Source organism: Quercus robur, chromosome 4 (genome assembly GCF_932294415.1).
Source record: "Quercus robur chromosome 4, dhQueRobu3.1, whole genome shotgun sequence".
In the NCBI taxonomy this organism is placed as follows: Eukaryota; Viridiplantae; Streptophyta; class Magnoliopsida; order Fagales; family Fagaceae; genus Quercus; species Quercus robur.
In genome coordinates this window covers 13,313,691-13,385,779 of record NC_065537.1, presented here as the reverse complement: position 1 = coordinate 13,385,779, position 72,089 = coordinate 13,313,691, and the positions used below count along the sequence as shown (strand labels likewise).

At 32.2% G+C, this 72,089-nt stretch overlaps 2 protein-coding genes, 3 long non-coding RNA genes and 1 pseudogene across 47 annotated transcripts in view; 2 read left to right on the top strand and 4 right to left on the bottom strand.

Moving 5' to 3' along the window:
- Positions 1–4,825: 4,825 nt before the first annotated feature.
- On the bottom strand, positions 4,826–9,368 carry LOC126720618 (uncharacterized). The gene is made up of 4 exons (XR_007653539.1): positions 8,528–9,368; positions 8,254–8,353; positions 5,584–5,750; positions 4,826–5,476 (listed from the first exon to the last, which is right to left on the bottom strand). It is a non-coding gene; the product is annotated as an uncharacterized LOC126720618 (long non-coding RNA).
- Positions 9,369–9,643: 275 nt separating this feature from the next.
- Positions 9,644–12,224, bottom strand: LOC126720619 (uncharacterized). Its single transcript, XR_007653540.1, has 3 exons — positions 11,933–12,224; positions 11,281–11,373; positions 9,644–10,038 (listed from the first exon to the last, which is right to left on the bottom strand). It is a non-coding gene; the product is annotated as an uncharacterized LOC126720619 (long non-coding RNA).
- A 21,446-nt stretch (positions 12,225–33,670) lies between these two features.
- LOC126721412 (hypersensitive-induced response protein-like protein 2) lies at positions 33,671–39,223 on the bottom strand (annotated as a pseudogene).
- A 10,296-nt stretch (positions 39,224–49,519) lies between these two features.
- On the top strand, positions 49,520–53,632 carry LOC126720622 (uncharacterized). The gene is made up of 2 exons (XR_007653547.1): positions 49,520–49,890; positions 53,472–53,632. It is a non-coding gene; the product is annotated as an uncharacterized LOC126720622 (long non-coding RNA).
- A 2,806-nt stretch (positions 53,633–56,438) lies between these two features.
- On the top strand, positions 56,439–63,096 carry LOC126721411 (wall-associated receptor kinase-like 22). The gene is made up of 6 exons (XM_050424444.1): positions 56,439–56,592; positions 58,887–58,961; positions 59,027–59,612; positions 59,699–59,879; positions 60,510–60,626; positions 62,914–63,096. Exons 1-6 carry the CDS (start codon positions 56,439–56,441, stop codon positions 63,094–63,096), a joined length of 1,296 nt encoding a protein of 431 aa, XP_050280401.1.
- Positions 63,097–67,396: 4,300 nt separating this feature from the next.
- The window catches only part of LOC126720613 (receptor-like protein 35), a 15,000-nt gene continuing 10,307 nt past the window's right edge, over positions 67,397–72,089 (bottom strand). For 14 of the 43 annotated variants that reach the window (XR_007653536.1, XR_007653537.1, XR_007653538.1 and 11 more), the window contains 7 exons: positions 71,348–72,089; positions 70,839–71,194; positions 70,477–70,537; positions 69,726–69,865; positions 68,787–68,863; positions 68,520–68,635; positions 67,397–67,797 (listed from right to left, as the gene is read on the bottom strand). The exon at positions 71,348–72,089 is cut by the window's right edge. The gene's annotated coding sequence lies outside the window, so the exon portion shown is untranslated. Of the gene's footprint in view, positions 67,798–68,519; positions 68,636–68,786; positions 68,864–69,725; positions 69,866–70,450; positions 70,538–70,838; positions 71,195–71,248 lie in introns of all 43 variants that reach the window. The other 29 variants (XM_050423290.1, XM_050423282.1, XM_050423291.1 and 26 more) reach the window with 21 other exon arrangements.

Here is a 72,089-nt window from a genome sequence, read left to right as displayed (position 1 = left end):
CTCTGTACCTCTTTTGCAAGCTAACATTCCCACAATGCATAGTTTACTGCTTCATTGGACTTCTTGCATACGTCGCATCTTTTCTCTTGTAAGATTTCTCCTTTCCAAATTTCCTTTGGTGGGTTGGCACACCATGCAAAGGATCTGATTTTATTTGGCAGCTTCGTTTGCCAAAATTTCTTCCATAGCATCTTTGAGCCATTGCTGTTGGAACTCTCTCCCTCATTCTCCTAATTTTTACACTCTAGGACCAGGTTATATGCATTCCTTAAAGTTAATCTACCTGTGGAATTTCCAATCCAAATTATTTTGTCCTCAAGCAGCTTGGAACACTACGGTGTTCTTCTTATTTCTGCTTCCATGGATTATATCTGTATTTTGTCTTTTTCTTTCATTATTAATTAGTTCTTCAACCCACACTTACTCATTGGGAGCTCTTTCCAGCACTTCGGTTTGTCCCCAAATGTATAACTTCTTTTACTTCAAGATTGCTTATCCATCCAAAGTATGTGTTATGTCTTGGTTTTGCTTCCAAGAATGAGCATGAGGGAAAGCATTTTGCCTTGAACACTTTGTAGAGAAGGATCAAGTGTCATGCATAAGATACCACCCTTGTTTTGCTCAAAAAGCAAGGTTAAAAGCTAAGAGGTTTCGGAAATCCATGCCCCCATGCAACTTTGATTTGCCTCCAGTCTACAATTTTGGTGAAAAATCAGTGCTGCATCTATTAGAGTGTTGACAGGGATGCTTTTAGCAACACATAATATCCAAGGTGTGGTCAGCCACGCCTCTTTCTGTCATGTGGATTCTGTATTATGAACAAAATATGAGGGACATTGATGGGGTGGAACATCCTACCTTTGTAATCACAGAGAAAATTTTGAGATTCTTGTACGGCCAAATGCAGGCTTAGAGTTGCATCCGTTAGATGTCTAAGTTGATTTTTTAGTTTTCCTCTCTTTGTGATTTTTATTCTTTGATTTGGGAATGTTCACATCCTTTGTGCCACTCTCTCTCCTCTTTTTAATAAACTTTGGACTCATCCTCCACTTGCTTAAGGATTGTGGATTTGCCTCAAATTGCTGGCAGAATCTTGGAATGGGGAATCTCAGCTCCGAATTCTTCTCTCTGGATATCCATAGCTGGTTGGAAGAAAATTGCAAGTTGGATAAAAGAACTGGATATCTTCAAATTCCTTGGAGTACTCTGTTTTCCTTTGGAGTGTGGATCTTATGGCAACACAGGAATAGAGTGGTTTTCAAAAACTTCACACCTAACCAGAATATCCACATGGAAATTGTGCAAAGAGCCACAAAGTTTTCCTACTGTGCTCAGAACATGGTAGCTAGTAAGCTTCGAGTTGAGAAATATTTACGGTGGGAGAGACCACATAGGGGTTGGTTTAAACTTAATACTGATGGATCTTGGGTAACCCGGGTGTGGCAGGTGGAGGTGGTATCCTCCGCCATGACTCAGGTTCATGAATCCAAGCTTTCTCTAGACACATAGGAAACACAACTAGTTTTCTGACTGAACTCTAGGCTTTGAGGGATGGTCTTATCATGTGTATTAATTTGCAGATTAATGCTTTAGAAATTGAGTTGGATGCTTTAGCTGTTGCAGATTTGATGAACAATTCTGGAAATTCTAAAGCTATATATTCTACTATTGTGGCTGACTGCAAGCTCCTAATTTCCCAAGTTCCCCAAGTGAAAGTGTCCCACTGCTACTAGTAAACCAACTGCTGTGCAGATGGCCTCGCCTGATTAGGATCCCAGCAAGCTTCTGATATTTTGTATTATAACTCCCCTGCCCCTTGTTTGCATGACCTTTTTCTCTCTGATTTGTATGGTGTTTATCATGTCAGGCTCTGCCCTAACACTAATGTATCTGCTTCCTATTCCTAGTTGAATGAATTTTTGTTTTAACCCAAAAAAAAAAAAAAAAAAAATAATTGGGACCCATTAGGTAATGTCTAAGTGACAGTAGATTTATCGTTTGGGTGGAGAGGAACTGGTTTGGAATCATAGAGAATCTTTTACTCAGAATATAATCCCCTTATGCTTATTGTGCGTTATATGGAGGGAGGGAAATAAACACATTATTCAATGGAGTGGAGATCTTGACTGGTGTTGAATATGTGTTTTTGAGATTATTAGTTGGATTTTCTCATATTCTTGGCACTAGAGATATGCACTTTGTTGTGGATTTTGTAGAATCCATTTATTTTAGAATGTAATTCTTATATAACCTAATTTTAGGGGAACTTTGTGTCCCACAAGTGATGTGCAGTATTGTACCCTCCATTTCTTTTAGAATGTGATTCTTATATGATATATTCTTTTGGAGATTAATAAATACTAGGACCTAAAATGCAAATACTATTGATGGCCAAAACTAAAAACAATTTCTTTTTTTATAAGTGGTTTACAAACCAAGGCATAAAGAAAAGAAAAAGAAATCAAAGTGTGTACTAAAATGAAAAGTTTTGAAGCCAAGTCTTTTACTGTTTTGCATTTTCATAAAATATGCTGGTAGTGAAGCATTGTTTGTTGCGCAGAAAACAAAAAACAAGTATCAGTCTTGTTGAACAGAGATATGAGAAAAGTTGAGGCCCCTCTTGCCTTGACAACTTAATGTTGGGTGGAACTGGCAAGACTTCATTGATGGCTTGACGCCTTCTTGATAGTGATGTCCTCCTCCCTTACAAAGCTCAAGTATTGTTTTGTTTTGTTTGTGTTTTTTGTTTAACATTTTGGACTGACTATATAATACTGAATTTCTGAAACCAATCAATACAGTCCTGTAATTTGACTGTGACAGAATAGTTGGGTTGTTTCAACTGTTCTTGTGACCGGTGCTAAAAGGTCAAGCCATACTGACATGTATGGTATTTTTTTGAAAACATTTCTTCGAATAGCTAGAATCAAATTGCGAAAAGAAATACATGTGGCTAAATTTAGCTAATCTGTTGAGGATCCATAGCCGACCGCAAATCTTGAGACTAACGATTGGTTGTTATTGTAATATTTGTGTGATGGGAAGATGAATTATATTTTGGCTCTCATTTTCTTTATTTGCCAAGAGTCTTGTAGCTTGGTGACATAGCTGGCTCTCCTTTATTTGGAAAACTAGGGTTCTTAATTTGTGTACTTTCCATCCTTTAGATTCTTAGTTGAAATAGAACTAAACTAGTACTTCCTTTTCACGTAATACTAGGATGGAAGATGAGGTTGTGGTAATGCTCCATTAAGCGTATGAGTAACTTACCAGAACAAGAAGACAAATTTAGAGTGTGTGCATCTTAAATTATCAATGCCTTTACACCAGCTTGCCTCCCCAATTGTAAAATTTTTGTTCCTTCTTAGTTTTGGAAGGATTATCTCTATGTACTTAAAAATGATTGGCTTATGAGATGTTGGTATTCTGCTGAAAAAGGAAGGCTGACTAATATTTTGTTGATATTGGGAATATATAGCAACGGGAAAGCATTTTGTTCAAGTTTAATGATTCCAAATGATATAGCAGAAAAGTTGGATCCATTTTTGGTTCCTGCATAATAGTTGTTACCCCATACCCAATCCAATAAAGCCAACAGCAGGCTTGGTTGTGCTATATAAATATATATATATATATATATATTTAAAAAAAAAAATTTTTTTTTTTTTTTTGGGAGATATGGTTGAGGTAATTTACTGCTTCAATAGATTTTATCGACTATTGCCCATTTGATGCAATATGGTTTTGTTTTGTTGTAGAAGTAACAACATGTAAAATATTATTATATTTGTATAATTGTTATTTTTACATTCTAGGAACTCTTGTAAATATTTTCACTATCATGACAGTTATTATTTATTTTCTAAGTACAAACATTGAATTATATTATTGACTCATCTTTATATGCTAAAATTATAAATTGATGCATATTAATCATCTGCTTTTCAGAATTTCCTTGATACTGTCTTTTGGACCTATTAGATGGGGACAGTCCGAAATTCATACTTGTTAGCATCTTGTGGTTTTGTTATATTTTTTATCAAATAACCTATAAAAAGCAAAGTTAGATGTAGCAAATGCATACCTTGCCCTTTTCAGGAACCTTGCCTAATTTTCAGTAGTGATCTGACGTTGGAGGGGTGTTATGCGTGAAGAACAAAGGAACATATAATAATGCTAGCCAGATTAACTAATATATCAAACCTAAATTGAGATAGCACATATAGATCAGGAAAGAATAGTTGTCAATGGATTCTCTGGATCAGACCACCATTGGCATCAAAATTTTGTCCAAATTATGAAACTAACTGATGGGCAAGGAAGCTGTAAATATGACATTGAGCTTGAGTCATGCCTCGAGAAGATAAAGAAGAACTTCACTACTTGCATATTGGGCTTGTGGGAAATTTGTCGCGCAAGTGCGTATCTACACATGGATTGAGCCACTCATGACTTCGGATGTGCATAACTAAAAGCATACCTAAACCTTCTGCAGGCATGATAAGTGTAATTGATTACTAACTGATGACAATAAAACATAATGGAATCTGATTAAAAGCTATGCCTATGAGCCACTTTTAAATTATACTTGATGATTAAAGCAATAAATAAAATTATAGACAAATCTATTTCTTTGTTTCACGACGTAGAATTGTAGACTTTCGCAGTTCTGAAATTCAAACTCAAAAAAGAATTAACTGACATCTCCTTCCGATGACGAATAATCAGCCAAAACTTGTTAGAAATACTAACACCCAATTAATTTTAATTTGGATGTTGCAGCATAGATTATGATATCCCCAAATATTAGTTCGCTTTTGGTAACTTTCCAAACATTGTAATTCTATATTTCTAAAGAACTCAACAACCACAACATATTTCATCATTGTGTCTAATGTCTATTCTATGCCATTGCTTCTATATATACACTCAAATTAGCACAGGCAAGAAGTTTAGAAGTCACTGCATCTACAATCAAACATTGAACTTAAAGAGAAGTTCATATAAAAAAAATAACGATGTCAAGAGTCAATTTCGGTCAAGACTATCACTTAGGAACTGACCAAAGGCAAGGAGCAGTTCTGTCGGATCTGACCTTGAGATCCAGCCAAAACATTAAGCCCTGACATCTTCATCATTGCCCAAGCAAAGTCCAGTCTTGCGGTTGATCCGTCATCTGATGCATAAGCCCTTACCAGTCTTGTGGTCTTCTCATTAGCTAGCTACTACCGATCAGCAAAAAGGAGTCCTCTCCCCTTTTTAATGATTGGCTGTGAAGTGATGCAGATTCACTCATTTCCAATGATTCCATGGTTTAAGAAGAAGGCTGAGTGGTGGTCCTATTACTGTCTTGGCACCTCATTCTCATGTCAGTGAGGAAATCAGAAGCTCTGGTTGGGTCACCTGTCCTATCCCCTTGAAGTCATAGAGGTGTTTCTGTATGAACTCATAGCCAATCTTCCCAATTTTGAATGCACTTCAGATGATCAAGAAACCGATGCAAACCAAAGCAACATTTTAAACCTTTTTCAATTCCATAAAACAAGGGCATAAAATGAGAAAAGGCAGAGAACTAGTAAGTACCTAAAAGATAGACTATTTCTCTTTCATCAAAACCTCTTAAGGCCAAAAGGGGGAAGTGTCTGTATAATATTATCATCCAGTCATGCAATCTCGGCCAGTGCTTTGTTGAAGTATGAATAAATGTTGTCCCTTCGGCCTGTTAAAACTGGATAGAAAGGGCCACGAGCCTGCGATGTCAAGTAAAACAGTTTACATCAGAGAACTCCAATAAAAAGAACAGCTAAATATTGCAAAATAAATAAATAAAGAGAAAACAGAGAGAAGCATAAAATAGCTATCCTCAGCTTGGCTGCTGAGAAGTGAAGGTGAAGGGTTTGGTCCCCCAATAAAGGAGAAAAGATTCAACTTAACCAAGTGTAATGTAATTACTTGGCTGCAAGAAGTTAAAGAATCAACCAAGAACATCAAATTTGTTTTTTTATCTTTTCACCTTCAAAGAAACTGGTATAATGTGGACAGAGAAGAATCAACTGGGGACAAAAGATATATAGGGAAGCACAATATACACACACACACACACACACACACAAGTCATGAGAGAGAGAGAGAGAGGGGAATGGATTGGAAATCATAAAAAGAAAATTATTAACAATAGAATCATGAATCAATATCAAAATGTTATGTGAAAGAGTTATCAAAATAGAAGTGTCCATCATTATTAGTTTTGCCAACAAAATAATACGTACAAGATATTTGAGGAGGGGATAAAAAAATTTTGAAGGAGGAAGAAATGAAATTTTGGTTACTTCGAGGAAACCAATACCTCCAAATTTGATAAAATGGACTTTTTCAAGGGAGTCCACCTCTTACACAACATGTGTTTTAATTGAAATAATATCTGATCATGTTTTCAAAAACCCCCTGCTGAATTTATCAAATTGGAGACTTGGGTTGCCACAAAGCAATTATAATTCTATTTCATCCTTCTCTATATCGTTTACTTTTTCTCTCAAAATATTTGCATGTATCAACTTACCTGATCTAGATGTCAGCTAATAAACTGAATCCGCTCCTCCCAAATTCATCTCATACAATTTGATTTGAATGGTTAGTAAGCTTTTAGACCTGGCAGGCAACCAATTCCAGCTGCCTTCCCATTTAACCAATATTAAACTAATTTGGAAGCAAAGTTAACAATGCAATAGTTTTCTCTTCAACAAAATCGAATTCATTAATATACTAGAAGACCAAATAACTACATGCAACAGAACATCTTAATAAGATGGAACAAAAAAAAGTAGACTCTAAATTTAACCAGCATGTTTATCGGTGTTCATGCGTATCCTTTCATTCATTCCTCCATGTGCAAATTCATGTATAGCTAAGTTAGCTAAAAACTTTTGTGCTAACCTATTGCTATTTGTGCCAAGTGCTCAACAACTTGGGGAATTCATAATTTCCTAATATAACATGTTTTGTTCAAAATAAAGGATGATTTGAAAACAACCTCAGTGATTAAAAGTTTCGATGAGGGGATTTCTAAAAGAGCACATATGAGACTGTATTTGTTCCTATAGTAGATTTATCAGCCTTTGGAATTAAATTATTTATTTGTCAAATTTCATTTCAATCAAGAAATGAAAAACCAAAAGAAAATTGACCTCCATGAACAATAAGGGTAATGAAAAATCCTGAAAGTAATCCAGTTAGGTCATGTTTTGTACGCCTTTTGAAGTTGGTCAATTATTAACATAGGTGGTATGAGTTGTCCTTGAAGAGCCCCTTAGAGTAATTTGATTTAGTCCAAGAAATAAGTAACGTGCCCACTTTTGGTAAGGTTTTCCAATTATATATGCCACATTTGTAGTATAGATGCTCCCTCCACCCATGTAATGATGGAGGTAAACAGTATGTGTTTTGACCATATGAGCCCCTTTCCTCTTGACATGAGAGATTATTGTCACACCATCTGTAAAGCAATAGGTGCATATTCTGAACTGTTTCAAAAGTGTATCTAGTCATACCAAATTTGGTTAACGGTCCAATGGCTTGTTGGAGATTTGGAAATACCTAGATTATATTGCTCTACTATTAATTGTGTTTGGATTAACTTTTCGCTTATTTGCTGATTGTTGAAAATGTTCAAAACGTACAGTTGTAGCTATAAATGTAAATTTTTAAAAACTATGCAAGAGGAGAACCAGGTGATACACTAGAGCAGATAACTACTTCCATAAGGCTTTGGATATTAATTTCTAACTTTTATCTGAAATTAATATTTCTGGAAAACTTACTGCTGAAAATACCATGTTTACTTTAATAATTTTTTTGCGGATGAATAATAGAATTTCATTTTAAACCAGTATGAAAGTACAAAAGTATAATTCTAGGGCTATTAACTAGCCAAAAACAAAATGATATTGTTAGACAACAATGGGGCTATTAACTAGACTACTATTAGAAGCATCTAAAATAACTTTAGGAATGTTAACTCCAGATATTCGATGAATCCAACAAACACTATATATATTCTTTATTGCACATTGTTTAACTAATAATCATAAGGATCTCAGCAGCAACAACAACAACAATACAAATACAAATACAAATGACAATATTGTAAACTTACAATACACCCAAAGTATTTACTACTTCATGCAAACAATAGAGCCACCCCATTTAAAATGTTCAACCATGACAAAGTATTGGGGTAGAGAAATGTGTTCTTACGCTATAGCATAAACTAGGGCTAGACCAAAACGTGCAGTTCTGCAATAGTGAGCGAGTTTACTTTGTTGTGTAGCTATTGCTAGCATAAAAGCTTATCCACCTGTAAGCAAAGGTTTTTCATCATTAGCACAAGTACAAACATTTTTGGCCAATGGAAAGTAAATTAAAAATGAACAATCTGTTTGACAATATAAAAAGAAATTTTTTTAAGGAAACAATATTATGAAATAGTGCATTTTCTAATATATTAGTGTTGAAGTCCTAAAGAATATACCTTAAATCACTATTTGTTTCCACCAAACTCTTCTTGGACTAATTCCTTTGTGAGCATTCTTCTTGGATCTTCGTACCTTGTGTTGTTCTTTGCCAACCACATTTACTAGCCATTTTGGATGTTTACTTGAGAATTGAAGGTAACCTATAGTCAATCCGAACATGAACCCTCATCCGTACCCCAACAATACAACTTTCCAATGAAACCAATTCCCAAACTTGAAATCATCATCTTGAATGGTTAATGATGGCATGGTTGTTGTCCCTCAACATTGTCACAAAGTCTTGTTAATGGAAATCCACGTAACCCCAACCCCAAGTTTCCAAAGTAAGAAACATTTGCAAATGTATTGAACTGATTACCAACAGGTATTGGCCCCACAAGACGATTTTATGATAGATTTAAAACTTCAAGATATGTAATATCTACTAACTGTCTTGGAATTTCTCCTATGACCATGTTTGAGGAGAGATCTAACCATTCAAGATTGCTCAAACTTCCCAATGTTGGAGGCATATGACCTATAGGGTTATTGTGTGAAAAGTTAAGCCCCTTGAGTGACTTAAGCATTCCAATTGACTTTGGAATCTCCCCCTTGATAATATTGTTTGAGAAATCAATGGTTGTAAAGAGATTTTGGATTTTCACCATTTCAGTATAAAATCCTTTCATGGTGTCCATCACAGAATCGTGATAATAGCTTTCACCCATATATTTCAATTTACCATTATTTGCATTCATGCCCATCATGGCTTTGAAATGATTGAAATATTTTGTTGGCAAAAGACCATGGAATTCATTGTGTGAGAGGTCTATGATTTGCAAATTAGGGAAAGAGAATTTGGTTTTGGGACTGGCTATGGCACCATGAAACTTGTTTGATCGCAAAACAAGAACTCGTAACTCTGGAAGACTCTCCAACCAATGAGGGAAGGTGCCACTTATCTTGTTGTTACCAAGATCTAGTACTTCCAACCCTTCCAATTGATTGCCATTGAGGTTAAGACTTCTCAAGTAGTTTCCCTTTGCAAAAGTTGTTGGAATGGTGCCATTAAGTTTGTTACTTCTCATAGTCTTAAACTTAATGGCACCATTCCAACAACTTTTGCAAAGGGAAACTACTTGAGAAGTCTTAACCTCAATGACAATCAATTGGAAGGGTTGGAAGTACTAGATCTTGGTAACAACAAGATAAGTGGCACCTTCCCTCATTGGTTGGAGAGTCTTCCAGAGTTACGAGTTCTTGTTTTGCGATCAAACAAGTTTCATGGTGCCATAGCCAGTCCCAAAACCAAATTCTCTTTCCCTAATTTGCGAATCATAGACCTCTCACACAATGAATTCCATGGTCTTTTGCCAACAAAATATTTCAATCATTTCAAAGCCATGATGGGCATGAATACAAATAAAAAGCCTACCTATTATTATTGATCACTTAGCTAGCCTGGAAGAAGAATAGCATCAAATCTGTCTGCTCCAAACATCCCCAAAATTGGATAGAGTGGAAGACCCTACAAATAATTCAAACATAACTTAGTGCTATTTGATCTAAAAAACATTTAAGCATAATTCAACTTCAAATTCTAATGGATGTGGCTGAAGCTTATGACCCACAGCCTCATTCTCCCTTTCTCTTTTTTTCTTTATTTTCTTGGTAAATACTACTCTTTGAAGAAGTCAATAATAAGCAAAATTAGACACAACAAGTAAGGAAAAAAAAAATTTTAAACATGAGTAGGAAGTGCAAAGAAAGCAAGAAAGAAATTAAACCTATAAACAATACATGCACACAAAATTTGTTGTATATCAAAGAAAATGACATATTAGTCAGTTCATGGAGTCAAGTTAAGTTTTCTACAATCACAGAATAAATTAATTATGCCATATGTAAAGGAAGAATCATGCTCTATAGACTATAATTATGAAATTATATACTAATTTAAGTCATCAAGAATATGTCAATCAGTTCATTCATATTGAAGACTAATTTTGCAAGTATCACCAGAATTTGATAATTTCAATTATTGGGGGCATTGCTCTCTCTTTCATATTTCAATAATTCAATCAAAACTACATCTCCTAACCGTATTTTTTTGCAAGAATATAACCAGAATAACTCGTAAATTAGCGTTGTTTCTCTCTCTCTCTCTCTCTCTCTCTCTCTCTCTCTCTCTCTCTCTTTTATTTTATTTTATCAAGTTAAGGTAGTTTTTCATTTGTGGTCGAGATTTTCCTTCTTAAGTTTGGATGGAGGGGGAATAGAGGAGTGTAGAGTAGTTTTGGCTTGGTCTTCTTCTTCTATTTTGTTTAGAATTGGTTTTCTTTGGAGTATTTGGGTTAATCTCCATATTTATAACCAAATTATTCATTTCCATAAAAATTTGATTTTAAATAGCCATAGTATAACTACTCAGGTTTATGATCATATATCAAATTTAAAAGGAATTTCATCGAACATATATCATGCAACACCAAAAGAACAGGTAATTTTAGATTTAAATAAATATTATCAGAAAATTTTCCGCTATAACCAAATTAATAATTTCCATTAAAAAATTAATTTTTTACAACCATAGTATAGCTACTCAGATTTTGCGCAACATAAGGAGGGAAAAAAGGTTGAGTGAAAAGATCTCACATCAAATTTAATAGTAATTTCATCAAGCATATGTCATGCAACACCAAACGAACAACTATAGAATAAGTTAATTCAAAGCAACCCAAAAAGATGATGATTCAGAAAAAGCACTTACCATTTCATCCCATCTAGCAATCAAGTTCCCAACAGATAAGCCCATGAGTACAGAATATTGGCCAACAGCTTTGATGACCCTGAAACTGAAATTCTGCATTTTGATTGAACAATGAGAAAAATAGTATGAGACCCAAGATAAAAATAAATAAATAAAAACCAAATTTCAACCACAAATTTAAAACTATCTTAGGAGACACAGTTTTGATTGAAATTGACAAAACCCACCACAGGCTCCAAACCCATCAGACTATGCCGATCGTTCAAAAAAAAACATTCCCAAACATAACCCTAAATCATATTTAACGGGAAAATTTATAAAACAAAATTAAAAATTCACCGGTCATGTTTTCAGAGGAAAACTGGTCTGACGGTGGTATAGGCCCTCAGATTTTTCCAAATTTTTTTTTTTTGGAGTTGCTACAGTAGCTCTCTTGACTTGGAGAGCACTGTAGCAACTCCAAATGAATTTTTCTCCTTTAAAAAAATCAAACAACTCAATAAAAAACAATTCTTTCTCACTCATAGACTCAAACGTCTCACGTAATCAAAACACAAAACACAAAACAAAATCTATTTCTTATTATAACAGCAAGGTTGAATCAGAACAGGAAAATAAGGAAAAAAAAAAAAAAAGGTTAAGCCGATCTGACCCATTCTGGCGGTGGGGAGGCGGACGAGGCGCTGCTACACAAATCAAAGATTGCAACAGCAACCCCAGAGAACCAGAGCAAATCACAAATTCACAAAACAATGGTGCAGCCCCAGGTTCCTCTCCTCTATGAAAATTGATAAACTGAGGAGGTGAATGAAACAAACGATTAAGAAGATCCGAAGATGACAAGGGAGAAACAAGAACTTGAGAGCTCTAGTAGCACGGCAAGGGAAAAGATTAAAAAAAAAAAAAAAGATGAAGATGAAGAGAAAAGACAACGATGAGAGGAAAGGAAGCTGCAAGACGTGGGGTATTTAAAGAGTAAGAAAAGAAGCTTCAAGCGGCCCATTTGGATTGAGTTCCTGAAACTTAAAACTGAAAATACTGTAGCAAAATAATTTTTAAATATGTGAATAGTATTGTGGAACCCATTTTTAATATTTTTTAATGTATGAACAGTACTGCTACAATGATGAACAGTGCATAAACAGTGACAAAACAGTGCATGAACGGTAAAATTTATCTCATGAACAGTAAATTTTACTCCCTTAAACGTGTGAAAGCAAAAAAACAAAAGAAAAGAAAACGTGACGCGGGATTCAGCGGAAACGCTGAATCAAAACGCTCACAAGATGTGGTCGGATATATGTGGTGGGGGGGTTAAAGTCCTTGCAAAATAATATTATTAAAATAATATCAATAATATATTTTATTTTTATTATTATTATTATTATTGTTATTATTATTAAGTTTTTTTTTAAGTAAGTATTATGAAATAGTTGATTTAAGTATGAAATAAACTCCTTTATATATATTGTTCTTTTTGGTAATTTATTACTCAAACCATCACTTTAATAAGTGTTAATCAAATACTCAACGTTTTCAAAAAACATTTTTTAACATCTTTTACCAAACACTTAGTTTTTTCAAAAACTCCAATTTCATAACGCACTTTTTCAAAAAGCACAATATCAAAAAGCTCAACCAAACTCTAACTGTGAATTAAATAGAATAACATGTCTCAATTTTTTCTTTTTTCTTTTTTTGATAAAAAGAAAGGTTGAAGTTGAGTAATCAATTGGGTGTGAAAATGTGTGGTCTTTAAAATTTTGGATTTTTTTTTTTTTTTGGTATGTAATCGTGTGATATGGTATTTAATATTAGATAGGTTTCTTTTTTTTGAGAAAAAATAGAAAGAGATAATTAATTAATTAATTAATTGCAAGTTATTTAATAATTAAATAACAATAATAATAATAATAATAATAATCTAAAAAAATAAGTTGTAAAAAATTTAATGCATAAATTCATTCCAAATTACACAGATTTGATAAATTTCAAGACTTAAGAAGATTTGATAAATGAAAAATAATGCAAGCATGAAAAATATGATCACTAAAAAAAAACCATTGGAAAGTATGATTGTTGAAAAATTTTAAAATGTTACCATTGGGGGATTTAAAAATATAGTTATTGGCAATTAGAAAAATATAATTGTGGGGGCCGGTTAATCAATAAATTATTAAAGTCTAGTTAATTGGGCTTGTGGCCCATCCAAGGACGTAAAGCTGTCCGAGGAGGCCCATATTAGGTTGTAAGGGTAACCAAACAGAAGGAAGAGTAGATATCACGTCAAGTGAGTTCAGTATTCGTCCGAGGACAAAATCCTTCTCGGCAATATGAGTCCGAGGATGACCAGAACGCCACCTTGTTACAAACGTACTTCGGAGTTACGTTACCACTAAAAGTAGGATATGGGACCAAGGGTAAGAAAGAAAAGGCAAACAAATATCTATAACGACACCTGCCACCGCACTAATTGCCTCTCAACCAACTCTTTGACCGCATTAATGTGGAGGTGATGCTTGAACAGTGATGAAGCAGCCTTACAGCTGCTAGTTGGAGATTCCAGAAGGTGTTAGATGGGACAGAAAGAAATCCCCTGAACCCAACTTATACGTGTGTGGTGAAAATGATATTAAGAGAGCAGTATATAACATGAAAGAAAGCTTTGAGGAAGGGGGATCGGAACATCAAAAAGAAACAAAAAGTACTCAGAAGAAAACCTTAGAAACCAAAGTACTGAACTCATTTAAAAGAAAAACTAATTGTTATATCAGGGCTAATCCATCTATAAACATGAGGTTGAATCGCTTTTCTTTTAGAGTGAACCTAGTTCTTGGACGCCCACGCTCTACAAATTTTATTGTTTGGGCCTTTAACGTACGAACCCAATACCAGTTTGGGATCGTTACAAATTGAGTCCTTACAATAATTGTTGGGAATGCATAAAGAAATATTAAAAAAAGAATAAATGAAAATTAAAGAAAGAATGAAAAAAAAATTTTAAATGGGATAGAGAGTTTGTTGGAATATATATATTTAAAAAAGTAAGTAGGTAAAAAGTAAATGTAATTGTTCACTCTCCAAACAGTATAAAAATTTAGAGAAGTTGTTAGAGATACTCTTAGACTACTTGGTTCAATGGAAGGGAAGGGAAAGGAAGAGAAGAGAAAAGAAAAGTAAGGAAAAGAAAAAAGAGTGGGGGAAAGAAAGTATTTCCTTTAGTGTGTTTGGATACGAAGAGAAACAGAAAGGAAAGATGTGAGGTATAAATGTCATTTCACAAAAATAGACAAGACCTTTTAAGGGTATAAGGGTAATTTTAAGGGAAAAAAATGGAATCTACAAAATCCTTTTTCCCTCCCATTCTTCCTTCTTTTTGTTTTCTTTTCTATCCAAACAAAGGAAAGTCATTCCTTTCTTCTTCTTGTTTCCTTCCTCTTTCATCAAACCAAACAAAGCCTTAATCCACAAAACGAAAAGGCACGTGTTTTCGGTGTTTTTAAAAGTAATCACAAGATAAATTTGTATAGTTACGTGAATTAGTAAACGAAAAGCTTGACATTTCACTTTTATATTATTATATATGAGAAATGTTAACTCCACAACATTTTCATAATATTTTCACAACAAATTCAATGTGGTAAGCTGTTATTAGTGGGGTAAAAAAGTAATTTCAGTGATAGGTTCAAATTAGAACAAATAACAACTAACCACCTACGATTTGTTGTAAAAATATTGTGGACGTAGCACCTTTTTTATTATATAGATTTAGATTTAGATTTATATATAGAAATAGATTACTGTAATTTGGGGTTAGTGGAAGCGCATTCACTTGAACAAGAAAAATAAAACATTCCCAAGAGACAACAATATTTAATGTGGTTGGTCCATTTCACGCATACATCCATGAGGAACACCAACCAAAATATCCGCTATGAATGATATGAAATGTATCATAATTAAAGAGAGTTTTTTTTTTTTTTTTTTTTTTTAAAACAACCTTATATTTTAAGAGTATATAACATTAGTTACAATTCTTCTTTCTTATAATAACTAAATCTTATATTAATTACTTTCTCAAAAAAAAAAATCTTATATTAATTACATTTTTTTTTTTATAATTAAATAATTTTCAAATAGCACACATATTGTTTAACAACAAAATCTCTAATATCAATTATTGTGATACCTACATTCACAGGCAACACTAATTAAAAAATTCACTATCAATGATATGAATTAGAACGACATTAATTAATACTCACAACTCACACGAAAATACTCACAAAGCCTCACCAACATAAACAAAACCTCTCACAAACACAAACTCATAATCCTAAAGCCCTAGTACACGCAATAACTCACACCCACAAAATAACAAATTCTTAATACATAACAACGGGTAATCTTTCAATCCCAAATAATTGACCAACTATTATTCGAAGAAACCTAATTCATATTCTTCTAGGAACTTTCTCCTCTTCCCATTTGGGAGGAACCATTGGCAAAAACCACCAAACCCTTTTCAACATGGAAAATGCTAGAGATACATACTTTTTTACCCAAAAAAAAAAAAAATTACAAACTACTAATGTGACATGTGGTTATTGGTAAATGAAAAAAATGATGTTAATGGTGGGCCCAACAGGGGAGAAGCCATAAATTTTTGTTTGGGGGGGCTAAGTTGCGATACTAATATATTTATCAAGACAACCTCTCACACATACACACATATATATACACACACACGCACTTTTTTTATTATACACTCACATATATACACACCTTTTTTTTTTTTTTTTTTGGATGTGAAAACCAACAACTTTAAAAGTTATATTAAGTGTGGGAGGCAAGGATTAGGGTTTAAGTCTCCAAGACTTTTTATCTTGTATAAAAAAAAAAAGTTATATTAGGTGTAACTTGAAGTCTTGAACCCATCTTAATATATATATATATATATATATATTGTAAAGTTGTGATTTACAACTATTTTTGTGTTGGCTTTAATTCCGTGCCAAATTTGATTGTAATTATGTTCAATCTTATGTACCCTGTATTTTATGCAGAATTTCTTTGTAAGGGTTGTGTGTGTGAGAGAGAGCGTGAAGACTCAAGGAAAATTGAAGACCAAAGATGTTTTCGAGGGTAGCTCGTGAGCAGCCTTCCCGTGAAGTGAAGCATGTGCTCAACACATGACTAGAATGTGAAGAGTCATGACAGATGGTGACAGCTGGTTTTCGCGAGTGCGTCGCGGGTAAGGCCTTCCTGCGAGATACCCGCGAAACATTCTGTTTTGCTATTTTGTCATATTTGCTCCACTACATCCTCACTCACACTATATATACCATCATTACCCACATATGTTAAGGAATGCTTTCAGAGAGAAAACTCTAGCCACAAAACCTTTGAGAGTTAGAAATTTTCATACCCATAATCCTCCACACAATTCATTGTGGTTTTCCTCAACTCCTACCTCTCCATTTCCAAATCCTTGAGAGGTTGATAGCCCAAATACTTATTACACCTAATCTGAGTGTAAAGTGAGGTTTTGGTGCTGCTGGGAAGTATTGAAAGAAGCCATTTGTTTGGTGGATACAACCAGGTGGAATTGCGTGATCCGGAGAGCTAGAGAAGACAAGGCTTGGGGAAGTCAGTTGGTAGCAGGAGCTTGGAGGGCTCGAGTACATGAGGTAGACTAAGCTTGGAAGGTCTTTTGTTATTCGTGTACTCCAACTTATTCTCTAGTGGATCAATTTACCGCTTGGAAGGCGGCGGAGAGGTTTTTCACCAAGTACTTCGGTTTCCTCTTCGATAACACATTGGAGTGTTATTTTATGTTTGCATTCTTCTTCCCCACTCTTTTAGCTTTCATTTTACTGCTGTGACTTGATGAATAAGGCTTAGAGTAGTTTTATTGTTTGTTCACTCGCATTTACTCTATTCCGCACTTAGTTTAAGTTAGAGTAAAATCAACCGAGTCGTAAGTTTTAATTTGGGGGTCTAAACAACTCTTGTGTATTCACATAATTTCAAGCTTTCATATATATATATATATATATATATAATTGATTATCTCTTTCTTCTCCCCTCTACTCTCCTTTTTTTTTTATACTTTTTTGTTCTCCTTTTTTCCGTCGTTTTCCTTTTCCTTAATATATTTTAGCCTCATTCCTATTTTGTTACATGTTATTTTATCTATCTATCTATACTATTAATAAGAGGATTCTCTATTTGATTCTCAACATTTTGTGTACTAAAATATTCTCACACAAATTCTTAAATTCTTTAAAATACCCCTATCTTTTTGTTTTGTTTTGTTTTTTGTTTTTTTTTTTTCGTTGTTTTCCTTTTCCTTAATATATTTTAGCCTCATTCCTATTTTGTTACATGTTATTTTATCTATCTATCTATACTATTAATAAGAGAATTCTCTATTTGATTTTCAACATTTTGTGTACTAAAATATCCTCACACAAATTCTTAAATTCTTTAAAATACCCCTATCTTTTAGTTTTATTTTTTTTCTTTTTTTGAGAGAAAACGATAGTAGACTTTATTAATTAAGAAACTAGATATACAATGGGAAAGAGAAATAGGGACATATGACCCCATTTTTCTCTTTTGCATCACTAGCATACGCTAGAGAAGCACGATTACATTGTAAAGAACAAAGAAAGAAAAGAAAAAGAAAAACTTCAAAATCCAAATAACAGTAAGAAAAACACACAAAACCTTGCTCATTCTCCATAGTTCTATGTTTCTTTTCTCCCTTAACACTCGTAGCCTCCTTATTCATATTTTCTACTTGATTCCTTTTATGCCCAGGTTCCACGTCAACAATTGGAGAATTGATAAGAGTCTGAGGTCTTGTGACAAGCCCCTTCCAATTCATCATTGCTTTTGGGCTTCCAATTGTAGACTTCTCCACGGACTCAACTCTTTTTGGGCTATGCAAGGATTGACTCACATTTATCTATATTACCACTTCTTTTGGGCTGACCCTTACCAGTGGTCTTGTTTCCTTTCACTTTACCGCAACCAACCTTGAAACCTATATCTGATCCCTTAAAAATCGATGTGCCTTGTTTCCCCATTAAGTCACAATTGAGGATGACAGTATCCTCATCCATGACTACCACCTCAATCAATTTAGAGGAAATCACGCTATTATCTGGCACGCAGTTAGTTGGAGTCGTTTTTAAATTTGAAAACTTTGAATCGATTTGGATGGCACGATCAATTTCCGTAATCAACTCCTCAGAAACCGGAACGTGATTCTTCATAGGCAAAATTGCATCCTTCTCGACTGAAATACCAACATCTGTCGGAGCACCATCGAAACTATCATCTTCAGGTAAACTGCCCACTTGCGTTGAAGATATCCTTCCATTTCCACTTCCAATTGTTGGATAAACCTGCTCATTTATCTTCCTTTGTGAAGAACCCCGATACCCCTGATCAGTTTAGACATCATCATCCTGCTGTCCCGGGCTACGTCTTGCTTTGTTTGTATTACCATAATTTCTATGATACCCCGCCTTCAACCACTCCCCATGAGGAAGACACCCCTATTTTCGATCCCTTTGAACAGAGAAATCCTTAATTTCATGACCAATCTGACCACACTAATAACAAAGCCCAACTAAACGTTCGTACTTGAAACCAATACAAACCTTATCTCCTTCAGGACTGGCGACAACTCCTCCTTCACGTAATGGTTTATCCAGTACTTCTCCCAAACCACTGCCAATTTCCCTGCCCATCTCTTCCAATAACAAATCAAAAGGTAAACCCTATACCTGAACCCACATCGGCATTGAAGTGAATCTAACCGAAATGGCTGTCATACCTCTCTCCCATCTTCGTAATGCCAGAGGGTGGTCCTCAAAACTCCACGGACCATTTGCTAGCACCCACTTCAACTGACTCTCCATTGAAAATTTGAATTGAAAAAGATCATCCCCCACGTCAACAATGCGTAAGTCTGAGCCCAACCTCCACACAAACCTTAGCAAATCCTTGTCTGCACGCTGGTTGAAAGCTCGTGTAGTGAGACATCTCCCTAACAAACTAAGGGAACATTCTTCCAACATCCTTTCCCTCTGTGAGACCCCAACCTTAATGACTTCTCCCTCCTCCTCCGTCAAAGTTATACTTTGTAACTTGTTTATAAAATCCGAATCTATCATATAAATAGGAAAACACTGAATAGACCCCATTGAACTCGAGCAAATTGTTGTAGACAAACACTGAGAGTTAACTAGTCTTTACCCAAAGTGTGAGAAGAAAAGTCTCTCCCTAGAGAGAAAAATACTCACCTGGCATAAGAAGAGAACCATTTAGTACATCTTTTAGTTAACTAATTTTAAATTAAAAAACAAAATTTGGTTAAAAAATAAATTTACTATTCCTAAGTTTTAGGTTATTTTCTTTATCTTCTCCATTTAACCTAAAACTTAGGACACTATCTCTATCTCATTTTTAAACATTATTTCACGTAACCTTATCTCTTTCTTAAAAAATATATATACATGGTTATTTATATATCACTTTTTAATATTATAACACTAAACATTAGGCTTTTTTCCTTTATCTTCTCATTTCAGTCTAAAACTTAGAACACTATCGTTATCTTTACCTCTCTCTTTAATATAAAAACACGGCTATTTATATTTTATATATCACTTTTAAACATTATAACACTAAACCAAAAAATAAATAAATAAAAAAGAGCATTATTGCACATGCAAAACGTGTGTGATTAGTCTAATACTAAGAAAAACAAGATTTCCTGATTGGGTTTCATCATTTTGCGTACTACAATATTCTCACCCAAATTCTTAAATTCCCTAAAATACCCACATCTTTTAATTAAATACTAATTTTAAATTTAAAAACACAAACTAGTTAAAAGAGTAATTTACTATTTTTAAAAGAGTTCCTAACTTTTAGGCTTTCAAACTTTTATCAAAATCTTAAAAATTAAGACACTATCTCTATTTCATTTTTAAATATTATTTCACTAAACCTAAAAAAAAATTAAAATAAAAAAGAGCCTAATTACACGTACATAGCACATGTGATGAGTCTAGTTACTTAATAATAGGGTATACTACACAAACCTCACTTGAGATTTGACAAAGTGACACTTTACCTTGGGGTGTGTCTAAATGCAATAGACTATTACATTTTAAAAAAAATATTCTTATACGAGCCTTAAGAGCGAAATGTCATTCATTCATATACTTTTTTTTTTTTTTTTTTTGAGATATTCATTCATTCATATACCTCAAGGAGTATTGTAGAAATATTTTTTTAGAAAATTTAATATTTTGTCAGAAGAGTCATCCATAAAATCCAAAGACTCTTTATTGCATTCGTAGTTCCATTGAAGGTCGATACACATTAGTTTTTCCATCTTTATGTGGGTGAAATTTTTCTATTTTAACTTTTTAGTTAGACTTTTTCCTATCGTTTTCTTTTCTAATAAGGTTTAATAGTAAATTTATTAAAATCATATTTTTGATCTTTTTACTTTTACATCTTCCTAAACACATACGTAGAAAAAAAAAACATTTTCTATCCTCCAATTTTTCTATCATTCTTAGATTTTCTATCGCTTCACCATCCATCCTCCCAAAGAAACGACCTTGGGTTTGTCTCTACTCACAATCTCATAATTTGCCCTACTTTTTACAAGGCTGCTTCATCATTATCTCTTCTATCTCTTTATGGTCTTTTCGTAACAAAGAAAGTGATGAGGTGGTTGCTTCATAATATAATTTTCCCTACTTTTTACAAGGCTTTTCCATTCTTCCTCTTTTATCTTTTTTATGGAATTTCCGTAACAAAGAAAGTGATGAGGTGGTTACTTCTTAGCCTTTATTCACGGGAGGGCAAAAAAAGAAAGAAGAAGTTGAAAAGCTCTCCAAGAACCAATCAATAAAATTAAGTATGGCCCAGCAAACAAATATAATGGCATCTATAATTTTTTAGGGTAAATTCAATTCACACCCTTGAAATTTAGGTTTATGCTAATTAGATCCAAGATTTTTTTAAAATAACTAATTTGGTCCCTAAAGCCAAGTTAGTAATTAAACAGTTGAAAAAAAATAACCAACTGTTTAGAGACTAAGTTGGCTTAAGGGACTAAATTGACTAGTTTTGAGAAGTCATGGACTTGATTGGCATGAATCAAAACCTTAGGGTATATTAGTGAAATTTACCCTATTTTCTATGTGCTTTAAGTATCAATCTTTAATATTATTAATAGTGTATCTGGATGACATGATTTGGGCATTTGGATTTAGAGTTGGGTGATTAAAATCCAAATAACTTGTTTTCGAAGTTTAAAAAATGTCAAAGATTTGGATTTGACAAATACATCAAAAAATTTAAACTTTTAATATGCTTATATTTGAAATAACTTCTAAAATCAATAAATTTGAAATCATGATATTTCAAATTCATTAATTTAAAATCCAAATCTAAATTTCCAAATGCAGCCTACAAGCATATTCGTGTATTCTTCAATTTAAAAATAAAGTATGCTCGTGTAATGCAAATATCTCGAACATATATGCTACTTAGTAGTTTACCAATCTAAAAACCCATGGTCTAAAAATAATTTTTGAGAAGAGTTGCATTGTTTTACAAAGAACTTGATTTTTATTTTAGGGTCTCAAAACTATTTTGAGTCTCTCAATCTTGGCACACCGTCCCTCGTGGGTTTGGGTCATGGCGCAGTACTGAGCAGTCCCTATCAGGGACGAAACCAGGATTTGAACCTGGGGGGGGGCCAAAGCTTAAAACAATTTTTTTTTTTTTTTATGAAAATAAAAAACTAACACCTATTTCATATTCAACAAAATACTACATATAAAATAATTGTTTCTTAAACATTTGATATTATAAAAATGTCGACAAAGTATAACATACAAAGTTCATATTATCGTATATATACATATAATATTACTATATTAGCCACATCATACAAAGTCACAAAGACAATTTTTGATAAAACCAAAACAATTAACCAAAGACTTGGTCAATTGGTGATGGTCTCATAAAAAAGTCACTTATGACTTACCAAAGACTAATCTTCACAAACTCACAAGTGACAAAAAAAAAAAAAATACTACCAAATACTACTCTCACAAATAAGATATTCACTATCACATACATTCTACTGTATCTTGGTCCCACTTTATTTCTTTATAGTTAAAACCAAAAAAAAAAAAAGTTACAAACAAAGTTTGAAATTGGTCTTACGTCCACACAATCCAAAAAGCAAAAAGCAACAAACAATAAACAATTACACTTTACACATTGGTCAATACTCAAGTCTCAATCCAAAGCAACAAACACCAAGTCACCAACTAAGTCTACGGTCCACACAGACATGATGACAAGACACAACACAGTAAACACACCAGTCCAACAAAAGCCAGTAAACCACAGTAGGTCCGTCCCTGGTCCCTATAAAGACTAAAGACCAGAGCAGAGAGCCCTCACATGACAGAACAACCAACTTTCCTGTCACAAGTTTAATGGCGCATATTCATCACATTTGATTTGCGGAAAGAAAAGTTGATGGGGACCATCCATATTCCAAGGTAGCAGCTAAAGAAATGTAAAATGTTTAATCAGTAACTTTGCCTTTCTAAAGTCGTAGATCTGCCAGATTCTTTCGTCCTTTTAGATACGTGTTTCACTTGCAAACACTTGGAAAGTCAAATTTCTGTGCAGGATCTCTCACTCCCTCTATTAATACTTGCCTTGAATTTTGACTATAAAACTGTTTGTTCAGATTACTGAGTCTTATACATTGAAAGCGTAGCAATCAATTATTAAACGCGTGGCAATCATATTGGTGCCGTTTGGATTGGGGTGAATGTGTAGCAATCAATTATTAAACGCGTGGCAATCATGTTGGTGCCGTTTGGATTGGGTTGAAAGCTGCGTCTATGTCTGCCTTTGTGTTCTCTTCCTTTATTTTTATTTTTTTGAACCTTTTGCTAAAAGGTAGGGGACAATTATCACTGAAATAACACTGTAGCAGTATTATTTATATATTGTAGCAGTATTGTTTATGTACTGTTTATGAGATCCACCGTTACTTTATTTAGGAAAAAAATATTAAAAATAGGTCCTACGGTACTATTCATATATTTAAAAATTATTTTGTTATAGTATTTTCAGTTTTCAATTTCAGTAAAAATAAGTTCAATTCAAACGGATCCATTATCTATATGTCTGAATTAACATTCATAAAAAATAAAAAAAATAAAGAAAAAATCTGAATTAACCATGCTGGAAATGGTATTATTATTTGCATCAAAAAAAGAAATGGTATTAATAGAGACCGTTTAATGTCATTTATTTCTTTTTTTCTCAAATCATTTTTATTTTAACAAAAACAAAATTGATAATTACATGAAGAAAATTTTAATAAAAAATTATATATATTACAAATTTTATTCTCTAATATTATTTCATTTTGATTCTTTAATTTTTTTTTTTTTCAATTTAGTCATTTCATGAGTTCTGTGTCCGATTTTAACTTTATTTATTTATTATATTATTCAATTCCTAAAATGATGTTGTTTTAATGGACTTGACAAATGGGGATCGGATGCCAAGAGCATTATAGTCCAATTGGTTGACACCTCCTGGTATTTTTAAGACATCTAAAATTCAAATCTCTTCATCTGAGTGACTATCTTTTGCTTATGCTAAGTAGATATATCAATTATTACCAAAATATTAATTTTCTTATTAATTTTTAAGATTTTTATTCCATGTAAAACTCTATTACCTAATCTTTAATAAATTTGATATTCTATTACACCTAAAGTTCATTTATTAAAAATTAAAAAATAAAATAAAAATAAAATTTAATACTTTATTTTTGATCATCTATTATAGTTTTGTGTTTTAATGTAGTGAACTACATGTTACATGTCGTGCTCAAGCTGTGTGACTCAAGATATATTGCATGTAAAATTAAAGAGTTTTTGTCATGTGACTAACTAATTATTAAGATAGTTAACTTACTAATTATTAAAACGGTTTTGATAGTATTAGTAAAATGTTTTCTTTCTTTACCTAGCAAAAAAAAAAAAATGTTTTCTTTCTTTTACATAAAATTTTAATTTATGGCACGAGAATTCTACTAGTATACATAAAATTAAATAATACTGAGAGAGAGAGAGAGAGAGAGAGAGAGAGAGAGAGAGAGAGAGAGAGAGAGAGAGAGAGAGAGAGAGAGAGAGAGAGAGAGATAAATAATAAGTATTTAAGGGAAAATGAAACAAATATGCAAGATAATCAATAAATAAGATATTATATATATATATATATATATCACTGTTGTTTTCTGATCAGTCTTTGATCTGCTAGATTCCTTCAATCTTGAAGACGTGTGGCATGGAGGTATAAAATTGTAAAAAAACATTTCACCATGTCTTTTGTAATAATTGTTTGGAATTCCAAAGACTTGGAAAGTTTTATTTATTTATTTAAAGAAAAAAGACTTGGAAAGTTAAGTGTTATATTCTTCCTTCTATTATGTAGTGTGAATTTTAGACTATAAAATAGTTTGTTTCAAATTGCAAAGTTGCAAACTGAAGATGTAAGAATCATGTTTTTTGGGTTCCTGTATTAACCCAACAATCATGTTATCAATTTATCATGCCCATGTAGCAATCATGTTATCATATAGCGATCATGTTATATGGATCTCTATTTCTTTTCTTTTTGCTCAAATAGTTTTTTTTTTTTTCTAAGAAACTCATTTATAATTACATATATACTCAAATTTACTCATTAGTATCCCATACAAGGATCAAGGATAGAGAAAGTCAAAAAAAAAAAATTTATGAAATCATGAAAAATAGTCACCAAAGTATACACAATGTTTATAATTAAAGACCATATCAATCAAGTAGTCATTAGTGACATCAGTGGGTTTGGACATTTATAAAAGACCCAAAGCATTCACATTCAAGTATCTAAAGAAATTTTTATCCAAAAAAAAAAAAGTATCTAAAGAAATACACATTTTATACTCTAAAAACCTACTTTATTTATTTTACCATACTATTTTACAATTCACCCACATTCCAATTTTTATATTTACATACAACACATTTAAATAATATAGATTACTCCAACAAATAATAATAGACCATTTCACGAAAATTTTGATACTACTTTTATGGGAAATAATAGAAAATGCTATCAAAATATTAATTGCTTTCTTTTTTACTTCTCCCATAAAAACTTTCCTAAAATAGTGCACTATAAAATATTCTTAGAGCACCTATTAACTTTTTCCTAATAAGATTTCCATTACTTATCGGAAAAAATTAAAAGCCTTTATAGCGTGTAAGTAAAGTGAAAAGTTTTCCCTAAAAAAAAAAGTGAAAAGTGTTGAAGTTAAGTCTTTTTTAGTTTACTATTTTAAATTTTCAAAGAATACGCTGGTAGTGAAGCAATGAGAAAACAAGAACAAGGAGCGGTCTTGTTGATGAGAGCGATGAGAAAAGTTGATGCCCCTCACAAGTCATGCCTTGGCAGCTTTAATTAATGTTGATGAATTTGGGAAGACTTCATTGATGGCATGACACCTTCAAGAGGACAGTGTCTCCTTCCCTTACAATGCCTCATTTTTGTTTCGTTTTGGTTTTTTGTTTAACATTTGGACCGAAAAGTAAAATTTAGCTGGAATAATATGGAATTTCTAGAATCAATTGATATAATCTAGTACTTTCATTGTGACGGAATAGTGGAGTGTTTGTACCAGTTTTGTGACCTGTACAAGCCATAATGACATGTATAATGTCTTTAAAATATTGCATATGGAATGGAAAAAAAGAATATTTGCGGCTTACAACCCAAAATATCTGCATAAACTTCTGTAGTTTTTCAAAAAATTCATATTTCCAACATTTCGATCGATTGAATGTGTTTTTCAACCAATCGAAAATCCCTTGATTTTTAAAGATAGGTCTCAGGTTGGTTCAATTGCTCCTTGATTGGTACTCGATCAATTGAATCTGTTTTATTTAGATTTCGATCGATCGAAGCTATTTTTCAACTAATCGAAAACTTAAGCTGTTTTAAAGAGAACTTTCTGTCTGGTTCGATTGGTACCCAATTGGTACTTGACCAATCGAGTTTCAAAAAAAAAGAAAAATAAAAAGGTTCTACAATATCACGTGTTCTTCAGCTCTTCAAAAATTTTCTTTTCTTTTTGTCCCTTTCTCTATCGATCGATCCAATCCAAGAATGTTTTTGTCATTTTCCTCCTCAAATCTTCAAGGGTTTTTGTTCTCAAGTGTAGGTAAGACCTAAATGCCCTTTCTTTTTTCATTTATTTTCAATTTTCATGCATTTTCCTTATAATTTTCGAACAAATGATTTTTTGGGGATTTTGATTTTCTAGTTGTTTTTAATCAAAATTAATCATTGGGTTTTTGTTCTTAGATGATATATACTTGATTCCCATGCATTAATTTGATCAATTTTGTGATTTGAGAAGATTTGGAAAATCTAGGACTTGAAATTTTTCAAAATTAGGGTTTTTGTTTAATTAAGCTTTATTGTTTAATTGATCAATTTGGTTTGGTTTTGAAAAGTGGGTTTTTCAAAATTTGGGGTTTTAGGTTAAAACTCTTTTGTTCAAGTCAATTGTTGGTGAAATTTGAAAATTGAACAAATTTTATGCATTAGAGCATGCATCATATACGCATTCATTACATGCATCATATAGTTTGTCAATTTCTTGATATATATTATGCTCTAACCCATTCTAATGTAGTCTGCGATTGGTTTTGTGTATTGTGTTTTGTTTTTGTTTTTATTTTCCTTCCTATTCTTAAAGCCATGGTTAGGAAAACTAGAGCAAAGAAAAACACTACCTCCTCCTCCTCCTCTTTTGTTTTGATAGGACGAGATTTCAGTTCAAGTCTAATAATGATGCCTATGAGAAGTTAAACATCTTTAGGTTTGTTTGGGCCGAGAGAAAATTCATTCTAGATGAGGTGAATCCTGAAATTCGTAGGAACTTTGAGAGTCGAGGTTGGTTACCTCTTTTGGATGTAGAGCATCCTCCTCCTGCTGCATTGATTAAATCTTCCCTAGGTTTTTTACTAGTTTGGTTTTCCTGGGTGATCATATCATTGTGTTATTTATTTTCTGCTGCTTTACATGATATGACTTTATTGTTTTAACCTAGATCTGAATAATAAATCTAAGTATTCACTTGGTTAATTAATTAGGTTAAACAATCTAGTTTATAAGGATCTAAAAACCAAACAGATATTATACATTTAATAATTTAAATTATATGTACATTTATGCATTCTACCAAAAAAAATGTACATTTATGCAAGACATGGTGGGACGAGGAAAATTTGTCCCATCCATTTTCCTATTTGTAATGGGAAAACATTGCATGGAATAGAACACACAAAATGGATCAAACAAGGATGGGATTGTCAACATGACAGCTAAGAAAAGTTTAATTACTGGCTTCATCTCTTAAAATTAGTATGAGAGAAAATATATATATATATATATATATATCATTGCTTTTTTTTTTTTTTTGAGTATTTGATTTGCAAGATTCCTTTAATCTAGAAAACATGTACGGAGGTATAAAATTGTGAAAAACGTTTCATCATGTCTTTTATAATAATTGTTTGGAATTCCAAAGACTTGTAATGTTTTTTTGTTTGTTTTGTTTTGTTTTAGTTTTTTTTTTTTTTTTTTTTTTTTGGTTATAGAAGAAAAGATTGAAAGTTAGGAATTATGGTCTTCCTTCCTTCTATTATCCAGCATGAAATTTGGACTATGAAATGGTTTGTTTCAAATTGCAAAGTTACAAACTAAAAATGTAGCAATCACGTTATTTGGGTCCTTGTATTGACCCAACAATCATGTTATCAATTTATCATGTTCATGTGGCAATCATGTTATCATATAGCAATCGTGTTATATAGATCTCTATTTCTTTTTTATTGACTCAGATAATTTTTTTTTTTAAGAAACTCATTTATAATTACATATATGCTCAAATTTACTCATTAGTATCCATACAAGGATTAAGGATAGAGAAAGTTGAACAAATTATGAAATCATAAAATAAGAGTCACCAAAGTATACACGACGTGTACAGCTAGAGACCATATCAATCAAGTAGTCATTAGTGACAAATGTGGGTTTGAACATTTATAAAAGATTCATAGCATTCACATTTGAGTATCTAAAAAAATACAAATTTTACACTTGAAAAATCTATTTTATCATACCATTTTACAACTCATTCACATCCCAATTTTTATATATTTAGATACAACATATTAAAATAATATAATTTACTCCATCAAATAACAATAATAAACCATTTTATGAAATTTTTTATACTACTCTTATGGGAAATAGAAAATATTTTCAAAAAATTAATTGTTTTCTTTATTTTCCCATAAAAACTTTTCTAAAATAGTGCACTAAAAAACTTTTCCTAGTAAATTTTTCATTACTTATTGAAAAAATAAAAACTTTAAAGCGTGTATATAAAGTGAAAAGTGTGGAAGTTAAGTCTTTTACAATAAATTTTAAAGCGTGTATATAAACTTTCATTGATTCTCTATTCTTTATCTAAATGCCTCTTGCTTCTTCGTTTCCTTTTCTCTTTGCATCCCATACTCTCTTATTTCTCTTTTCAGTTTCTTGTTCATTGCTTTTGACTCAATCATTCATCAACTTTGAAAATGCACATTGGTTAATATACAAGATTATAACTTCCCAAGTCTTGTGGAATATCCGAGCAAAGACCAAAAGACTTGGTAAAACACAATGGTGTTTGAATGAAAGATGTCTGCCATCAATTTGAATGGAAGAAAACAAAATACGACTATTCTTAATTACTAAAAGATTCAATGAACCTTGCAAACATTTCGCAAGTCTTTGGTCATTGTGTGGATTCTTTGGAACTTCCAATGACTTTGGATTTTGGAAAGTTGAAGTCTTGGAATTTTGGACTGTATGTATAATAATTGTTGTACTCTGATTGCAGAGTTGCAATATGGATGTGTAGGCATAGCAATCAGGCTATCCTTATCCGGGTTCCTCTATTAGCCGTGCTAGATTGAATGTTTGACAATCACATTTTCAGGTTAGTTTTAACTTTAATATCACCTGTTTTCTTTTTCTTCAAATATATATATGGATTACACCACATGATATTTTTTAATTAGATGTAAATTTTGAAAAATTCATCGTTGAATTACATTATCTTCATATAGTTTCCATGCTTGTAAAATTTTAAAGCAATAAAAGATTAACCGTTATGTCATTAATCAATTTTTTAAATTCAAGTCTTTGTAATTTAAAATAATCATAAAATAATTATATATATAAAAAATAATGCATAAAATTTAAGTTTATGGATTGAATGGTAAATAACATCTAACTAAAATGAAAATTAATATGTATATTAAGAACATATAAAAATGTAAAACATGTAATCTAATGGTGAAAATTTTCAAAATATGAATTCAATAACAATGATTGGTCTGAAAGTCCAACAAAAATTCATTTAATTATGACCATATTATTTAAAGTTAAAATACATGTTATTTGAGTACATCCTTTAAATTATTCATTCATTTAGCTTGCGCAGGTTTTCACCAAATCTTTGTAATTGTTCGAAACATTCAAAGACTTGGAGAGTTGTAGTCTTTATAGAATTTTGGATAAAGGTGGACTTGGCAAAAGGCTCGACAATTGGAGAATTACTAGAATTAGTTACATTAGGATGTAATCAGACTACTTCAGTCCATTCAGTCAATAATATATATATATATATATATAACCGAAACTTCTGAAACTCTCACAATTTTTCACGTCAGCACAATATTTAAATAAAATTATCATTTTATTTAAATAAAAATTATTTTTGTTTAGTTAAAACTTAACAAGGAGTGAAACTTTATCTTTTTAACAAGTCCAACTTAAACTCAAACTCATCATTATCATTTTTTTTTAAAACAAAATTATTTTTGTTTAATCCAAACTTAATAAGGAGTGAAACTCTATCTCTCTAACAAATCTAACTTAAACTCAAACTCAAACATTGATAATTGATCTCCAAATTTGCGAGTTTAATTATGAACGCTATAAAAGCAAAGCAAATCCTAATATTTTTTTTAAAAAGCCGAGTGGAGGTATAAGCTCTTCTTATATTATTTTCTTCTCCTCTATTTTGTTAAAATAAATAAATTATTTTATGGTTTTTCATATATTTTTTTAAAAATAATTTTCATACATGAACCACCAAACTCTCTTTAGCTGTTTTTTACAAGATAAAATTGCTTGCAATAATTGAAATTATTTTTTCGAATGTAACCCATCTTTCTCTTATATTTCTCTATTGTTTAATCATATATATTTTGTTTTGTTTCAATAATTTCTAAGAAGTGAATTATCTGATTCTTTAATATTTTTTGGTCTTTCAGAAGTTTTAATATCTAAATTTTTGAGTTTTTTTTTTTGCAGTATTTGAAATTGTTTGACAAATTTTTTGTAAGCTATTGCACATTCAAGGAATGACTTTTTTTTCAAATTGTAACACAAATTGAAGTCATATAATGATGTATGACTTTAATTTTATATAAAATTATTTTAGTCTACCTCAAAATAGGTAGGTTCTCATGTATAACATGGATTAGCGACTAGTTTAGTATATTTTGGTCCATTTCAGTCTAATCGATCCATTAGGTCCACTTCAATCCATTCAATCTACTTCAGTCTTATGTTTTTTGGACCGAAATCAAATAACATTTATTTTACAAAAACCCAGATCTAGCAGATTTGATAACCAATATATATATATATATATATATACATATATTAAAAACACGAAGAAAAGAGAGATTCACAACATAAAATGGAAACCCAGCAAGATTCAAAAGAGATAGAGAGAAAGAAAAGAGAAGAAAGAGAGAGAGGGGAGAATGAAGTGCAGCCGAATTTACATTTTATTTGCTCAGATTGCGCCCAAGTGTCTGAACCCTTTGCACCAAACTCATAATGCACCTAGATCTAAGTTAGTAAATGCCATCTTCGATTCGGCTAATAGTGTAGGAGGCAATGATGGCGTGAATATTTGGTTAAGAAGCTCACTTTTTTGTTGTTGTTGTAGCAGTAGTTGTTGTAGTAGTAGTTGTTTGGTCTTCTAGAATATTAATTCATTTTGATTTTGTAGATGAACAAGCAATAACTTCATTAACCAATAACAAACCACACAAGCCGCATCAAACAGGCTGCTAAAGCACCTAAGAAAACAGTACACAACAACATACAGCAGAAAGCAAAATGGAACTAAAAATTATTGATATGCTCACGGCCCAAAACAAATAGAGTGCAGCAACTACGTATCTGTAAATTGTAGCAGCCAGAGCAAGGTTATAGATAATAGCTCTGAAATTCCTTGTCTATAACTCCCTTATGTCCCATTCAATCACTCTCATTTACCAAATAGAGCTGCATAACCCTTTCCAAGATTCTCTAATTAAAAAATTAAATATGATTTCTGCTTTCAATAGAGTTTCTGCTGAACATACATAGATTGTCTCAAAGATGCCAAGGCTTTTCTTGGAAAACATTTTACCCTTTTTACTATCAGATAAAATTAGAACTGGGTAGTGCAATTGAGCCATAAGGCTCTTGGACTTCCATCGTTTTTGTGAACAACATACTATCACTTAAAATTAATTGAAAAGAGAAACAGAGTGAGAGAGAGATTTGAGAGAAAACTGAAAAGATATATTGCTCAACTGACTGAATTATACATCATACATCTATATATACACAGGATTTACACATAGATAATCTCTAGAAGATTCAAACAGCTTCAACAGAAATTCCTGCGCAGATGCTCTGAGTCATAACAAACTGACTCATGCCATAACTGATTTTCAATCCATTTAACCGTTGCCTTGCTATTGGAGATGCAATGCACCGTTTGACAGCATTATGAATTCTCAGTTTGATAAACGCACCGTTTTGACAGCTCGTGCTATCTCTTACGCTGTCATTTTCCTGATACTCTGTTGCTGGTCTTCTTCCTCAACAAATAGCAGCTTGTTCAACTCTTTTTTGAGGTAAAAGGTAGAACAGCTTGTTCAATTATTGGTGCTCTTACTTTGTTTAGAACAGCTTCTAGACTAACATCTTTTTTTCAGGAGTACCTAAAAAAGGGTAGAGGCTCAGGAGTTTAATGCATAGCTTGCAAATGGTCAACATTACATACTTTAAAGTTCATTTTCTAATGAATATGCCTTGAAGGTTTCTCATAATAATGGTTTATGGAGTGACTTGATTTTGACTGTGTTAAGTTGCAGGCTATCAGGAGATGTCGAAGGAGATGCTGAATTGTCATATACTGATGTTCCTAACATCTGGAACCTTCTAAGTATGTCCACATTTCAAATCAGCTCAATCTAAAAGAAAAAACACTGTTACATCTTACCTATGGTAGTTTTGTTGGGATTCATGATGTTTGGGAATGCCTTTTTGGATTTGCATATATTAACCTGACTCTTAGTTTCTTTTAGCTGAAGTTTACTACCGCATGCAGAGGAAAGATATGCCTTAACCACCTATTCCAAATTTTCATGTGATTAATCAAACTAATTATTCTTTTGTTCATTTTTGGTAAAACATCCTTTTATGTCTTTTCCATCTTTTGTGTGTGTTTTGTTATGAGTAATTCGGACATTAAATATTTTTCCAAAAAAAAAAAAAGTTAGATATGAAACCAACGGATTTTGAAAATCATGTTATCCTTTCCTTCATTTTTCCATGTTAGTGGTCATGTACCAAAGTTAGCTACAACCTAATTGTCTTGGCCTACTGCAATTTGTGCTAAAGCGCATATCAACTTACTGAAGTCACAAACAGTGTTACCTATTTTATGCTCAAAATAAATGCTGTATTGAAATGAAAATTGATGTTTAAGAGTTTTAACAAGTGAATTTCTATAAGAAATAAAAGTGTATTGATCTTTGCAATAGTTTCATCATACCTTGGTATTAATTTTTTTTTTTGGTTGAAGTGTGTTGTTTACTTTGTAGACCTTTCATTTTAAGAAGAAAAAAAAGCTCCTTCATAAAAAGAGGAAAAAGAAAGGCCTAATTTTTCTAGACAGGATAATGAAAAATCTTCAAAGTGCCCTAGTAAGGGAGAAATTATTAAGTCCATCGAGAGGACTACTAATGAGGTCCTCCCAACCAATGAGACGATGCCATCTATGCAAATATGTGAGTGAGCTTCATAATTAGCATAAAGAATAAAAAATAAAAAATTATTAGGTGATATCACATTTGCATAAAATAACAGCATTTTATTTGTTAAGAGGTTAAGGAAAACCACATCAGCTTCTCCAGTGGACCTAATAATTTCTCCTTCTACTAAGTTGGTGGTTCAGTAGGGATAAAGTGCCAATTGCCAACTGCCAAGTTCAACACCATGTATACAAAATAGCATATCACACCAGACTGAGGATGCCCCCAAAGATACGTCTCATACTATAAAATATTTCCAATACTATGGCCAAGTTCAACACCATGTATACACACCACACCAATCTAAGATACTAGCACCAATCATTTCATATACCATTAGAAAAGCCACTCGTGCAACATTATGCTGGGATAAAGTTACTAATTCTGAGTGGTATTTACTTGAAGGAGGCCATCTCTAATTTGTGAAGCAATGTCTTTGACAGTACCTGGTCCATGTGTGATGAAAACAGGGTGACGAAATATTGAGTCACCAGAACCATGTCCAAGAAATCCTTTGACGTAGTCCCAGGTACATTCATAGAGAAAGCAAGCACACTGTCCCTCAGCCCAACTACAAGCCCAGCCTGATAATCAGATTCTGCTATTCATTACATGTAAAAGGTCAATGACAGGTTAATTAATTTTCAGGAAAAAAGAAGCCAAACTTATTCAGAGATAAGAGGAGAAAAATTGTTCAATTCAAAATGAACACTTACCGGCATTTATCTCGCTCATAGCCCTTTTCACATATTCATCAGGTTCAGTGTCCACAATGAGCGTTTGAACAATCTCAAATCCATAAGCTGACATGGCCTATGCATGTAAAATTCAAAGATATTAAAAAGAATCAGATTTACCTTGTAATTTGACTAATACTAAACCAAATTAGCAGACAAAGAAATATACCTTTTCAAGTTCCTCTTCCACAGCTTTCGCAATCTCATTCTTTTGTTAAAAAACAGAAACCAACTCCAATTTCAGAACACTTGCTCTAGTAACTAGAAGAATAGAGACATAAACCTTTTAATTTCTTCAAACGATATACAAATAGGTAAAATTGTCTCCAATGGAAATTACGACATAACAAGTCTATGCATTGATAGTGTGTAAAAATTTCCCCAACCTGAAAGACACTCTACACAGCAAATTTCATAACAATACTAAAAGAATTTTTTTTCCTCCATTTGTCCTCATAATATTCACATCAGATACATTACCTTATTGGTCCTCTTTACATGAACATTATTGTTAAAATAATCACTTTTCCATATCCAAGAAAGCATATCATGTACACGATTATCCTATATAGACATTTCAATTGTTTTAGCATAAACTTCAAAAAATCAACGTCAAGCTATAGAAAAGAAAGTCCACAATTCTCAGCATAAACTTCAAAAAGTCAATATCAAGTTAGAAAAGCCCAGACTTTTCAGAATTTATTTATTTTCCTAACAAATGCACACCTGTGGGACATTTTTCAATAGTAAAGGACTTAGACTCTTTTAAATTCCATTATTAAGAAAAGAGTCGCAACTTGCTACAAACAAACCCCATTTCACAGAACAAAATCCCCTCTCCTCCCTTTATAATTTCTATCATTCAAGTCAAAGCAAAATCTCATCTCTTCCTCACAGGAAACACAATCCAGCAACCCGCCACAAACACATCGCCAGAGTCACTGCTGTCACCACTGCCCAATCTTCTCTCCGTTTCTCTATAACAAATCTGAAAAACGTTAAATTAAATTTGTAAATAGTACCCAATCGATTTCCAGCCCACAACAATCTCAAAAGTTGGAATGAAACCTCAAGAACTCCACCCAAAAGAGAAGAAGAAGAAGAAGAAGAAGGAACTTTGAAGTTTGAACACCAATTTTATATACCTTTTTTTCTCTCCACTTTTCTCTACCCGGCCCTTTTCATCCCTCCTAAAATCTACCAAACTAAACAAACTCTCAGGTTCTTAGTTGAAAATAACTCAATTGGCACTTCCTCTTCACATCATACTTGGATGGAAGCTAAGGTTGTGGGTTAATGCTCCACTTTGTGTGCATATTGAATTATCCATGCCTTTCCATGGTCTTGTAACAGCATGTTTAAAATTATATTCCTTCTTAATATTGGAAGCACTTTCTCTATGTAGCCAAAATGATTAGCTTATGAGATCTTGGTATTTAGCTGAAAAATCAAGGCTGACTAATATTTTATAGATATTGCGAATATATAGCAATGGGAAAGCATTTTGTTCTAAGTTTAATGATTCCAAAATATATATAAGAGCAATTGGATATTTTTGGTTCAAGCATAATAGCTGCTACCCCTATATACTGCAATTATTAACTGATGCATAATAATCAGCCACTCTTCAAAAGTTCCTTTGTGCTGTCTTTGGGGCCTATAAGATGGAGGGAGTCTGAAAATTCATATTTGTTTAGCATCTTATGGTTTTGTTGTAACATAATATTTTTGATTTCATAAATTCAAGAGGCATTTAGGGCTCATAGAAAGAGTTATCAACATGAATAACAAGATCATATACCAATTGGTAGGCAAGCAAACCTAACCAATGATCCAATGCAGATTTTTATAAATGAATAAAATCATTATCATTGAAATTAAAATGGTATAACTGTAGAAGTTCCACTTTTTGCATTAGAACATGAACATGATTCTCTGCAAAAGTTATGGTGATGGTTTCATTTTTCTCCATAACTCATTGGTTAATGGCATTATATCTCCAAAGTGAAGTAAACTGACTCAAGTTTTGTGGTATGTTGGAAAATGTACATAGTATCTCGTTTTAAGTATCACATTACACTATGGATGAGTACTCTTGCCTCTGCGAACCTAAAATGAGTTTAACAAAAGACTGAACAAAGAGCTTTTTAATTAAAACTGGACTCTTTAAATTACAATACTTTACAAGCACTATTATTACACCAATGCACACATAGCACTTTTACATTCACACACACTAACCTTAAATACACTCACTCACCAAATACACATGCACACCTACTGACACTATAGCTCTCTTTTTTACTTCACTTCACACTGCACCTGACTTCACACTACTTCACCTCACACACTTTACTTCACCTAACACTTCACATCACCTCAATTCACTCCTCTCTCTTGGCCATCATTACATCTATTGAAGCTTCTAGCTTCTTCCTTTTTATTGGCATTAAATTAATGCCTTTCTCCAATCTTCTAGACATCTTGTAAATTAGTGGCTGAGATTAACTTATGCAAGGAAGCTCTTAGAGAATTCAGGAGAGAAAGATTGCATGAGAAATTCTAGAAATTTCTAGAGAAAGATAGAGGCGGTGCTTGATGTTTAACATAATGAATGCTGTTTTGTTTTTAAAGAATGGCCTTATGCAATTGGCAAGAGAGGAGGAAGCCTAGAGCACAAGAAGTAAACTAACTTTAAGAACTCTACTTAAAACACAAGATAATGATAAAATCTCTAAGCAAAGATACTAACTGAAAAGGTTTCCAGGAACAAACCATCTTCATGACACATAGGAAAGATAAGGAACTTAATTTTGGTAAATAGCTATCAAAGTCAAGGATATGTAGTCATACCAGTTCCTACGATAGGGAAAATATTCTGTGAGATACTGATAAATGGAATCAATCACATATTTCGCATATCCAAAACTAAGTCTCAACCTCTAAAATTGGTTTTGTGCCAACAGTCGTGCATCTCAAAATTTTTGGAAATTTGAGTTTGCATCAAACAAGCTCTCTCTCAGACAACCAGAGGTAACAGAAATGACACTTTTGACGGCATCAGCAGCACTCGTAACCTTCAAATTTGAAGAAATTAGATTCTCAGGTAATAGACAAAGAGATGAATGAAGACATCCATAACAAGAAAAATCTCCTCCTAGGCATAAATTAAAAGTGCTTATTCCATGAACTATAACCAATTTGAGGAAAACATAACTATAATCAGTACCACCTAAAGCCATTAAGGAGAACCTGCTAGATTGATGGTAGATTCACTAAATGAAATAAGGTGAAGGAAAATGTAAATTCAAGTTGTAGCATAGTAGTGTCATACAAGAAGTGTAACCTGTTGAGTGAAAATTATGGGTTAGATTCAGGTGAATGGATCCCAACTATAGCATTGTTAAACGTGCATAACAGCATTCCAAAACCTTCTGCAGCCACGAAAAGTGTAATTGAATACTAATCGATGACAATAAAACACAATGGCATCTAATTAAAAGCTATTCCTATGAGAAACTTTTAAATTCTACTTGGTGATCAAAGCAATAAAGAAAATTATAGACAAATCAATTTCTTTGTTTCAAGACATAGAATTGTAGACATAGAAGAAGGCTGGGTGGTGGTCCTATTACTGTCTTGGCAACTCTTTTTCATCTCAATGAGGAAATCAGGAGATATAGTTGGATCAGGCTGCCTGGTCTCCTTGAAGCCAGAGAGGCGTTTCTGTATGAATTCACAGTCAATCTTCCCAATGTTGTGTTCACCTTCAGATGATCAAGAAACCAATACAAACCAAATAACTTTTTAAACCTTTTCAACTCCATAAGACAAGGGGGAAAAAGAAAGAAAAGCAGAGAGCTAGTAAGTAGCTAGAAGACTGACTATTTCTCTTTCATCAAAACCTCTATGGGCAAAAAGGTGAAGTGTCTGTATTATGTTATCATCCAGTCGTGGAATCTTGGGCCAGTGTTGTCACTGCCCCTGGGTACCTTTCAGTAGATTTCCTTTTTTTGTTGATTTGGGAGAAGAGAAAGAGAAAGAAATAAGATCATTTGAAGAAGATCAAGCTGCAAACGCGCCTAAGATTAGGTGTCTGTTGAAATATGAATGAATGCTGTCCAACCTGTGATGTCAAGTATAATAGTTTACATCAGAGAACACCAATAAAAAAGAGTTATCAATGTAGAGTTGTTCTTTATTTCCAGATTAACAGAAATTGGATTTTAGACTAGTTAAACATAACCAAAAAGTGCTCGAAACAATTAGTTGGTGAAGTAAAGGTGACTATAAAAATTTGTGGAAACCAAAACAGCAAAATTCACCATTTCTGACCTGCCTCTCGATGGAAGTTTTTATCACCATTTCTGTCAACCAAGAGGACCGAAGCATCACAACCCTGATCAAGAAAATCCCACACAACATTAAGACCAACAAATTAATACCTACAAATAAATGGCAAGAAATCATAACATACAAATTGCTGTCTTATTTAATCTTTTAATACAAAAATTGATACGTATGCTAAGAATCACACTACTCACAAGAATTCAGAATTAAAAGTCACTTCATGGGCTATAAATCAAGCAAGATAAAAATGATTGAAATAAGCATCTAATTGAAAATATAGAGGAAATTAGTCTACAGCTTAAAGCATCTTGGGTAGCACTAGAATATTTACCACCTCTCTTCAAGTTGGAAAAAAAAGTGTTTCTGAAAAGGAGCAAAGCAAAGCTTTGGTCGGAATGGCAAAGAGGCGTTGATGAATTAAATGAGGAAATAGAAGAGAAAGAAGAGGAAGCAAATGAGTAAGAGTAGTTGAGTCGGCCGTAATACAAAGAATACACGCTCCATATTTGCTCTGGATTTGAGAAATGAGAATATAAATATATTTAGGAAGATATGGGAATTTTTTTTTTTTTTTTTTTGATAAGGAAGATATGGGAATTAAGATGGCGTAGATAAATATATTTATAGTTATAGGCCGCGATTATTAACAAGACAATTAATCCATCGTGTCGTGTTAGCTTATTTTATGGGTTGGGCCAATGATTTGGAAAATTAAAGGTCTTGTGGGTCACTCTATTACATTTATATATCTTCAACCCGTTAATCTATATATCATATCATATTATATCATATTATATATAATAAAAGTTGGGCTTAGACGCCGTGGTTGCGCCTAGTGGCTTCACCAAATTGTAGAAATTTTTAAAAAATTTTTAAAATTTTTAGATTTAAAAAAAATATATATATAAGATAGACACAATTCACACATTAGATAGACACGTACGTAGAGATGATATAGCATAAGATAGACACAATTTACACATTAGATAGACACATATGTAGAGATGATATAGCACTTTCCCGAGAGAAAAGGCTGATTTAACAAAAAAAAAGGGCCAGACCGACCTACAATGTGTGGCTCAGGCCAAAAAAAAAAAAAAAAAAAAAAAAACGTTATTGATGAAGATAAGAAGTTGACCGGCAATTTGCAACTATAAAACCATATATATCCCAAAAAAAATAAAAAATAAATAAAAATAAAAAATAAACGTTATTGATGAAGATAAGAAGTTGACCGGCAAAGAACAATTAACTACCGTTGATTAACTACATGGTTGTTTAATTAACTTTAGACTTTTTGTTCATATAAAATTCTTCAACGTGGAGTTTGTATATATATATATATATATATATATATCAAATAATTCATAATTAATACATATCATACGGTTCCTTTGCATTATTATTCTTTTCTTCTACCTACAATCTCTATTATTCTCTTCTTCTACCTACAACTTTACAAGTACGTATTTGTTTACTCTACTTTTTTTCTCATCAAATTGAATATATTTTTTCCCATCAAATTGAATATATTTTGTGTATTTGTTTAAGTTGATTTCCTTAAGTTTAATTGTTATGGATTTTCAATTGATTTTTTTTTTTAATAATATTAGTTTGATTGTTAAGAAATTATATAAGAAATTGATCTGTGAATCTATGATTAATGTTTATGCTATTTTTTTTAATTATATATTATAATATGTTTTTAATTTTTAATTGCCGCTAAAGGGCTTGAATCAGGTTAGTGCCTCCATAGAACCATAACTTGCACACACCAATGAGGCTTCACTGCAAAAATATTATTTTTAAAATATATTATACTCTTTGCAATTGTTGTGCATCTTATTAATATGTTATTATGTTTGTAATTGTTGAAGGTGTAAATATTTTTAATTTTTCAAAAATTTTACGTTTCATTTTTCTCTATTTGTTTTTAGATAAATGCTAATATTTTTTTTTTCTATGCGCTAAAAATATAGTGTACAAAGAGGTGTTCAACAATCTCCCAAAAATACAAAATACTCATTAGAACACAATTGGTATGTTACAAAATAATAAATTTTTTTTTTTAGTTGTTATCATTTTATATTTGATAGTTATTATGCCAATACATTTTATTACTTTTTTTTTTAATTATAATAGTTAGTTGTTTCGTTACTATTATCAATTCTTCAAAATACCTGCTAAGAGTATCATAATTTCTCCTTCATGGTTTGGTAAGAATATCATAATTTTCAATTGATTTTTTTTTTAATAATATTAGTTTGATTGTTAAGAAATTATATAAAAAATTGATGTGTGAATCTATGCGTGTGTGATGAGATTGTTTCGTTACTATTATCAATTCTTCAAAATACCTGCTAAGAGTATCATAATTTCTCCTTCATAGTTAGATAACAGATATTCTGTTTGTCATTATAATAATTACTTATTTGTTTATTGTTTATCACATAAAGTATATATTATATAAGTTTATGATAAAACCGTGCAACGCACGGGCTTTTAACTAGTATATATAAAATCGAAACCTCTGCTGATATCACAATTTTCCACGTCAGCACAATATTTAAAAAATAAAAAATAAAAATAAAAACATTATAACACCTCAAAACTCTATCAACCTTACCCTCAAAACCCTAGCAACCTTACCCCTCTCTCAAGTTAAGAAATATAAAGCCACAGTTTCTGCAAACTCTCTCTCTCCAAATGTAAATATCAAATTCAACCCCTTTAATTTCTCTTTATATTTTTGAGGCTTCTATAGAGTTATAGTGAGTTATGCTGATTTTGTTTTTTTTTTTTTTTGTGTGTATAGATAGTCATAATACTCCAGTATTCCAAGAAAAGTTTGTGTTTTCGTTAATTGAAGGCCTTAGAGAGATAAGTGTTGCAGTTTGGAACAGCAATACAAAGACGATTTCATTGGCAGCGGAAAGTAATTAGTTTGTCTCATATTTTTGTTTTTTGAATTGATTTTGTGTGCTTTTTAGACCCTTTTGGATCAATTTTGTTAATTGGATGTTTTTTTTTTTTTTTTGATAGGGTCCAATTGGGGAAGGTTCTTTCAAAGGGTTACGATGACCGCACTTGGTATCTGTATACTAATAGTGGGGGGTAAGTGCTATAAATTACTAACTCTTTTAAGTGTATAATATGTTTCTAAAATTATCTATAATATTTTGTCCTCCGAAAATTTTATCTCTTTAATTTTATTATATTGTGTTTCTTAAGTTATAGACAGATTTTCTTTGTTTCTTATTTTCAATAATAAATCATTTTATTGCAATACCGGTAATTGTTTGAGAAATCCAATATGTTCATATCTCTATAGAATAGATAATAGTAGAAGCCAATTTTATTACAACTACTTAAATTGAGTTGACTTAATTTCGTACAATTACAAAGTATAGCATGAAAAATAATGGAATTAATTGTTGTAATTTTTATTTTCTTTCAATGTTTTGAATTTCCATGTTTTTATTGTTGATGAGAAATTAAGGCTCAGTTGCACAATATGTGTAAATTCTTCAGAAGACTACTTTAAATAGTAAGTCAATGTGTCTCTTACATTTGGGTATTAGTTAGAATTATTTTCAAATGATTGTACCAATAAAAGTGAATATGTATAAATTTTGTTTAACTATCTCGTGCATTGCACGGATTAGCGACTAGTTATTAATAATATCTATGGTCTTGCGGGACAAAATTATGGTCTTGCGGTTGTGGGTCACTCTAAAAAGTAGCTCTGAAAGTGAAAAAAATATCAGACTATCTACTGTTTATCATAATAATAATCCTATCTATTGTTTATTTTTATTTATTTATAAGACTATCTACTGTTTATTAAAAAAATTATTAATAATTTTATCAACTTTAGATTTCAATTCGCTCGTACTTTCAAGTTTTGTCTCTGCCTATTTAGTATTAGGACCATCAGTTTATGGAAATAATTAGCTTATGACAATAACGCTAGACTTTTAGCACAATGTCAAGGACCCAGCAGCAAATAAGACAAAGGCATCCTCTTGACAAAATTATATTTAAATAGACAATAAGCACGTGCGTCTCAAGCACTCTTTTATTTTTTTGAATAAAAGTTAATAATTTGCATCTATTAATATTTGGAAACATATTGTAGGGACACGATTTTCTTAACGGCCCAATAATGATGTTGGGCTCGTACATGAAAGATCCCTCACAATATGATTTGTAGAGAGTGGGCTTAAAAGGCTAGCCATTGATCACGGGGCAATGATCCGGTCCTGATTTTAGGGGCACTAACATAAAAGAGGGGGTCAAGCTTGGGCACCCAGACCCTACAGCTTTGTAGCTTGAAGGTTGGGCTCCTCGGACTTATTCCGTGGAGCATTAAGGTTTTCCCTCGGTTACCCGGTGGTGAGTTTTTTTGTGGTGGCATACACAGTTCAGGTGTTTTCCTCCCTGGAGTTTCTTTTCCTCCAAGTGGGATGGGAGCTCCTGGTTTCTTTTCTACTTTTTTCCCAGCCTCCCTTGTCCAGATCACTTACTTTCTCTTTTATACTCGCCGATGCTCGCTATCCTTCGTCCACGTGTAGGGTCAACCTTTCCAAGACTGATATTTGTCCCGTCAGTCTAATCCCAGAATCACTGGGGGTGGTTGATAAAGCCGAAGAATCCGGCTCTGCTGGATGCAAAGTCTTATCTGGGAAGGGTCATGAGGGCAGCTTTCCCAAGATATTTTAGGTCTCCTTTCCAGTCTGGTCCTATACCGTTTTTGCCCCTCTTCTAGGTGGAATTTCAGGTCTGCCGAGGACTGAATTGTCCTCGGCAACATCTCCGGGCCATTTGGGCTTTATGTTATTGAGCTTGGGCCGTAGTCTTCTTTGGCTTGGGCCTTTGAACTTCCCACGAGCAAGTGGACATGACCCATAAATTATTGGGCCCCACACATATATTTTTATTTTTCAAAAAAATAAAAAAATAAATTATAGAAATAAGCAGCAACTGTAATTTCTTTTTTAAATGTTTGTTTGAAAGTGGTATAGTGATACGGAGAAAAGTTTGGGTAGGAGAAAAATAAGATGAACGTGAGGGAAAAAAATGCTAAATTTAGGAGTTCTCTTAGTTTTTAATTTTTAATTTTTTAAATTGGGGATGCTTTACTTTTATTTGGATGAAAAAAAGTATAAAAGGGCTAAATTTTAGGGAATAAAAAGATGAACGTGAGGGGAAAAAATCTTAAATTTTAGGAGTTCTCTTTTTTAATTTAAAATGAAATTTGTTATTTAACATTTATAATTCTATTTCTTAGAGAAGTTACCCTTCATTAATGAGAATATTTTTTAACCAAATAAAAGTCCAGTTCAAACAGATGAATCATCTTATAGATACTATATATTAATTAAATCATTGTAATTTAGGCACATGCCAAAAGCACAAGTAAAAAAGAGGCAATCAAGAACTCAGGATCAGAGGGTTTTGGAATTTCTAATCATTGCTCATTTCTAATTATTTATACATACTTTTTTTTTCCTTTTTTTGTGGGGGCTGGAGTGGGGGTGGTGGGATTTAGGAATCTTCCAAAGTAATATTTAAGAAACGTTTAATTAGTACCTTTATCTCTTAAAATTTGTATGTTTGGAGAAAATAATCACATTTTTTTTAAGTCATCGATATACTAGATCCCTTCAACCATGAAAACAAGTAACACCATTAGAAGACTTTAATCTTGTTAACGTCTCGCCAAGTCTTTGGTTATTGTTTGAAATTTCCAAAGACTTGGAAAGCTATAGTCTTGAATTTTTAGGCTATGTAAAAATTGTTTGATGTAGATTATAGAATTACAAACTAAACGTGTGACAATAATCAAACTTGTAGCAATTATGTTATCATGACCAGTTTTACATCATCCATTACTTTTTCCTCAAATAAATTAAAAATTAAAATTGACTATAATTAAATATCTAATTATCTACTTTTTACTATGCCATGCAATGATCAAGAAAATTCAAGTTTAAACTCCAAATTACATCGTCATATCTAAAATTATTTTCAAATCAATCATTTAAGTTTCTTTTTTTTTTTTCTTTTTCTTTTTCAGTCTTTAACTTCAAATATGTTTTCAAGTTAGTAATCCAGCGTTCAATCTTGCCATTACTTTAATGTTTTTCATATTCTTAAATGATATTATTTTAGTGAACTTAAGGATGAATTGGATGGAACTAGCGTATACTGTGGACTATATATATAGAATTTAAGGGTCATTCTGTTAACTAGCGTACACTATGGACTATATATAGCAGAATTCTTTGATGCAGATTCATTGATTAATAAAAACTTAAAAAAAAAAAAAACCCTAAAAAACTAACTCTGAAAGTCAGAATATCAGGGTGAGATTTATAAAAACTCCTTATAAACAAGTATCATAATATATAATCCTATCTACTTTACATTTATATTAGCCCATATTGATACCTGTGGTGAATATATTAATATTATTATTATTATTTATGTTTTGTCTCTCTTTTTTTTTTTTTTTTTTTTAGAAACTTGTCTCTCTGGCTATAATGGACTGATGACTGTTGTCTAGGACACTGCAAAATAAGAAAAAGGCATCATCCTAGCATAATTGTTTAATTAAATTATTTTAATTTAGACACATGCCAAATGCAAAAGTAAAAAAAGACCAATTGACCCGTTTGGTACATATGTTTAAAAACTGAAAATTGTTGTTTAAAAACATTTATGGAAATACGTGTGGGTGAAAAAGTATGTGGAAATACATGAAATGCTGTTTAAAAATTAAAAATGGTTGTTTGGAAACACAAACCAAACATCCCCTTAATATCTTAGAGAGTTTGGGAATTTCTAATCATTGCTCAGTTCCCATTCATAATGATTATGGTTTTGAAATTCCTAATCATTGCTTACATATGGTGCAGCTCCTGAAGGATGTTCTTGGCCTTCTGGTTTCCCACATTTTTATTGTACTATGATTTAGTACGCTCATGACCAACATGGGAGTGCTCCAATTAATAAAAGTTAGAGGTAAATGCATTTTTGGTCCGTATATTTTAGGTCGTTTTTCGATTTGGTTCCTAAATTGATTTTGCTCCTAGGTTAGTCCTTGATTTTTTAAAATTGTTTTTAAAATGGTACCTACCGTTAACCCAGTTACGAAAAATGCTGAAGTGGCAAACGGATTTCACTGTTTGCTGACGTGGCTAATAAATAATATTAAAAAATACCACATCAGCATCTATGTCAGTGTTTTAATGACAAGTCAGCATTTTAATTAATAAAAAAATTAAAATAATTTTTAAAAAATTAAATTGAAAAAATTCAAAATCAAAAACAAAAAAAGAAAAAACTTTTTCAAATCCTCTCTTTCTCAGTGTTTGTGTCTATATCTTTCTTCTTTTTTCTTTTTTTTTTCTTTTTTTTTTCAAATCCTTTCTTTCTTTGTCTCTTGGTGCGTATTTGTGTTTGTATCTTTCTTTGTTCAAGCTTTCAATCCCTCTCTCTCTCTCTCTCTCTCTCTCTCTCTCTCTCTCTCTCTCTCTTAATCTCTAACATTTTCTCTCTCTAAACCCAACTCTCTAATCTCTAGGTTTTTCTAGATTTCTATGGGGTGGTCGGTAATGGAGGTGGAGATTCGTGGTTGGGGTGGAGATCGGTGTGGTTGGGGTGGTCGGGGTGGAGATCGGTAATCCATGGGTCTTGGATTAATGGTTTTTCTGGGTTTCAGTGGGGGTGGGCTGTGGTCGTGGAGATCGATGTGGCCGTGGAGAAGGAAACGGTGACAACAGCTGATCGTGCTGCTGGTTGTGGGGTCTTAAGTGGTGCTTCTGAAGAGATGAAAGCCATGAAATGGGTGAGTCCAGACCGAGCTCGTTGAAATTGAGTCACGAAAGCCATCATTGTTGGCCTTGCAATTCAGTGACTCGGTGTGACATTTCAGATCTAGCCATTGACGAAGTGGATGACCGAAGCAGAGATTTTAAGGTCTGGGTTTGTTGATGACTGAAATAAGGAGCTGCTTATGGTTTCTGGGTTGTTCATCTCAGTGGGTTTGTTGCTTGATCTCTCTATATGTTTATTTCTGGGTTGTAAATTTGCGGGTTTGATGTAATTTTTCTGGGTTTGTTGTTTGACATTGATTTATGGGTTTGATGTTCACTTCATTTTTTGGATTTCATGTAAATTTATGGGTTTGATGTTCATCTCAATTTATGGGTTTAAGCTGATGAGGTTAACCAAAAGCAAAAGCAAAAAGAATTAAAACGATTATGAATTTTTATTTTTTAAGAAATGATTTTAGTTTAAATTAGATTTTAGGTTTTTTTTTTTAAAATTTAATTTATTTTTTAAAATTTTCTTAGCTGGCTTTTTTTATTAATTTAAATGTTGACATGGCATTTAAAAAATGTTAAATATATTTTTTTACTATTATTTTATTAGTCACGTCAGCAAACAGTGAAATCCGTTTGTCACTTCAACATTTTTCGTAATTGGGTTGACGGCAGAGACCATTTTAAAAACGATTTAAAAAAATCAAAGACTAACCTAGGAGCAAAATCAGTTTAGGGACCAAATCGAAATATAACCCAAAATGTAGGGACCAAAAGTGTATTTATGCCTAAAAGTTATATATATAAATCGTGTTTTAATTACGAAATCGTGTTTTAAAATCATTATTTTACAATTTAACTGAAATCATTGTTTAAAAGTAGAATTTCAGTTGACGTGGTAGAATTTGTAAGGTGAGTGTGTATTACGGAGTATGTGACATGTTGTGATATCATTACTCGGTTCTAATTTTGTGTTATAAAATTCCAATTCATGCATACAGTGGTGGAGCCAACATAATACTTGGTTTCTTTTTGGGAGAAAAAGTAGGGGGATTTAATTAATGACTGACTATTTACAATTTGATTCAATTAAAAATACTTTAAAATAAAATATAAAATAGAATAATAATAGACGACCATTTCTTTTCTTTTCTTTTTCTTTCTTTCCTTTTGTTATGGAAAAAAGTTCATAACTGTTTGATTTATTATAGCTGTAAACTTACATTCTTTTGAGAGTCTCCAAAAAACAGAACATTAGATTCAATTTCGAAGATATTTTCCATTCCTTTTTGCTAAGGAAATTATATATATGCCAATAAAATTCTTGTGTATTCCAGTTGCATTCTCATCCCTTGTCAATGACACATTTCTAAATCCTTTTTAGGAAGTTGAATCTGGATCAACTATTGACAAAAATTTAACCGTTGTCACTTTTATTTTGCTTCATACTAAATCACAAGAGCTACTTTCAAATAGGATGACATTTATATAGATAAAAATATTGTGTTTCCCTTTATACTTAGTACTCTATCTTTTACACACACACACACACACACACATATATATATAGATAATTACAACATGTTGCTAGGCATTTTGTACATGGGGAGATGTCAATTCAACTACAAAGCCCTTGGTTAGCTTATAATCTTTTTTAGGTTGTAACAAAATTGTTCAACGCATCAAACCATGAGGCATATGCTCATTGCCTACTACGTGCATCTTTGATGTGGGGAAGAAAACAAGGAGGGGACTCTACCGTGCTCAAAGACTTTTGTTTTTTTTCATTATGTAAAACTCATATTTCTTGTTGTTTGATAAATAATATGAAGAGATAAATTAGTATTGTTTTAATCTTTTTAACCATCTTTTGATAATTTTGGGGAGAGTGCAAATAATTTTCTTTCATAAATACCCTTAAGTTATTACTATTTGTTATATAATGGACAACCTTTTTCTAAATATGTGTACATCTGTATGCAATATTTGGGTATGGTTATGTGGTTGTTTTCGATTTGGGTGTGGTGATATGGTTGTTTCGATGGTTTGTGGTGAATGGTGGAGTGGTGGGTGGTGGATGGGTTTGTTGTTTTGAGTTTGTGGTTTTGGTGGTGTTTGTTGATTAGAGTGGTCGTGGTATAGTGGTTGTTGGTAATTTCAATGGTTGGCTTGATTTGGGTTTGGCTGGTGGGTGGTGGAGGAGTTGAGTTTGGGTGAGAAAGAGAGAGACAGAGAGGAAGAGAGAGGAGAGATGGAAGAGGAGAAAGATAGGTAGTTTTATATCTATTTTATTATTTGATTATGGTAGTTTATATTATTTTAATGAGTTGTATGTAAAAATAGAGGTTGAGATGTTGAGTAAATTGTAAAATGAGATGATAAAATAGACAAAGTGGTGTTTGAGGATATAATTTTTTTTTTTTTTTTGTGCATCCCCAAATGCTAGTGCTCTTAATGTTAAGTAGTATTGATCCCCAAACTAAAATAATAATAATAATAATAATAATAATAACAACAACAACAACAACAATAGAATAGACCATTTAAGGGTTTTGTTGTTGTTATTGTTACAGTTAGCTTAACTGAAAATTTTTTACAATCGAATTATAGATGTAGAATTTGAATCTATTTACTCCAAAAACTGATTAGTGTCTTATCGTGATGATGATAACAATTTTTTATTTTATTTTATTTTTTGCATTAGGTTGCATAGAATTTTAATCAATCCCTCTATTTTAATGTACAAACTAAAGGAAAAAATTAATAAATATTCTAAAAGTATTTGTTAGTCAACAATTTAAAAAAAAAATTGACAATTTTATAATTTTCTTTAAAAATTATATAAAATTTTTTTAAAATAATTTATTAACAATTATTTTAAGATAACCGACTAGGGGTAACACATAAATGAATATATAAATAGCATTACAAAAGTACAAAGTACAAATCATAAAGAGTCGCTGTACAAGTCAGTATAACCAACGGTTTAGCTAAGCCAATCAAACAATTTTTTTTTTTAAATTTTTTATTATCAAAAACCCTAATTTATTCATTAAATTTTACTTCACTCTGCATGTTAGCTTTGTTTGGTTCATTGTTTAGCAAAAAAAAAAAAAAAAAAAAAGCCTTGTTTGGTTCATCAATGGCGAACCTTCCGATCCTCCAATTAGAGGAGCAAATCGTAGAAACGGTGGACCGGAACCCGGTGGTGGTGATAATCGGAGAGACCGGTTCAGGAAAGAGCACCCAGGTCTCTCAGATTCTGCACCGCAGAGGCTAAACCAAGTCTGGAATCATCGGCGTCACTCAGCCTCGTCGAGTCACTGCAGTTTCAGTCGCCAGGTAGAGTTTCGAAGAATTCTTTCTTCAATTGTTAGAATTTGGGTTTTAAAGTTTTATAGTGTTGTTCATTAAAGTTGCCAATGTAAAATCGTTTATGCTCTGTTTGGTTTCTTGGAATGTTGAGGAAATGAAAAGAGATTAGAATTATGAATGTTGCTTTTTCCAATATAATTATTGTAAAAAATAAAAAATAAAAAATAAAAAGCCAACAACCTTGAAACTCAATTGATACATTCGGTTGTTTTTAGTAAAAATATCATGGGTTCAAATCCTCCCCCAAGTCCCAACTATCAAATCTTAAAAGAAATGTTTGTTAAATAATTAATTAATTGGATTTTGGTAGTTACAATGCAAAATGAGGAATTTAAACCTTGGACAGCTCTATAGGAAAACACCACTTTATACCAGTTATGCTACAAGACTCTTGGCTTAGTCGTGGTTTCCAATTCGTGTCTTTATACTTCTACTTTTGGATTCCTTAATGTTAAGCATTATTGATCCTCCAAGTAAAAAAAAAAAAAAGAATTAAATAATAGACCATTTAAGTTTATTTATTTATTTATTATTTATTTTTGTTACAGGTAACTCAATTGGGAAATTTTTTATCGTCGAATTATAGATCTGGAATTCAAATCCACTTATACCAAAAATTAATTAATGTCTTACTGTGATAACAAGAACAATTATGAAAGACTTGATGCCATAAGTTGAAATTCTATTCTATTTTTTTAAAAAAAGGGAACTCTAGGTTGCAATTACATAAAAAAAATTAATTTGATTTCGTTAATTAATTTTAAGGTGTTACACAAATTAAAAAAAAAAAAAAACTTCTGATTCGTTCAACCCACCGGATTTGGCCTGGTTAATCTAGTCCGTTTAGTTTCCCATTTTCTACTTCTATGTTCATGGTCTTTCTTGTTCCCTCTCAATTCCTGCCTCCAAATGGAAAAAAATTGATAGAATTACTTACGGGCAAGTTCACAGATGAAGAAGAATAAGTTGAAGAAATAAAACCAGAAAACGCGTGAAAAATCAGCTAAAACCCAACTGTATGTAGCTGTTTCAGTACTCTAAGAAGCATTCCTCTGCCACCGCAATCCCTGTTTTTCTTCAATTCCTTCGTGTATGTAGATGAAATGAACCTATATGGGACACATTGGGATAGAATTTTTTATTCTTCTTACTGTACATAGAGGTTAAAATAGTGGAAGATTAATAGGATAAAGTAATGTGGAAGAAGGTGCATGAGCCTCTATGTATGAAAGGAAACGTTAGAAGAATTGTCATTTTAGTAATTGGATCTGTTGGTCTGATTTTTCCATGCCATTAAACAGAAAATTATATACTGTTTTATCAAAGCAACTAAATTTTAATATTCATTATCATTTGAAAGTAATTTACTTCCTTTGAAAAAATAAGGATAGTGCAGATAGAGAAATCTAATACAAATTTGTGGTTTATATATGCCTTTCATTCTGTGATGTATTTTGATTTCTTCAGTATTATGCCTAACCTGGTGTTTCTTCTCAGTCTTTTTAAATGATTTTGACTGCTTTGTGAACAAGTGAAGTGTAGATTTGGTTTGTTTGCTGGTATATGGTTTTACCTTCTCAGCTCTTTTTGAAAATCTTGGTAGAATCTAACGGATTTTATAATGCTGTGTTACTAGTTTGATATCTGTGGTACAGTGCCCTTTCTGCCTGGATATTATTGGCAATTAAAGGAAAAGAAAAAGGGAATTTTTGGTGCTGTTTGGTTCCTTTTCAATTTTCATTTTCTGTACTCATTTTCTCTTCTCAAATCCTGTATTCATTTTTTGTTATTTCTGTTTGGCACCAATTTTGGTCTAGTTTTTGTTTTTCTCAAATCCTTCTATTTTCTGACAAAACTAACAGTCACTAGAAATGGTTCGTCTCCTTCATCAAACCCAGCCACAACCCCTCATCTTCATAATCCAGAAGTTTGACGCATGACTTGCTAATGGTCAACATTACAAACTTGGAAGTTCATTTTCTAATGAATCTGTAAAGAAGGTTTCTCATAATAATGGTTTATGGAGTGATACTTGATTTTGACTGGCTATAAGGAGATGTTGAAGGAGATTCTTTAGTGTCATATTGATGTTCCTGACATCTAGAATCTTCTAAGCATGTCTCCATTCCAAAGAAAGCTCAATCTAAAAGGTTGAACTCTGTTACATCTTACCTACAGAAGCACATCCATTTTTTACAGAGGACTTTGTGGTAAAAGTAATCAATTTGAAAATCCAAGTTGTAGTTCTGAACATGATTGCTCTTATGTCGTGAAATAGGAGTTCTTTAGCCTTGGAAGTAGTTCTCAAGAAGTTTAGCAGTTTTGTTCTGGGGATTGCTTGTAGCAGTTTTGTTGGGATTGATAATGCATCAACGAATGCCTTTTTGGATTTGCATATATTAAGCCAACTCTTAGTTTCTTTTAGCTTAAGTTTTCTACTCTATGTAGAGGAAAGATATACCTTCACCACCTATATATTTCAAATTTTAATGTCTTTTCCATCTGTTATGTGTGTTTTGTTATTAGTAAGTTAGACATGAAACATTTCTTAAAAAGAAAAAAAAGAAAAAAGAAAAAAAAAAAGTTAGACATGAAACCAATGGATTTTGAAAATCATGTTTTGATTTCCTTCCTTTTTCCATGTTTGTGGTCATGTAGCAAAGTCAGCTACAACCTTGTTGCCTTGGCCTACTGCTTTTTGTGCTATGCACGCAGCAACTTACTGAATTCGTAATCACCGTAACCTATGTTATGCTCAAAATAAATGTTGAATTGAAAAGAATATTGATGTTTTAAATTTTTAACAAGTGAATATCTATAAGAAATATAAGTGTATTGATCTTTGCAATTGTTTCATCATACCTTGGGAATAAAATATTTGTCTGTTTTTTGGTTGAAGTGTGTTGTTTACATTGTAAACCTATCATTTTAAGAAAGAAAGCTCCTTCATGAAAAAGAGGAAATAGAAAGGCCTAATTTTTCTAGACAGGATAATGAAAAATCTTCAGATTTCTCTAGTAAGGAGGTCATAATCTCTTTGCTCCTTTTAGTAAGTTAGTAATTGCTGTAGGGGAATATAAGTGCCCCTGAAAAACCCCATAATAATTTGCTTGAGTACATAAAATGGAGAGGATCTGTTCCATTGGGAAGAGCGTAAACATAATTTTCAAAATAATAATAAAAGGACAAAACGAAATTGGCTAGGATCTCTGTTGAATCAAAATGATCAGATATGGTTCTATTTGTTCTTTAAACTTTTGTGCTGGAAGCCAAGGAGATTTAACTCAAATGGAACCTCTTCTCCCAAGTCCCACCTGTGTGCAAAAGAGGCAGGCCCTTGCTTATTTTTTAAAGGCGCAAAACACATCCATTTTGGTAGATGTTGAGTTTGACTCTTAACTGTTGATAGAAAGGGACAATGCAAACTTTAATTTAATCATAATTTCTTTAGTAAGTAAATCAATTTCTATTCTGTTAGTTTTTTACTTCCCTTTTTTATCCCACTTCTTGGGAGTGATCATTGATTTCTATTGTTGACTTTGTTATAGGTTGCTTTAAAGATCATCTCTAGCGCATGGTCTGGAGTTGAGGAAACCACCGAATGGGGTGTTATAGCTATATAGGTGAAAAACTACGCACGACATGCAATATGCTAATCCCATTAACTAATATATCAAACCTTAATTGAGATAATATATCTAGAAGGTAAGACTGGTTGTCATTAGATTCTCTATATTGGACCATTCAATGGCACCAATATGTTTACTGACCAAATTATGAAAATAACTAATGGGGAAGTAAACTTTAACAATAACATTGAGCTTGAACCATGGCTTGATAAGATACAGGAGAATTTCTCTACTTCCATGGCTAGTACGATTGTTGTCCAATTGGTCTGTTCCCAAAAACCAAGACCAGTAAAAATTTTGGTCTGTTTTTAAAGCAAACCCACTAAAGGGAACCATTCACAGCTGTTACTAAATAGCATATAACACCAGAGGATGCCGCAAAATTACCCAAATCAACACCATTTCATGCTATAAAAAAGAATATTGCCAATACTATGGCCAAGTTCAACACCATGTATAAACACGATACCATTAGTTGTTGCAAGACAATCCCTAGCTCCTACCTTCACTCAAGTAATTAATTCAGAACATAAAGAAGGAGAAAGCACAATGATCCCTAGCACCTACCTTCACTCAATTTTCTGTTTTGGCCTGATGGAATTTGATAAATAAAAAATAACAATCGCTATGGTACAATTTTGTTTATTTTTATTTTTTAATATAGCTGGGTTTTTTTTTTTTTTTTTTGTTTTTTAATATTATTTTAATGTGGTGTGATGTTAAAATAGAAGATCTGATGTATTGCGTATTATAAAATGATGTGCTAAAATTGAAAATGTAAGTTTTGATGTGGTAAAATAGCTTGATATAACATGCCTGATGCTAGTGCTCTTTTTGGAGTCCCTCTAATAACTATGCTAAATTGAACGTGTAGCAATCATGTTTTCTGGTCAGTTTTAACCATGCTAGAGCTAATGCTCCTTTATAATTTATCCATGGGATCACTATTTTTTTGATAGAGGTTTCCGATTTATCCTTAAATTAGGAATATTGATACTATCACTAATATTTAATCATATGCAAGGTTTATTATCCAAAAAAAAGGGCGCAAGATAAGCACAAAATAGAGTCAAAATATATATTTGTATTTTTTTTTTATGAAAATAGATTTTTATTTTGTATCATAATAAAAGAATAAAAATTGTTTTTTTTTTTAATTTTTTTAAAAGTATATTAATATTTGCTATAGTTTTTCTTTCTTATAATAATTAAATGTTATAAGAATTGCATGTTTTTCCTAAAATAAATAATAATGTTCAAATAACACACAAATGTAATTTAATTTATTTTTAGCACACCAATGTAATTCAATTTATTTATATAACAAATAAGAGGAAGAAAAAAATTATAGATAAAATCATATTTACGTTTTATTTAGATTTTTAGATATAAATATTAGTTAGTTATTAATATAAAAAAAGGGTAAACTATATATAGTTGGTCTCTATCCTTTTGTTATTTTGTTAAAATGGTTATGGGCATTAAGTGTTGGATAAAAAATGATGATATAGTTAACGGTGATATTAAAATATTATTTTTATGTCAAATAAGTTGCCACATGGAATTTTTTGAAAAATATAACCAATAAAACTAAAACTTTACGAAAATTAAAATCACAAACATATTTAGGGTTTAAAATTTTAGTAAAAGAAAAATTCTTCAGATTTAATCTTAACATTTTGGAGCTAAAGGAACTCTTCGGTTAGATTTTCTTTGCAGCTTCCTCCTTAAGTTCTTTTCATTTTTATTTGCCTATCATCTCCGTAGCTAATGGAAGAACCAAAATCAACTATTAGTCACACCTAAAGCCTTAATGAGTTCTCAGAATAAAAGAAAAATAAATCTAAATGCAATGTCTATTGAAAACTCATCTAACATATAGTCTATCTCTACTTGAACTTTGTTACTAGATTTAAGCAGCTCTATGAGCCTTCCAAAATATGTGTACATATATTTTGTAATATTTTAGTAAGTTAGGGGGGGGGGGGGGGGGGAGTAGACTTATGGGGAAGACAACATCTTTCAAAATAACAAGTAAGAAAAGTTTAATTAGTAGTTTTATCTCCTTAAATTTGTGTGGGAGAAATTAATCGTGACTTTTTTTTAACTCATTGAAAACGAGTGACACCATTAGAAGTCTTTAATCTTGTTATAACATCTCACTCAGTCATTGGACATTGTTCCAAACTTCCAAAGTCTTTTGGTTATTGTTTGAAACTTTCAGAGACTTGGAAAGTTATAATCTTAAAATTTTGAACTATATAATAATTGTTTGATGCAAACTGCATAATTGCAGACTAAGTGTATGGCAATTATCAAACGTGTAGCAATCATGATAACAAAGTATATTCAATAATATTTCATTGAAAACAAATTCATAAATGATTCCTGTGTAAAAATTTCTCAAGTCTCTTTGCAAGAAGAAAAAAATCGGTTGAAGCTGGAGTACTTATCTTTTATTCGGTGCTTTGTGCTATTATCTCTCTCCACGATACATGCTTCAAATCCACCCATAAGCCTTGAATATCCCACATACAAAATATCCTGGCCTATGATGTACTCTGCGCTCTTCCCTATCATCATCATCATCATTATTATTATTATTATTTGTGAGAAACAAACGCATAGAAATGATGGAATAAGATTTAAACACAAAGACATACCACAAACTTCACTCAAAAGTCGTAGTAACTTTTAAGAGAGGATTATTCTCCTCTCATTAATATATTAAATTAGTTGAATTAGTTATAGATTAATGTAAACAATTTAACGTTATAGAAAAAAATAAAATACCACAAAATTTAACGAGCGTAATTTACATTTTAGACTAGATGTAATTATAGGAAGTATATGTAATTACCTCCTTTTCTCCCAAACTGTGGAGATATGGGTTTCATTGGGATTCTTGTACAATTCACTTGGGTTGCTGTGGTATTATTTGAATTGACAGCCGCAGCAGTAGCATTTCCAATAGCGCTGAACAACTGCCCGGACAGATGTGGAGATGTGGAAATTCCATATCCATTCGGCCTAAGAGAAGGTTGTTACATAGATCATTATTTTTATGTCAACTGTAAAAACAACTCTTTCGGCAAAACCCAACCAGTAATACCTGAAGACTTCATTATTACAAACATTTCCCTCCAAGGCCAGATTGACATGCCAATGTATGTATATAGCCCATGACTGTTATGTACAGGGCGTGTCGAAGACCTGGAATGCACCGTGGCTCAACTCGCCCCTCAATTTCACCGTCTCTAGATATTCCTAATGGGTTAAGGAATATTAGTATCAAGCTCAATTCTATAAATAATTACACAAAAGTAGAGAGTTTCAATCCTTGTGGCCATGCGTTTATTAGCAAACAAGGCACGTTCACTTTCTCCATTGATTCCCTTCGCACTCTACGGGAAATAGAAGTGATATGCCAATGGTTCTTGATTGGGCGATCGGTACTGAGACATGTAATGATGTTACCAACAAATCGAGTTACATATGTGGAGGTAATAGCACGTGTATTGATTCCTAATGGAACCCATACCTCCAGCCATGGTTGTCAAGGTAATAATTCATGTATCTATGTTAATTTCTCGATAATAATAGTAATTATTATTATTTCTTCTATTTTAACCTAATTTCAATTGAGTCCTTTAATATATATATATATATACCAATTTTGTCATTTAAATTCTATTAATTAATATATGATGTAATTCTTTTGTCCACCTCTGTATTGGACTATTCAATCCTCAAAGGAATGTGGTTTTGGAAAGTGAAAAAAACTCATAAACAATAACATGATTGGATGGAATTAGAAAGAAAGATTAAATTGAAAAGAGATTAATATTGAAGGACTGAAATGAAGATACAAAATAAAATTTAACGAATTGAACTGAAAATTAACAGATAGAAACTCTTTAAAACTTCTTATGTTGCAACACTTTTTCATTTCATTTTAATAATATGTTACTGCTTTTCTCTCAGCAAAAAGAATAAAGTCCTTGTTTAATTGTTTTACTTTTTGTTTGTTTTGGTTTTTTTTTTTGTTTTTTGTTTTTAAATCTTGGTCTTGAATATGTCATTGCTTTATATTTACTATATTTATTTTAAGTCACTTAACAATGGGCTTTACATCTATAGACATTGACAAGTGTGAAAATGATGATAACTGTAAGGCCCTGGGAGAACAGTGTATGAACGTACTAAGGAAATTTATGCGTTCTTGAATCGAGGGGTACCATTTGGACCGAAGTGTAGGAGTAGACGTCCTTTGTGTTATCAATCAACCATCGCTACAAGTTAAACTTTTTGTTGGTAAGTATACTCAGAGTCCATTTGAGAATAGGTTATTTAGCTGAAACTAAGATTTAGTTTTTAAATAAGAGGCTTTACTAGTTAGACTAATTGAAACCTATCTTTAACTTTTAGAGTTAAATAGTATTATTTCACTCTTTAAGCTTACATTTAGTTTGGTTTCATCTCAAAACTATTAAAAGTGTTATACTTTGTACTCTTCGGTCTACTTAACTTTTTATCCATCTTAAATTTCCAGGCTCATAGTTGGGTTTCTCAAAAAAAAAAAAAAAATTATCCATCTTATTTAATAGAATGTCTAGTGATACTATTTAATGATTATTTCATATTAGTTCATTTGATTTGGAGCACTAATTAATATCTGTAAGCATTAGTTAATAGGAGAATTATTAGGAGCTATTAGGGGCTAGAATACAGTGATATGGTGCTCTCTTCTCTCACATTCATGATGAATCTTACCATAAATTTTAATTTGTGGGATCTAGGTCAAATTAACTAATATAATACTTACCTGAAAGAAAAAAAGTAGTTTTAACAGCTTAGCACAAAAATGGAAATTCATGCAAATTTTAAGAGTGGAAAAAAGAATTGCCATAAAAATTCTTATGAATTTAAATCTAACCAGCAACCTGTATCATGTCCAAAAGAAAAATATAAAAAATGACTCTTTGCAAAATTGTAATCCATCTCCCCCTTGGGCCCTCTAAGAATGGTATAAAAAGTCCATTAATAATGTTTATTTCTATGGGCATATGCTTCATCGTTTTGCTTCTTAGTAGCTCCTAGATGTACTTGATAGAGATTAGCAAGCTAATATTCTATTTCTTTCAAATGTAGGTGTTGGCATAAGCTTCATAGATGTGCTTGTCTGTAGTTCTTGGCTGTATAGTTAAGCAAAGAAGGTTAATCAAGCTTAAACAAAGGTTCTTTGAACAAAAGGGGGGGGGGGGGGGGGGGGTGGGGGGGGGGGTTTAATTTTACAACAAAAACTCTCCAAACAAGAAAATTCATCTGCAATAGCCAAAATTTTCAACAAAGAAGAGTTGCAAAAGGCTACCAACAATTACAATGAGACTTTAATTATTGGCCGAGGAGGTTTTGGTACAGTTTATAAAGGAATTTTACCAGATAATAGGATTGTGGCCATCAAGAAGTCGGAGGTTTTGGTACAGTTTATAAAGGAATTTTACCAGATAATAGGATTGTGGCCATCAAGAAGTCCAAAACTGTCGATGAAAACCAAATTGAGCAATTCCTAAACGAGGTACTTGTACTTTCTGAAATTAACCATAGGAATGTAGTTAAACTATTGGATTGTTGTTTGGAGACACAGGTTCCTTTACTAGTTTACGAATTCATACCCAATGGTACTCTTTTTGAGTACATTCATCATGAAAGCCAGGCATCCACCATATCATGGGAGACTTGTCTTAGGATAGTTGCAAAAACTGCAGAAGCACTATCATATTTGCACTTTGCAGCTTTTCCACCTATAGTCCATAGAGATGTTAAGTCTTCAAACATATTGCTAGATAATACTCACATAGCAAAGGTATCAGATTTTGGAGCTTCAAGATTAGTTCCACTAGACCAAACACAATTAGCTACAATGGCGCAAGAAACTTTGGGATACTTGGACCCTGAATACATGCAAACAAGTCAATTGACGGAGAAAAGTGATGTTTATAGCTTTGGAGTGGTCCTTGTAGAGTTATTAACAAGAAAAATGGCTCTTTCATTTGATAGGTTAGAGGAGGAAAGAAGTCTAGCTATATATTTTATATCTTTTTCAAAAGATAATAGATTATTTGTAATTCTTGAGAAACATATAGCGAAAGAAGGAAAGGCGGAGCAAATGAAGGAAGTGGCAATCTTGCAAAGAGGTGCTTAAGATTGAAAGGGGAAGATAGACCTACTATGAAGGAAGTAGCAACCAAATTGGAGGGTTTAAAAAAGGCGGAGATGCATTTGTGGGTCAATGTTGATTCCAACTCAGAAGAAACCAAATTCTTGGTGAGACATCAGATTCTTACAAATATAATGCTAGTAATAAAAGTACTAATGTGTACAATAGTGTGAGAGACCAAGTAATATTTGACTTAGATGATGGGAGATGAAGTTAGTTTTATAGCATATTTTTAGTAGATGCCATATTGTAATGATGTACTTTCTTGTTATGCGATGTCCATTTTTCCTTCTTTTTTTATCATTTTATTTTTCTTTTTTAAGTGCTTTATCCTAAACTAAAACTGGTGCAAAGGATAATTAAGACTAAAATATTGTTTTGGTCCCTAGATAAAAGTACTTTCTATTGATATCTGATGTCCGTAAGTGATTTCCACTTCCTTTTTTTCTTTTTCTTTTTCTTTTTCTGCCTTGTTGTAAATAAATATCATACTTCTCTGTTGATATTTCCCTTTATAAATATTACCTTTTCTTCACATCAAAAAGTAAATTTAATTAAAAAATACTTTCTTTTATACGGAAAAACGATGCTTTTAAAATATATAAATATATATATATATATATATATATAATTAATGATAGGTAGTAAGTACTACTCTTTTATACTTTATATTTTTTGTTTCATCCACAAATATAAAATAGGTATTAAGTTTTACCTATTGTAAATTTCCAATTTAGAAACTCAATGCTTGCGTAGTCGCGTTATCCTTCATCTCATTCACAGTGGCTTATAGGCTGCCTCCCAACAGCGATGCTGGTTCTGTCATCTATGCGGTGATGGCTTCGGCTTATAGGGTTCGTTTGTTTGGCCTTTGTGTAGCCTAAATGTGTGTTTCCAAAGAATTTGTGTTTTTAAAGAAGCAATATATATATATATATATATATTTCAAATAGTTTGCTTTTTTACAAATTTACATTATGTCGGGGCGGTTTTTGCGTGTGCCACGTGCCTTTTGGAGGTGTGACTTTGCTAGTCCCGGATTTGTTTTGGGGAGATCAACCCAGAATTGGACATTGGGCCGCATAGACTAATGGCTATCGGTGTATTTTTTAAGCCTACAAAATAGATAAAACCCAAAGTCTTAGAATCATGAAAATGGTTGAAATAAATAAATAATATGCTTAGCATGATAAGTTGATACGTTATTATTATGTTTGTTAAGTGATGTCCAATATTAGAAAGTGTTTAATTAGGTGTCCAATGTACAATAATGGGATGAGTCCGATAGTCCATGTCTAGTTGCGGTTCATGGTTCATGTTCAACATGATAAGGTATGTCCGGCAATGGTCCATGTCCAAATAATAAATATCCAATGGTAGTTCATGTCCAAAAAAGATATGTGTCCAAGGATGGTTTATGTCCAAATAATATATGTGAGATAATGGTAGATCGATTTATTAATATGTATGTTCATTAATGAAGTATTAGTGAGATGATATTAAAATAACTTGCATCCAACGGCAAAATAATAATGAATTAACATGAATAATGTAATCTTGAAAATAAAGAAAGATTGACTTATCTTGTGTGTTTCTGACTCTAGCTGTATAGCATCACTTTGTTCTTTATGTGATTTTTGACCCTAGCCATGTAACAATAATAGGCTGATGACATTCTAACAGTATAATAACATTAGTTGAGTGGTATAATGATAGTGAATAAAATATAATTAATAATATAAGTTTGAAGGTAAAATATAATGACTTGTCTTCATAATTTGGGGCTCTAGCCGTAACATCAGTGGACTTAGTCATCTCAGCAACCTTCAGACTTTGTAGCTCTAGCTGTACAACACCAGTGGGCTTAACATTTCAGCAGCATGGTGAAGTGAATCATTTCATGGTGACTTCATGTTTGAAAAGGGAAAAATGGGTGCAACTGGAGGGAGAGAGAGCATATCCAGCGGTGTGCATCGGTTGGTTAAGTTTGTCCCCTTAATCATGCACTTAAATGATTTTCCCCATATAATGCTCTTTTAGTTTTTTAGTCAAGCATGAGTGATATTGCCTTCCATAAAAAGGGCTTTTAATTTTTATAAGTTTTTTGCCTTCCATAAGAAGGGCTTTTAGCATTATAAATATATGTCTTCCATGAGAAAGGGCTTTTGTGATGTGTTCTTGGAAGAATATTTTGATACGTTTTAAGATGTGTAGACATGGTAAGAAATATATATATTGTGAGATATGGTGTTTGTAATATGTATAGGAATTGTATGTAGATACTTTGTTTGACATGGATCTTGTATGCTATGTGAGGCATGGAGTTTAAAGATATATGATGAGTATGTATGGGTATTTTGTGAGGAAGGTGTTTATAAAATATATGGAAGTGTGAGATAGATAATATGAAGGTTGAATATAGTATATACATGAGATCATTCGTGTTATGGGTTATGTTGCTTTCTAAGAAGGGAGATTTTGTATGGGAAATAAAGAATGAGATGGAGATGTGTTTTAGGCAATAAAAATGAGTGAAATTTCAGAGTATTGAAGTGTGGGAGAGATGGATAGTGTGTAATGGTGCTGTCTAGGAAGATATATTTTTGTAAGGGAGATGGAGAAGTATAGAAGAGTTAAGATATCTTTAGAGATATGGCAGCAAAATGAATAAAGTTTCAGAAAATGGAAGATGAGAGAGGGATGAAGAAAGACATGGAGATCTTTTAGAGATATGGCAGCAAGATGAATGAAGTTTCAAAATTATTGAAGATCAGAGAGAGGGTTCAAACATAGGGGGGGATGGATGATGTCTTTAGTGTGTAGTTTGGTCCTCTTTATATAGAGCCAAGGTATGTAACTAGATCAGAATTTAGTTGAAGGAAAATTAGCAAATAAGGGAAAATCTTTGACAAAGTAAGTGGTCCTTTGTTTTTTAACCAAAAGAAGAAATTTTGAGACTTAAATGTTGCTGACACAGCTGGATGATGTCATGTGGATGACATCCTTCGCTTGGAGAAAAAATACTTGGCATTAAATTCATGATTTAACTAAAGATGGTGAGATGATCTTTAAGGTATCCTCTTGTTTCTGGTACCACAGCTGCTGGGATTGGGCATTTATGGGCGTATGACATCATTTTAGGACATGTGTCAACCTGTTGGAGCTGCTACAGATTTATTGGAGCTGTTACAGCTTTTGCAAAAGCTGTTTGCAGCTTCTGCTGGAGCTATTTCAGCTTCTGCAGAAGCTGTTGCAAGTTCCGCTGGAGTTGTTACAGCTTGTGCAGAAGGTGTTGCAGGTTCCACTGGAGTCGTTTTTGGCTAAGTTTCTTCTCTTGGAAAAATTATATGTTTAGTCCATATATAATTTTGGTAAGTAATAAACTAGTTGGTTGATATTTGATGAAGTTTTAGAGATATAAATATGATCTTTTTGTATTTTAACCAAATCTTGGAGAGTCAGGAGAGCATTTTAATACTAGATATGAGATATTTATATATATATATATATATATTTAGCCATGTGCTTGGAATTAATTTATATAAAAATAATAATATAACTAATATGGAATGATATGATTATATTTTAAAACTTATATTATATGAAGGACATTAATTTTTATGTAAAGAGTATAGAGAGTTTTATAATTTTAAGTGCTTATGTGATATGAGAGGTTTACCCAAATGTTACCTTTTGCATACTGACCCGTCAGAGTTCAGGGAATTGGGGAAGACATGCCAAGCAACATGCTTTCCTTTATCAATTTTGAACCACTGGAACTTTACTGAACATACTTCTTGGCCCTCAAAACCACGACTCCCAAAATTCCCCTGATGAGACTTATGAGCTTGGATCATGAGCCAAAAATGAGATGTTGTGCCATGAGCTCGAACCATGGGCCTTGATGAGATCATATCGCTATGAGTTTTGGACCATGGGCTTCAGCATCATTTTTGTGAATAAGGACTCTTTTGAGCTTTAAAATAGATTCTCCCAAAATCTATGATAATATTGATGTGGTACGGGTTGCCAATGAAATGAAGCCATGTGGTGTGAAAAATTTGTCCTTAACACATTATAAACAAAAATAAATTTTCATATTTTTAAAAGGACAAAGTTTAGCTACAAAATTGTTTATAGCCTTAGGCTACAACCTTACTTAATATCTTTTTATTGGAGATGAATTTTGACAAATCCACCATTAGATTACATCTTATTCTTATATCCTCTATGATTGTAAAATTTTAAGAAAATTAAATATCAATAGTTATGTTATTAATAAATTGTTTAAATTTCAAGTTTTTGTAGTTTAAAATTATGCATAAAATATAAGCTTATAAATTATATAGTAAATAATATCCGATTGACACAAAATTTGACAAGTGTATTAAGAGCGTAAAGAACATGCAATTCTACAATTAGATTTTCAAAAATGTAGTAATGTTTATTTTATTGAGTAAGGTTGTATCCTAAAGGTTACAAATTTTGTAGCTAAATTTTGTCATTTTTAAAATGCATGTTTTCACATATGCTTATCCAAACAAGCTCATTAGCTAAATCCATTTTCATAAAAGCACTCACATCAATGTTTGTATAATAAAAAAGGACAATATTTTAGCTAATTAAACTAAAAATTCACTCACATCAGACCACGCAAAATTGTATAAAAATATATGGTTGCTACTGTAATCGTGTAAATTTACACTTAGCACTATTCATTTTGCATTTATTTGTTTTATTCTTTGTTTACATATCACAAGGGATCGAGGAAGAGAGTAGATGGTGGTTATTGTGTGTGAAGAAAGAAAAAAAATTAAAAAAAATTGATACTTTAATGAAATATTGCAGTGTAAAATCGATAATCTGATATGAGGTGTTTTGAAAAGTAAGTATGTAAAATGGAAAAATAAGTTCATATGCAAAAATGGACATGAATATTTACATGAGCTGATACAAATGCTCTAAATTGATGTGTGGAATGAGGCACAAAAAATTCAATATTTTGAAGAAAATTCAAACGTTCTCTAATTGGTAAAACCCAAAAAGCTTGTTTAACAAGAGTAAGGCTGGGTTTGGATTATGATGAAAAGGAAAAAAATGCACGTCTGCGTTTTTTCTGTGGGTCCCATGCACTGTTCACGGGACCTACAAGTACGGATTTCAGCAAATTTTTCTTTAAAATTGGGTCTCACAGCACTATTCACACATTTAAAAATGATTTTACTACAATGTTTTCAGTTTTCAGTAATAAGCGGTATCCAAACAGACCCTAATTATTAGATACTCCTGAAATTTGGTGATGTGGTTTTATCTCCTCTCACATTCATAGTGAGTCCCACTAATTAGATTTATGGTGGGATCCATCGCGAATATGAGATGAAGGAGCACTATATCACTGTACTTTAAGAGCATCTAATAATTTTGAGTTCAATGGACCTTGTCTTTAAGAAATCTTAAGTTGCTATGAATAAACTAAGAAAGTAAGATTAATTGAGTAACAAAGAAAGAGGAAGAGATAGAAAACATTATATAATGGAGAAGACGAAGTGAAAAACAAAGAGAATTGTGAGGAATAATTCTGTGATAATATTATTTGTCTAACCTTTTACTGAAATTTTTTTGTTGAAAGTGTGTTAAGTGAGAAAAAGTGAGATTTTAAACCTGATGCCAAACAAACTAATTTTATCTCAATTACAATTTAAAAGCTGAAATCCAAAGATAAATTATCTCCTAACAACCATTCCCACGTTTTACGCATCTCAAACGGACTTTTAGAACTCTAACTAATTCGTATTAACATCTCTAATCCCATACGTCACCGTTTGAGTGAGCTAACACTTTCCTCTTCAAGTGGCATCAGTGAAACGCCACCGTTTGCCTAAGTAATCATATGTGTCTACAATTAATGAAACGGCACCCCTGTTGAGGCTAGAGTCACATGATGATGATGTGCTCGCAGGAACAATGCTTTCTGTCATCCCATTCTCACATTATTCAATGTGTATTAGCTTGTTCTTCTCTTTGAGCTCAATTTCAGTTTTGATCCCAATTGGGGCCTTTGACTATTTTGATTTCCATTCAAAGTGAACTCATTTTCATTGAAAACCCATATAATTGAGGAGATATTATTTCATGCTAGGTTATATGTACTTAATAAATAAATTTTTTGAAGTTTAACGGTTTTTACAAGGGGCTTCCTATAGGAAACATGTGAGAGTATTGTTCTCTGCAATGGTTTCATCATACCTTGGGGTTAAATTATTTATTTGTGTTGTGGCTTTTTTATTTATTTATTTAATTTAATTTAATTTTTTAAACGTGTTGTTTACTTTTTATAATTTCATTTCAAAAAACAAGGGTCCTTCGTAAGAAATAGGGGGTAAAAAAAAAAAAAGCCTAATTGAACTAGAGTATTTGCATTAGCTGGTATGAGTTTCCCTTTAAAAGCCCCTCATAATAAATTATTTAGAAAAAAAAAAAAAAGCCTCGCATAGTAATTTAATTCAATCTAAGAAATAATGACTGCTTTCCAAGCAGTGCTTTTTACAATACGAACGCCTCTATATTTGCCGCTTAATTTTAAATGCAATAGGTGCAGATTCTAATTTGTTTCTCCCTGGAAAAATCAGTTTTACGCTATTATGATGCCAATGACGTATACTCTTCAAAATGTGGAAAATGTGTTTAGTGACTTTAGTCTACATTCAGATAATTTGAAATAATAGGAATGAGTGTGTCCAAAAACACCATAATTCAAATAAGCATGATTAGTCTTAGGTCTACTTTGCTTCCTAGTTGAAGGACTTCATATGAATTCAGTCTAAAACCTCAGTTTAAAACAATTTGTCTAATATGAGTCATATGACCAACAACACCACAACGGTGACAAGTAGGCACACACACTTAGATCTATCTTTAGGCCTAAGAGGGTTTCTAAACATGGATTTAGAAACTTGAACTTCACTTAAAGGCCTTTTACCCTTGTTTATCCTAGTCACATTACCTTATACTCCACTTAAAGGTCTTTTACAGAGGAAAGATATGTCTTCACCATCCATTTCAAATTTACCTGTGATATCAAATTCTGCCCCGGCCCTCGTCTCCTAAAGAAATCCTTCATTCTAGTAGGGTAGACTTTTTGAGACTGACATTGAATTTTCTTATGAGGAAATTGTTTTTAAAAAACCGCATTCCCAAGTTTGTATTGAACAAATTTAGATTTAGTGGCTTATTATTGTTAATAGTTATATGTACTTAATAAAATATAAAATCTAAAATATTCATGCGTTGGTCATTTTTAGTAAAACAACCTTTATTTCCATTCTAATATTGCAAGTGTGTGTATGTTTTGTTATTGATAAGTGATGAGTTAAACGTGAAACCAAGAGAGTTTGAAAATCATGTACATCCTTCATTCTTCCATGTGTGTAGTCTTGTGGTGAAGTTGGCTATAAGTTTTTGTGTTGGCCTGTTGCTATTTGTAATAAGCGCTCAGCGACTTAGTCAATTTATAAATTCATCGGGGCAACCAGCTTTGTTCTGAAAGTAAATGTGAAATAAAAAGTAACTTTTAACTCTACTCTTGAAGCGATCAACCAGTAAGATCTTTGTTCTGATCAATAAATAACCAAAATTCCCATCAATAAATAATATTTCCTGGAGCATGCGTTTATACATTACAACAAAAATGATCAACTCTATAATGAAAACTATGGGAAGGAGCCAACATCAAAGAGAAACGGCACGTGTGAATATAGCTATGAATTATAAATCAGTTCAGTGGATTCTGTTTCTCATGTCACAAGGTAAAATTATCATAGTTTATCAAATATTTCTCTGGGTTGATCTTGATACTATACTCTTTCCAATGTGCTCTATAAATGTCGAAATATCTGATAAAAAATGGTGAAGATATTTCAGTGCCTTCTTTGCTTTGCACGCTTCTGCGACTGCTGACCTTTTATCTTCCATTTCTCATTCCCCCCTAGTTGATTCTTTTCTTCTATCTCTCGAACCTTGTGCTTCCTAAAAATGGTTTCCACACGAAAAGGAAAACGAAGCAAGACACATTACAAACTGAAATTAAAGCTTCATTTCATAGAGAGATTCTGGCTATCCCAAAGGAATTAAATCAAATACAAACACAGATAATCATAAAAATAATTGGGCTCTTCACATAATCAAGGAAAAAAGAACAACTTCCTAAAATATAATCAAATCATTCCGATTTGGTTAAATGTAGTAATGGAAACGTGTAAGGTGCACAATAGAGGACTCCAAATTAGCTTTTGCTTATAAGGGGGTGAGTCAAGATGGAAGTTTCTGCTGGAAATATATTCTAGAAATACAAATCATAAATAACAAGGTCATCTTTTTGGTGCCCCCCGCCCCCTCTTGCCTTATATAATAGTATATGCTCTCTCAAGTTTTGATATTTTTGTTATGTATGATGACCATGCTTCACATTATAGCTGTTTTCTTAACAAATTATGTCTGTCTAAACTCTGAAGTTCTTTTTTAAGTCCATTTGAAAATGACAACTGAGATAAGCATGCTCTTATGGCATTTAAGACAAAAATTAGCTGAATTCATCTTAACCATCTATTCTAAATAGGCAAAAGAACAAAGTTTTACAAATGACAACAACACCACCACATTCTTTTTACCCTTCAAACTCAACACATCATGTTGTGATATGGTCATATATGGTTTTCAACCCAAACACAAGATAGATTTGCATATCTCACCTGTAATCAACAAGGGTACAATCAGATAACAACTTAGTTGCAATTGTTCTTTTTCTCTCTTTCCTTGTTAGTCTACTTGTGAAGAAGTCTGACGCTGACTCTATCACCGTCCCGATCTAATTGTCAAAAGACCAAATGGTGTATGAATTAGTCAAGCCTAAATAACAAAATGTATACCACCCAAAAGAGAATATACACACAGTCCTAGTTACAACTCCAAGATATCACATACTATACTATTAATCTAGAAATTACAAATAGACTTACCAGGAAATACTTGGCAATGTTTTGGATTTTGAATCACCCTTCTTGTAGTGCCTCTTCAGATCAATGGCACTTCTCAACTGTAATTATGAACACAAGAAAGAATTCAGAGATCAATAATAACCTGCCTAAGTTATAGAATCTAAACTCCTAGCAAGCAAATGAACCATCAAAGTTGATTAGCAAGTGTCCTATTATCTTGATAAACCCATAACTAGTACATGCATATGCAAGCTTCACAATACCTTATCAACCCCCCCCACCCCCACAATTAAAAAAAAAAAAAGAATGAAGCTTCACATTAAGTTCTTATATATGATTATTTAATTGTAATTATTTAGTACACAGAAATTTATTTTCTTGACACATCATAATAGGTCCCACGAATTAAATTCACGGTAGGCCCCATCATTCATGTGAGAGGAGAGAGTATTACTAAAGGAGTATTGAATAACTTTCCAGCATTTAGATATTTATAATGACAAAATCTAAATGAGTTCCAGCACAATTCAAAAATAAATGGGAGATTGTTTGAGTGAGACTTGTTCAACTCCAAAGAAATCTTGAGATGAAGTAGTTCTAGTCCTATATCTGGAACATGTTATGATAAGAGAACACTCACTTTGGTCAAAGTACGAGCCCATCATAATTTAAAGCATTTCTTAAATTACGATGTGTTTTGATGGCTTCTTGATATGAATTTCATGTAAACAACTAGAATCATGTGCATTCAGGTCAATATGATGCAAACAAAACTTTTTGAGTGAAGCTGAGATGCTGAATCAACATTTTGAAATTGAAACTATAAATATCCCAGATAAAGCAACAAATCAAAGATTCCAGGATACTACCATCATAATTACTTCAAGTCCAGCCAAAGTTTTATACTTAAGTATATCAATGCCATTTTACAAGAAAACTAACTGGCAGTATATGACTCACAGATAAAATTTATATCCCTGGAAAATCATCTTCATATGGTGCAGGGTAAATCCCTCTCACTAAGGATGTTGCTTACAAGTTACAGAGAGCCTAAGGATGCTGCTTACAAGTTACACAAGGCATGAAGAAGATCAGCAACCCTGTTAGCATCATTGGCAGAAATATTATCAATTCCAATTCAACTCATGGAAAATCAACCAGCTTTTAGTTTCAATTTGGTATATTACCCAACTAGACTCAAATTTTACACAAACATTATTTTTTGGTAAGTAAAAATTTTACATTCCATACATAGAAAATAATTTTCGAATGCTAAACATGGATCCAGTCAGAGGCTAATGACTGCATATATATCATAGAATATATTAAATGCATCAATAGGAAGTCCCCTACCATCTACTTCATTTCTATTTTTCCAGTTTGTTAGTTATCTAAAGTCAAACAATCTCTTAAGTAGAAGAGTAAGATTTCATTATACTTTAAGCTATAACCTTACTTTACAAAGAGGCATTTAAATAATTTCCCTAATTCCATTTCTGCATGACAGTGACTCAAGTTGCTTAATTGCACATTCCCTAAAGCACACAAGTTGAAAGTTGAAACACTAAGTAAATTCTCAAAAATGAAACAATTTTTTTTTTTTTGATAAAAACAATGAAGCAATTAAAATGTTACAGAGAATCATTTGAGCATAATTGAAAAGTAGTGCCATGGAAACAAATTACATGGAAAAAAATAGAGTTCACCACACCTTCAGTAAACGCAGATCTTTTTGAATCTTTGGGGTGATGGTTTGTGCAGGTAAGTCAAACCTGTGTACATTTTACCAAAAAAAGAATGTAGTAATCATTGTTAGCAAGAGAGAGAAAAAAAGAAAAAGAAAAAAAAGAAGAACAAATCTTATTAGTTGAGACCCAAAAAAAACTAAATTCCTCCACCCATTTACACCTAAGACTATTTGAGGAGAGAGTTAGTGATTAACTTGAAAACAAAAGCATTAAAGTTTATAAAATTCAAAGCTTTCCTCTCTTTCCTTTTCTCAACAACCAATCAGACATAAGAAAATATAATGAAAAGCTAAAATAGAAACTCCTCGTTAAGACAAAGACATACCAGCCTTTCCCAACAGTATCTTTGAGCTGCTTCAACAAATGTCTACACTCTATGCCATACCAACTAAAACACAGACATACCAACCAAAAGCATCAACTAATGTCTACAGACTCTACACTCTGTGCCATTGCCTTTATATATAGACTCAAAAATTAGCACAGATAAGAAATTTAGAAGTCATAGCATCTACAATCAAACATAGAAGATATGAAAAACTAATATGAAAGAACAGAGATCTCAAGAGTTCATTATGGCCAGACTGACACTTAGAAACTAACCAAGGCCAAGGAGCAGTTTCGTTGGACTAGACCTTGAGATCTAGTCAGAACATTAAGACCTGACATCTTCAACATCACCTGAGCAAAGTCCATTCGAAAGTTTAATCAGGCATTTGAAGCATAAGCCCTTACCAATCTTGAGGACTCCTCATTAGCCATCAATTGCTGATTGGCAAAATGGAGTCCTCTCCCCCTTAAAAAGCTCTGATAGTAGTGAGTGCCAAAACCTACCCCAGATGATATTGAAGATGACAAAGCCTGCAAATATGACATCCCCCATTGCAGATTCACTAATTTCCAATGAAGCCATGGATGAAGAAGAAGGCTGAGTGGTGGTCCTATTACTGTCTTGGCACCTCATTCTCTTCTCAGTGAGGAAATCAGGAGTTATAGTTGGGTTTGGCTGCCCTGTCCCCTTGAAGTCAGAGAGGTGTTTCTGTATGAATTCATAGCCAATCTTCCCAGTTTTCTGTGTACCCTCAGATGATCAAAGAGGCCAAGACGCCTAAGATTAGGTGCCTGTTGAAATATGAAAGAATGCTGCCTAGCTTGTGATGTCATGTATAGTAGTTTACATCAGAGAACTCCAATAAAAAGAGTTATCAATATAGAGCTGTTCTTGATTGTCAGTTTAACAGAAATTAGAATAAGAAAAGTATTTCATTTATTTATTTTTTAATTTTTTGACATTTTAGATTTGAAAAACCTTAACTAAAAAGTGTCTGAAACAACTAGTTGGTCAGTTTTGGGTTCCCTTGCTTCAAACCCAGAAAAGAAGTAAAGACATTTATACTGAGACAAATTGAATGTTTTACTCTCTCTGATTGCTACAAAACAGACAAATATTGTAAAATGTAAATTTAAAATGCTACCTTTGTGTTCCCATATAATTTCCAAAGTATATGAATCTTTTTTTCACACTATTACTAATTCAAAAAAATTAAATCCCTCTAGGACCTAATGATACTATGTG

Bases quoted from the DNA above. Each gene is read 5' to 3' on its own strand.
- LOC126721411 (XM_050424444.1), top strand. From the start codon at position 56,439: ATGGGTTTCATTGGGATTCTTGTACAATTCACTTGGGTTGCTGTGGTA. The intron at 59,880-60,509 runs GTGAGACATCAG...TTTCCAATTTAG, and splicing joins CAGAAGAAACCAAATTCTTG to AAACTCAATGCTTGCGTAGT. The intron at 60,627-62,913 runs GTTCGTTTGTTT...ACATCATTTTAG, and splicing joins TGATGGCTTCGGCTTATAGG to GACATGTGTCAACCTGTTGG.